Raw genomic sequence first — 72089 nt, 5'->3', positions numbered from 1 at the left:
CCTAATTAAAGCTCCATTTATTTTGTTGGTTATTAGCCCATCGATTTGCATTATTCATATGATAGCTAGTGCAGTACTGGTTATCATGTTGTCTCCTTTTAGACTGTCCAACAGTGGCTGTTGCGCACACAGTTGTCCTTCAGAGGTCCTACCTGCAGTGGCACACAGCTGACGGGAAGGTCATTGTTCCTATTCTGATTTTTATAATGGTTGCCTGACGGTGCAGACTGGCCGTTTTCTTTACCATTTCCTGTAATAATGGGGGGTAGCTTGAGTTGAAAATTTTTATTATCTCGTCGTATGAGATTGGTTCATCCGGGTACCAGGTTTTTTACTGTTGCATGACTCAGGATTAAAAGCTTATTTTTGCAATCTTTCCTGTACACGGGTAGACCAGTGGTCTGACAGGAAACCTCTTTCAGACTGTTTGTACGAATCAAAAGACGCGGCAGTTACGGTTGTCCATAGTGCTGTGTCCCCTAGTAATCAGCTGGTGCGTAAGTTCGTGCGTTTTTCAATAAGTTTAATATACACAAGAGATACACATAACAGAGACTTAAGTCATCAGTAATATTTTCTCCTTCACTATTCACAACAATTTTCCAACGCTGTTGTGACTTCGATTCCGCGACTGTGGACATCACGTCGTTTTGAGGCGAAGATCTCGTCGAGTCACAGTAGGAACGCATTTTCGTCCGCAAAGGAAGCTCCTTGAAAACTGTTCGATACAAAGCGGAAAAGATGAAAATTTGAGGAAGCAAGGTCAGATGAATAAGGTGTGTGCAGAATGACTTCCCAAAACAACTACTGTATAGCGTTTTCTGTCAGTCTAGCAGAATGCGGGTGGACGTTATCGTTGAGTGGCATTACTCAACGCATTCTTCTTGGTCACTGTCCTTGGACTGCGTCTGTAAGACATCTTAGTTGCTGACAACAAATGTCAGCAGTGAAAGTTACATCTGAGGGAAGTAGCTCGTAATACACCGCATCGTTGCTTTTCCGGCAGATGCATAAGATTATGTTTTGTGAATGCGCGCAGGCCTCTGTACGGGAAGTTGCAGCTTTGTTTGGGCTGAACCAGTCCTTTCTTTTCCTTCACCATTCCTCATAGCCAGTAACGATACAGAGTAGGTATGTTTGGTGTTGTTCAAGAGCCCGTTGATAACAGGAAGCAGAGACGCACATATCGCCAGCGCGATTTTTGCTTAGAGCATATATTAGCCGTACATTCGATTTGTGAACCTTCACGAATGGTTGAAAATGTCGCACGATGGTTGGATGATCACAGGTCGTCACACTTGCCAATTCTCTAGTACACAGTCGTGGATTATTGTTGATTAATTCCTCTATACCAACTTCACCAAACCCGAAATATCTGCCTGAATACAAGCAGTCATCAATGCCAAAACGATAGTCCTTAAAGCAAGAGAATCATTCTGTTTCGGTGCTCTGTCCAGTGGCATTACCCCCACACGTGGTGCCAATGTTTCTGCCTGTCTCCGCTTCTGTCACCCCTCTACTGAACTCAAGCAGAACAAGATAACGGAAATGTTCCGATTTCTCCATTTGGCACTCCATTTTCTAGCGCCCGCAGCTTCACTCACTACCTCCAAATGACAATATGCATACTCAGATAGCCACTACGAACTACAAACAAAAAGTGACAACCTATGAGTCAAGGCATAGCAATCGGAAGGCCAATATGCAAAACAAAAACGCTATGAACGTATGCACGACCTGACTGACTGTAGTGAACTTTACCTTTTGTAAATCGGTCCACGTTTACCTAATGCTCCCTTAAAATATCTTAACAAAATTACATGTGTTTCTTGTCTAACGAAAAAGCCTGTTTCAATAAACTTTCTTCCAATAGGGGAAGACACAAAAGGAGCTGCCCCATCCCGTATAGTGTTTGGTTATGTGACTGGCTACTGCTAACAATTTTGTCTCTGTTTACCCTATCAAACTTATTTGCAGCCTTATAAGTACCACGTGCCAGAGAACCAAGAGGTGATGTATCAAGCATTATTTCTTGAACACCGGTTAATTTCCTTCCGATGTCATTAGTTGGTATAGTTATATAACTATGTAACTCAGGGAGATTCGTATTCAGCATGGTTTTCATTTGACATAATTCGGATTGAATTAGTTGTCCTGAAGCATATCGTTCTGATAGTGCTTCAGCACCAGCATGTTGTACAACAACTTCTAATTCAGAGTCCTGCTTTTCATTTACCTTCTTTTATTTATATTTTTCATTCATCAACCTTGTAAAATCATTTGAAAGCTTGTGACTCTGTACGTCAAAACGATCTTTTAAATTTTCCTCCTGGTTAACGTTGGGCTGTTCATTTTAAGATAGAACGTTCTGATTCTATTGAACTCATTTTATCTGTTAACTTTTTTATGGCATCCGGAACAGCGTTTAGTTTAAACTCAAAAGCATCTTGTCTGGACAGTATGTAGTCCACTTTGAACTTAAAACTACCCTGATTGTATCGCTAAGTCCTGACGGGATTTAAGAGCGTCATGTTTTGACTGAACTGTGTCTACTTTTATTCACATGGATCGAAATCCGTTTCTAAATTTGATTTCATCGCTGCCTCTACTGTCTTACATATTGCCACAAACGTTTCCTCAGGGTGTCTAGTTTGCGGAATTAATCCGTCACCTCCAGCTCACGGTTCCATTTCGCTAGCTAAGAGTTCCATATTATCACTCACCCGATGAGCAACTTCGCTGCTATCGGCTTATTATTCGTGACCACTGTTTTCTACTGATACTATATTATGATCTTGGCAATTTCACAATAGCACAGGTGGTTTGGATTATTCTAATTCTTTTAGTGGTTTTGATTTAATTTTAGTAGTTTTGATTTAACACGACAATATGCTAGTCGCATTAACTTAAGGAAAGAATTTACACCAAGAAATGGACGAGTTGGACAAACAAAGTAACAGTGTTGTTGCATATTGCTCGCATGACAAACAAAGTTAACATTCTCTCTGTAAATAATCTGATGTACTACCTAAAGAATAATTTTGAAATAAGTCGTTGGTTATGTGCCATCCACCCGATTGACATAAAATTGAAGCACACAAAGATTGTGGGGCAAACAATGACGTATTTACCTTCCGCATACCATTGTATTTCTGACCGTAAATACCGGTAATAAAAATTTATTAAAATTAATCCTGAGTTCTGTGACTGATTTTAATTATTCTTGTTTTGTTTGTTCATTTTCCCCCTTCCATTGTAGCTTGTCTGAGGGGTTGACCATAACATTTGAAAAAGAGAAAACACTATTTGTATTTATGTAACGGCAAAATTTTGTACATACATGAAATTCAATAATATAACAAAATATCAGAGTATTGGAAACAGGTCGCCATGTGAAATATTTATTTTCGTGCCATTCGTTTAACTTTAACAATAGCAGTATTTTCGTAAGTATTCCACAATGTTAGAAGACAAATTCTTAATCTTCAGCATGTGCTCAGTATTTCATTCTTTGAGTAGCCTTCTTAAGTTTCTTTCTGATTAACAGGAATATATTCTAAATTGAAAAGATTCAACTACATGACAGAAGTCTGTGTAGGTTGTCTGTATGTTTAGCAACGCATCACTAAATCGGTAAGTTAATATTCTCAAAAGAAAATTATTCTGCAAAAGATTAAAACTGCAGGTTAGACTTTCAATAAATAAACAGTTGGCGATAGAGCGCTGATGGCGCTCGATCGTAGCGTCATCACACGCACCGCCTCCAACATCGTTACAACGGCCAAAAGTCATTTCCATTACACAGTTAAAATGAGAGGAATAATAGCTTACTCGGTTCACTGAAATAAAATGGTTTTCGAATTTAACACATAAAACATACGATGCGATTCCTTAAATCCGTGCTATCCACGTCTAGCAAGGGAAGAGAGAACAGCTGGAAACAATCAAATCACGATTTTTCAGTAGGAAGAGAGTTATTATTTGAAAAACGATTAACATGACGTCGCTGTATTTTGCGTACTTTCCGTGCTTATTACTGCGTGAAATAGGTAACCTTGCAGTTGTTTCAATAAAACTGGTATTACATTCTGAATATTTTGAAAAGTAGTAATTACATGTTAGCTCATCAAAAAGATTATGTTTAACAGAACTGTCTCGTAAAGCTTCAGTGTTTGAAGTGAGGATGTGCAGACCATGAGTGTCTTCCATTAAAGTAATGAGAATGCAAACACTGTATATAAGTTGTTTTGAGCTTTTGGTTCTCAAACCATACAGAGATGAGTCAGAGGTCTGAGGGAAAGAAGTGTTTCACTCGACCGTAACATTAATGTGCCATAATATCTTACTCCTTACGGAGCATATTTCTATCAAAATGGACACGGTGGCTCTACTTTGTTTAGCATTTGTTTTCTACCTAATTTTTTCCTGGTTTCGATCCCCTATCTTCACGGGGTCAGCATGTGCATGCTAATTACTGGATATGGTAATTTTACTGGTAGAGGGTGGGCAGATGGCATCACTGTCGCCACTCTGTTTTCTGTAGCAAAAAACATTTAAACTTCTATCACCTCCATGTGTCACTTTAATCTTTGAATTCTCGATACGAAGGACAAAACACAAACAACACGTACCAGTTACTTTTCAGGAGAACCACACGTAGCGGTTGTCTCGTTGTTCGAACACAGACGTCTCTACATATACACGGTATGCGGTACACTCCTGCATTTGCGAGAAGGTCCCTATTGTCCTACGCTGATTTGAGACAAACTCTAGTCTCTTTGGTTGTTTTGGTGAGTTTTTGCAATATACGGCCCATTCTGTTGGTCACCCTAGGAATTCATGCCTGAAAGGTTCTACCTTACATTTATTCTTCTGACATGTCACTTCAGAGTGTGATAAGTTTCGCAAGGCTTCTTACGTCATTGGTGGAGTAGACCAAAACGCACACTAGTCTCTGAAACTCGATTTTGCGGCACCACTATTCACATGTTCGTCTTGTACGCGTTCTCTCTTTTCTGCCTCGGTTGGTGGTTTGAATGTTTGTGCAGTTATCGGTGCACCTGTGTCGGTTTCAAATACACGTTGTGGCACAGCAGTTCACCAACCCTCGTAACCATCACACGTGGAAAGATACTGATCCTTTTCTACATGGATTGAAAAGTTTTTCTCGCATGGAGACTGTCAGACGTCCTAGCTTGTAGGATGAATCTTTGAGAATACCAGCCACTCATGTTGACGAAACGCCACAAATATCACTAAAGATATGTCGCCCAAATACCCGGAGATGAAAGCCAACAATATACGCAACAACTCGACGAGAGAGAGAGTCACAACAGTACTGTACACAATATTCAGTTTGTCTGTGAACACTACAGAGTGAGAAGCTTTCATTGTTAGGAGAACCCTACAAATGCTATATATATATATATATATATATATATATATATATATATATATATATATATATATATATATATATATAGGGAAAATTTGAGTGTATCTAAATTAAATGATGTACCTAGTGTTCCAGATATACTCCCATCGGAAGTCAAGTGTGCTCTAGGTAACATGAAGAAGGGAACAGTGCCAGGTGATGAGCTCAGTGTTGACATCCTCAAACTGGCAGGACAGGTAACAATAAATCACATGGCAAAAGTATTTACTTCCTGCCTGCACTCTGCTTCAACCCCACTATCGTGAAACAAGGCTAAGATTATTTTGATACACAGGAAAGGAAGTATTCACAATATTAAAAACTACCGTCCTATCAGCTTGCTCTAAATTTTGTACAAAATTTTCACAAAGAACTTGTTAAATCGAATTAGTTCCACCCTAGACTCAGCGCAGCCTATAGAACAAGCAGGATTCCAAAGCAATTTTAGCACTATTGACCACATTCTGACCGTTAGTGAAGTGATAAGCAGAGCGAATGAATACCAACTGCCTCTCTGCATTGCCTTTGTTGACTTTGAAAAGGCATTTGACTCCGTTAGCCTCGTAGCTGTCCTCCAAGCTTTGAGTGAGCAAGGAGTGGGAGCAGCATACATTGAAGTGCTCAGGAAAATCTACGAGAATTCTTCAGCTTAACATCGGCGAATCAACTCAAGAATTCCGCATCATGAGGGGTGTCAAGCACGGCGATCCCATCTCCCCAAAACTGTTCTCTGCTCTATTGGAAATGGCTATGTCAAAGCTGAGCTGGGAAGTTAAGGGAATTATAATTAGTGGAAGAAGGCTTACCAACTTGGGATTTGCTGATGATATTGCCTTACTGACCAAAGACATCGCAGAGCTCCAAAACTTAGTTGCAGATCTTGCATCGGAATGTCAGCTGGTTGGCTTGAACATGAAACTGTCCAAAGCAAAAGTAATGTTCAACAAATGGGTCCCAGCTGGAGATGTGAAAGTCAAGGACAGCCTATTAGAAGAGGTCAGTGAATATGTCTACCTTGGCCAGATTATAAATACGAAGGGAGACATAAGGCCAGAAATCTATCGAAGCATCAAGCTTGGCTGGCAAGCATTTGGGAAGAATTCAACAGTATTCAGATAAAAAATGCCAGTAAATCTGAAGAAAGCAGTATTTGATCAATGCATGCTTCCTGTGATGACGTATGGCTGCGAGACATGGACACTGAACTCATTTACAAAAGGGGAACTTTGGACAGCACAGAGAGACATGGAGAGATCAATGCTGGGCTATACAAGAAAGGATAGGAAAAGGGCAGATGACATCCGGTCTGTGACGAAGGTTAACGAGATCTCAGAGACAGTAGGTTCCTTGAAATGGCAATGGGCTGGCCACATCCCAAGAAGAAAAGAAAACAGATGGACGAAGCTCGTACTGGAGTGGAGTCCGAGAGAGCACCGGAGGCCTAGAGGAAGACCACCAGACAGATGGGACAAAGACATCGAGAAGATCGCTGGTACCACCTGACAGAGAACTGCCCAAGACCGTCCCACTTGGAGAAGACTGCTGAAAGCCTATATATATATATATATATAGCGGGCTATCGGACTGCACCTGGGACAGAGGGTGGCCAAGAAATGACCTGGGAAGCTAAGAGTTAAATATTGCACCTACTGATCTCTTATATATATAGTGAGTTACTCTGATAGTGAATTTCTTAAGAAATAAGAGATCAGTAGGTGCAATATTTAACTCTTAGCTTCCCAGGTAATTTCTTGGCCACCCTCTGCCCCAGGTGCTGTCCGATAGCGCGCTATATTCAAATAGCCATAAAAATGGCATTCAGCAATTTCGGCGAAACAGTTCAGATTTTTTGTGAAAAGTTACATAAACACCACACAAAAAATATATTCAAACGAATTTCAGTTTATTTTCACGAAAAAACTGTACAAAATTAACATATTACATGATGATGTTAATGCTATGAAAACTTAAATACGCTGAAGTCTAAATTTCACGTTTTGCTTTATTTTTGTTTATTATACATGTAATAATAAAAACATAAACTCCCATAAAACATTTAAAAATTTCAAAATGGCGATGGTACTCTTTTTAGTGATAATTTTTGCACTCGCTGGAATTTTTTGTAGAGAAATCAAGTAAAATTGGCATCATGCAACAATGACAAATATAAGATGTCTTTCTGTTGCTTTTGGGTCGTACCTGGAGCATGTTTAGCGTTTTTCCAATCGTTATACAACGACTTTTATTCTTGGTTATTCTATGCTCAAAACACGATGAATGGATGTATGGAGTTCATGGGGCTTCTGATAGTTGTTGACTTGTTTTTTTATTTTTTGAGTCACCAAGGAGTTTGCAAGCTTCTTTAAAAAATTAAACCGGCTCACCTGAATATCGTCTTTGTAGGAATACTTTCAGCCCACTTAGGTACAAGATGTGGGAAAAAAGCGCAATTGTCCATCGTTGGAAGAGGCTTCAACTACATGTATTTCCAGCAGACTCTTTACCTAAAGAGTCAGTTTCTAGGCTTCTGTATTCCTTGCTCTGGTCCCTTGTTTCCTTCAAGGAATTGATAGGTGGCAAAATAAATTTGTCTTTAGTTTCGCGCTGTTCCCATTCTAAATTATGTTTACTTTCAATTTCGTTGTCACTATCTAACCCAACACCACATCCTAAACTGTCCTCAAACCATTTTAAAACAGTACCCATGAAGCCAGGGTCCGTAACATGTACAGCAGCCGAATCCATAACATGATGTCCCTGATGTTGTCTCAGAGACTACCTGCACGAAAAAAGCAATAACAGTATTGATCCATGTCACATTAAAATGGCTACTGACAAAGGAAATCACTGCAGCTTCGGGAACGAACAACGAGACAACGCTGCAACCTCCTAATCCAATAACAATTAACGTTAGCTGGCTGTAAGAACTCAGCTGGGGCGTTAATGGTTAAGTAGCTGAAATGAAATATATGAAAGTGAACATAATGCAGAGGTATTGGCACGATAAACGGCGTTAGAAACGCGTAACGTCATTGGTGTTTGTTGTGAAAAGATGGCATAAATAGAACCGTTATATTGAGTGCTTAACAAAATGTGTCCCACATTCTTAGAGAAAATGCCATCTTTGTTCGGAAACAAATACTTCTTGAGATGTGCGCCTTGTTAGTTATCCGAAAACGGTCAGAGCTCGCTGGTTCAGTCTGTCTTCCTGTTGACATTCATCTCTCATTTATTAGAGATTGTGTTTCTACTTCTACTTATTCCTCTTACTGTGGTTCAGTGTCATTAAAATTTGTCTGAGTTTACTGATGCTTGTTACTGTGGTCCGGAGTCGAAGACTTCTTGAGCTGCATGTTGGATCTGCGCATCTAATCTACATCATTCTTCTGTAGTACCACATTTGAAGAGCTTGTATTCTTTTTTGTCTGACCCTGTTTATCGGCCACGTTTCACATTTCCACAAGGCTACACACCAGACAAATATCTTCATAGAAGATTTCCTAACGCTGAAGTTTAAATTTGATGCCATACACGTTTCTCACTTTCAGAAAAGATTTTTTTTTTTTTTTGCTGTGACCAGTCAACACTCTATAAACTCTCTATCCTCGCTACCGTCAGTATTTAGGCGACTTAACTAGAAAAATCCGTCAGCTGCTTTCAGAGCCACATTTCCTAACGAATTCCCTAAGCATCGGACAATTAGATTCCACCACTTTCCTTTAGCGTTGTAGTACTCCTTGGTCAAATTTTGGAGTGGAGCGATAACAAGACTCCAATTCAGTAAACGATGGGTTTTTGTACGAATTTTAATAGCCAAACGATGAGCGGGAAATGAACAATTGGATATCAAATTGACAAAGACGAGACTAATTTAGTAAAACAGTATTTAATTGGTTGAAAGTAACCAGGGTAATTCAAAAAAATCTTAATTAGCCATCTGAGAGAAAATTGGAATACGTATTTCACCGACAGCTGCTGGTAGCTATGTAAATGAAGTGTCAAAAAGTTAAGCTCTTCAACGCCTATCTGTTTTGCGTCAATAGTGGCATTGGTGTGATGTAGGAGTTTGAAAATGGCTTGCTTCTAACCAAGTATGATATGTTCGCGATTTTGAGATCAGCTGACACTAGGCAGACAAATGAGGTGTCAAAAACTTGTCAAGACCAAGGTATTTTGTGCATTAAAAGTCACATTGATACGATATTTAACATCAAAATGGTTTACTTCAAATCAAATACTAATTTAAGTACATTTCCAGAATTGAAGTGCTACGAAAGCAAATGGAGTGTCCAGAATATATAACGTATTCTGAACAAAATTTTCAAGCAATGAAACATTAAAAGTCGGTCAAATATTTTGTGACGTGCTTTATTCACAAGTAAAGAATAAAAGAGATTTTAAAAACATTTCACATATCTTCGAATGATGCTAGAAATCATGTACAGAAATATTTAACACAAATTCGATTGATGCTGGAAATCATGTACCGGTACTGCAGATGATGTGCGTCAAACGTTTCTCTAATCTACCTATTTGATTTTTTGCTTGTAGACAAATAACTCCACAAAAAATTTGTCCGATATTTTTGAGAAGATTTAATTTTATTGATATTCATCATACAACCATTTTTCAAACCACTATTTATCCCTTCCATCTGAACTTTCATGACTTTTTCCATCCCTGACAGAATTAGAATGTTGTTGTGCAAATGTCATTCTTCTTGCTGTACCTTAATTCCCTTTCTATAACTTTCCTTGCTTTACTTTAATACCTGGTCATTGTACTCAAGGGATAAAATAGAGGGTAGGCCACAATCCTTTTTCACTGCTTCTTCTTTGGTGCCCTTCGAAACTGCACTCTAGTTTTGACGAAAGTTACAGATCACCTTTCGGTCCCTATATTTAACCCCCTCTACCACCTCTCATTTCAAGCAGTGTATGTCAATCAATAAAAAGCTTTCTCTAAATCAATAAATTTTATACTTAGGTTTATTTTCTGAGGAACGATAGGATCTGCACTGCCTAGCTCGTCTCACCTTCCCGTGGAACGCAAACTAATATTCCTCAAAAATGATTCAAATGGCTGAGAGCACTATGGGACTTAACTTCTGAGGTCATCAGTCCCCTAGAACTTAGAACTTCTTAAACCTAACTAACCTAAGGACATCACACACATCCATGCCCGAGGCAGTACTCGAACCTGCGACCGTAGCGGTCGCGCGGTTCCAGACTGTCCTAGAACCCGTCGGACACACAGGCCGACAATATTCCTCGATATCGGTCTGTACGACCTTCCCATTGTTCTGTAAGTCATTAGTTTTTTGCAAAGATAACTCATTAAATTGATGGTTCCGTAATATTCATAACTGTCAGGAGTTGGTTTCCTTAGAAATAGAGCTATTTACATTATTTTTGAAATCTGATGGTACTTCGGGTATCACTTGCGTACCAAGTGGAATATTGTTGTCAAGATACATTCTCCTAAAGATACTACAGATTCCGTGGGAATCTTGTCCACTGCATGTGTCTTGTTGTGACATAGGTCAAATTCTTGCCTCAGTGTTATATCTTCTTCCATTTCACTCCCCACAACATCGTCAATAGAAAAACAAAAGGCTTCCTTATATCAGTGAGCGGGCTTCAATAGTAACATTTACATGAGCGAGCAACCTGAAGTGTACAGAAATTGCATTTCATTTATGCAAATGCGGAAGATTAAACTTTTAAGTCGGAGGAAATAGTTGTCAACGGCGCTTGACAACTGGTAAATTATTGTGATGCCGAATTACAGACGCCCAATCCTGACAAATATTGTTCAACCTTGCAAGGAAGAAAGGACAATGGGCAAAATATAAAGGCGCCCTTGTCAAAAATAAGCTTGTGATCAAGCAAGCGATGCTATCATCCCTTAAGCTACTCTGCGGAAGGTGCAGCTACTTGAGATAGACCTCATAAAATCCTCAGTAGAATACCGACTAATCCAGGCGGATGGTTAGTATACAAGGACGGCGAGTGAGATATGGATGTGCTCTTAAAGACTCACTTCCCTCAATGCACTCTGGCAGATAACACAAGCCAGAAGTCGGTCGCTAAGAGGCACTGGTTTACGGATACTCAAAGGGAGAAACTGCCAGGGAACGTGTTGATTTAAAAAGAATCCAGTGGGCAGTGGGAACGTTACAACCACTCATGTCACCCGGTCAATATGGTATCATCCCAGCTCTACTGCAACAAGCAGGAGAGGGTTTAACTTAGACTCCTATGTAGACTGCTTAGGGCAGCCCAGCAGCAGGAATCACTTTTAATTCTTGGAGGACAATGAGGGATGTTTTTTTTTCGTAGCCAGGGGAGGAGTGGGAAGGGGGGGGGGGGGTGTTGGAAATTATTACATCAAGCCTAAGGCTATGAGAAGCAACGGTCTTGCCGCAGTGGATACACCGGTTCCTGTCAGATCACTGAAGTTAAGCCCTGTCGGGCGTCGCTGGCATTTGGATGGGTGACCATGAGAGCCGCCATGTGCTGTTGCCATTTTTCGGGGTGCGCTCAGCCTCGTCATACCAATTGAGGAGCTACTCGACCCGAATAGTAGCGGCTTCAGTCAAAGAAAACCATCATAACGACCGTGAGGGGTGGGGGGTGGGGGGTGCTGACCACACACCCGTCCTATCCACATTTTCACATGAGGATGACACGGCGCTCGGATGATCCCGATACGCCACTTATGGCTTTGAAGGATCTGAGACTGATGATTCTGGCGTCTTTTCTTAGAAAAATGGGTTAGTGTACACATTAGGGAGAAGAAGTGACTGAGGTTCCTCTACATGAAAATCAGTAAGCGCATCAAACAGGTAAATCAAATGAAAAGGCACTTCACTAGCTTCTTGGGAAGATAGAAAAAGTTCTACACTTTCAAGAAATAGCTCTTTGCATTTTGTGCATACAGAGGGGGCTTTTAGCAACATGACCCTCATATCAGTGATTAGAGCAGCAGAGGAGTAAGTCACTGATATCGATATATGCAGGTGCATTAAGACCACGCTAAGTAGAAGAAAGGTAAGAACCACCAGATGGATGATAAAATGGTGATCACCACCAGAAGATGGTGTCCACAAGAAGGTTTTGTCCCCACTACTGTGGAGCCTAATGGTGAATGAACTCACTGAAGAGTGAACTACCGAAGGCTATCTTTGCCAAGGATACACTGACGATTTTGTGATAGTGGTAAGCGGAAAATTGGTAGCACTGTTAGAAAAATGGCACAATGTGCACTAGACATTGCGTAAAGCTAGTGCAGGAAACAGGTTCTAAGGCTCAGTCGCAAGAAAACGGTTTATCTTTTAAAGGGAGCAAATTTCAAGCTGCTAGGTGGCTACCAGTAGAGGGGGTAGTGAAGTATCTAGGGGTAAACCTGGATGCGAAACTACCATGAACCCCTCACATAAATAATGCATATTCCAAGGCAAAAAGTACTGAGTACTAGAAGGGCCTTTGATGAGAGTCTGAGTCGCAGCGTATGTACTGGATATACACCACTGTAATAAGAGCTGTGATAAGTTATGGGACTACCAAGTCTACTCCTCCAAAGCGGAGCTCTGAAGGGAAAAGATGCGGAATATCTGGGTCATTAGAGCCTCAATAAATTGTGTCTAGTAAGGAACTAGTAAACGGTTCACTACAACTCTATGTAAATGACGTGTGACTAGGGCCTCCCGTCGGCTAGACCGTTCGGCGGGTACAAGTCTTTCGATTTGACGCCACGTCAGCGACTTGCACGACGATGGGGATCAAATGATGATTAGGACAACACAACACCCAGTCCCTCAGCGGAGAAAATCTCCTTCCCAGCCGGGAATCGAACCCCGGCCCTTAGGATTGACAACCTGTCGCTCTGACCATGCAGCTATTGGGGGCAGACACTACAACTCTACAAGGATACAGTTTGGCTTTACTAGAATCACTAGAAACGAAAGCACACAGTAAATTCACGGTGCTAACAACAGATCACTGTTGTTTTGGTTTCCTTGGATTACTTGAATCAACCGTGACAAAACAGTCTGCGACAAACTTCTGAGATATACAGTAATCTTCTGGAAATCTGGTTAGATACTTACAATCTAGAAGATATAGCTGGAGTATCACTTTTACGTACTATACGATGAATAATGTTTGACCCTCACAAACACTATGGTTACATGGTGTCCCACGTCATAGCTTAGCAATATACTTTGATGTCCTTCGCAAGCACTCTGTTACTCTGCGCCTCTGCAGAGTAGAATAAACAAACCGGTGCAATTAGCATTTTGCTTGTGATCCTTACACTGAAACTCTTCTAAGGAAGGCAGAAAGCACTGTAACTGAATACTTTCCACTTTATTCAGTTTTCGTAATGCATAACTTTAAAGACAGCGTCATCACACATAGGTTGTGATTAAGCAGTTGATGTTTAGAAGCCGTAGCAAAATAACATGAGAAATTATAGGTTTGTGAATACCAGAAGCCTAGGCTAAAATAAAGAGTAATGCTTCTGCAGACGATGGAACTTTTTCCACCATCTCACGGGTCAGACCTAGTGCACGTGTAGGGAGTATGAAAGTTAAAGCCAATACATGTGTGTCAAAGTAGGTCTCCCCACTGCACACAACAAGCTCTGTGGTGAACGGATACACGCTGGAGACTCCGAAATGTTGTGACAAATAGCTAGAGACGGACACTGTGACTGTGGGAAACTACAAGATGCGCCAACTTTGCGTTTCGGATTACAGAATTAGTACAGACATCTGTAAAACATCAGAAACAGTGCGATCAAAGCACTTGTAAACGGTGAGGTACAAAATTAAACTGAGATGCCGGAATGGTGGAGAACGCTATGGAAACAATAATCTAGTGATTAAATGTTCAATCAGAAGCTAGGTAGCTTTTTGACCATCGAATTGCGTTGGACTCTAAATGTAGCTACAGTACTTAACAGCACCTGCTGGACTTCTATCGCCGTCTCCAACGATGGAGAGGTGTTGTCGTCGGAACCATCGTTGCACTTTATGAGGTCTCACAGGTACTTTGCGATAGAGTGTTTATATTTTGTAAGCAGTGCAATTATTGTGGCAGATATGTTTCCTGAAAAAAAAGGGAAGAGGAAACGATACTCTATCTGCTAAAGAGACTGCCTACACTACATTTGCCCATCCTCTTCTGAAGTATTGCTCCGAGCTGTGGGATCCGCATTAGATAGGATTGACGGAGGAGATAGCAAAAGTACAAAGAAGGGCCACTAGTTTCGTATTACCACGAAATAGGGGAGAGAGTGCCATGGATATGACACGCAATTTACAGTGTCAGAACCTTCTCATGAAATTTCAGTCAACATCTTCGTCCTGGGAATGAGAAATTATTTTGTTGGTACCCATCTACTTAGGGCTGAATGATCATAATAAAATAAAAGAAATCAGCGCTTGCACGGGAACATTAAAGTATTCGTTTTTCTGCGCACTTATCGGGAGTCGAACGGCAGGGAAATAGCTCAAAGGCTGACCGATGAATCCTCTGCCAGCAACTCAGTTGTGAATTGCAGAGCAAACATGTAGATATATCCAGAATGAGATTTTCACTCTGCAGCGGAGTGTGTGCTGATATGAAACTTCCTGGCAGATTAAAACTATGTGCCGGACCGAGACTCGAACTCGGGACCTTTGCCTTTCGCGGGCAAGTGCTCTACCATCTGAGCTACCCAAGCACGACTCACGCCCCGTCCTCACAGCTTTACTTCACAGGCGAGTTTCTGTAAAGTTTGGAAGGTAGGAGGCGAGGTAGTGGCAGAAGTAAAGCTGTGAGGACGGGGCGTGAGTCGTGCTTGGGTAGCTCAGATGGTAGAGCACTTTCCCGCGGAAGGCAAAGGTCCCGAGTTCAAGTCTCGGTCCGGCACACGGTTTTAATCTGCCAGGAAGTTTCATTTATATATAGATTTAGATGATACTTCGCGGATCAAAAGGTTATGCGATTTTACTGTAGTGATTACAAAATCTTGTTAAATAAACAAAGAACCTGGCAGTAGGAGCCCAATAATCAACATGAATGGCACCTCCCTCTAGGCTAGGTGTACCCCGTTTTTTTTTTTTTTAGCTGGGAGGGTTGTCATGAAGCCGTTCTGTCCTCTCCTGAGGCCATGTGGCCTACAACTGTGGTAACTACACTCATTCTCATAAATTAAGGATAATGCTGATACGTGGTGAAACAACGCTGTGGTGAGCGGTTTGCTGCTTTAAATCACCTCGGGGTATGACCATGAGGTGGATTTGATATGTGGTCGTCGCATGGTGGCGCTGGCAACAGTTCACATACACAGAGGTGTGTTGGTCCATGTCAGAGTACGGTGCAGCGAGTGAGTGTTCAGACGTTTTCAGACGTGCTAATGGTGTGGTGACTGTTGGTTGAAAATGGCTCAAAGAATACATACTGATGTTATGAGGGGTAGAATACTAGGGTGACTGGAGGCTGGTCAAACCCAGCAGGTCGTAGCACGGGCCCTCCGTGTGCCACAAAGTGTGATCTCAAGATTGTGGCAACGACTCCAGCAGACAGGAAACGTGTCCAGGTACTACAGTACGGGTCGTACACAATGTACAACACCATAAGAAGACCGATATCTCACCATCAGTGCCCGCAAACATCCACGGAGTACTGCAGGTAGGCTTGCTCAGAAACTTACCGCAGCCGCTGGAAAGTTCTCTCCAGAAACACAGTCTACAGACGACTGAACAGACATGGTTTATTCGCCCGGAGACCTGCAAGATGCATTCCACTGACCCCTGGTCACAGGAGAACCCGTAAAGCCTGGTGTCAAGAACACGGTACACGGTAATTGGAACAGTGCTCCCAGGTTATGTTCACGGACGAGTCCAGGTATAGTCTGAACAGTCATTCCCGCCGGGTTTTCATGTGGCGTGAACCAGGAACCAGATACCAACTCCTTAATGTCCTTGAAAGGGACCTGTATGGAGGTCGTGGTTTGATGGTGTGGGGTAGGATTATGACTGATGCACGTACACCCCATCATGTCTTTGACAAAGAAACTGTAGCAGGTCAGGTGTATTGGTACGTCATTTTGCACCAGTATGTCCGCCTTTTCAGGGGTGCAGTGGGTCCCACCTTCCTCGTGATGGATGATAACGCACGGCCCCACCGAGTTGCCATCGTGGAGGAGTACCTTGAAACAGAAGATATAAGGCGAATGGAGTGGCCTGCCTGTTCTCCAGACCTAAACCCCATCGAGCACGTCTGGGATGCTCCATGTCGATGTATCGCTGCACGTCTTCAAACCCCTAGCACACTTCAGGAGCTCCGACAGGCACTGGTGCAAGAATGGGAGGCTGTAGCCCTGCGGCTGCTCGACTACCTGATCCTGAGTGTGCGAACCCGTTGTGCGGCCTGTGTACGTGTGCATGGTGGTCATACCCCATATTGATGTAGGGGTACATGCGCAGGAATCAGTGGCGTTTTGTAGCACGTGTGTTTTGGGACGGTTTTCTCAACTTATCACCAATACCATGGACTTACAGATCTGTGTCCTGTGTGTTCCCTATATGCCTGTGCAATTAGCGCCAGTTTTGTGTAGTGCAACGTTGTGTGGCATCACATTCTGCAATTATCCTTGATTTATGAGCATGAATGTCGTTCTTGATGATATAGGTACACTGAAATTGACGTTCGAGCTGGTCCTACAAGTGTTCTGCCGGTAACAGATCTGGAGATCTTGCTGGTCACGTGCCTACCATAACGTCACAGAGAGGATTTATAGATAAGTGTGACATGTGTGGAGGTACACTGTCCTATAAACAAATAGCGCCAACTCACTATCGCATGAGAAGTAACCAACGCATGAGGACGCAAAACGTCCTTGACGTACTGTTGCGCCGACAGGGTTCACTCAATGACGTGGAGTCATGGCTCCCCGCAACATAATGCCGGGTGTAACAGTGCTGCGCCTCGCAGGTATTTTGAGAGGAATGGGGCCTCTTCCCGGATCTCTGCCATGTCGGTGATGGTTATCCAGAGTACCACAGAATACAAAGGGACACCGTTCATCAGCTGCCCGTGTTTCCCGGTCACGGCACCATTCCAAACGCACCCATCTGCGTTGTGGTGTTAACTGCAGCCTAGAATTGGGACGGTAATTCGCTTTTCCGGCTGCCAGCTAGTCTCCGATCAATATGGCAGGATGACGAACAAGGATGTAGGAAGTCCATTGCTTGTTCTCTGATGGGAGGCCTAGTTTCTACACTGCGCTTGGTGAGGAACAGGGCGACGCTCTCTTCCAATGGCCGACCGCAGTCTTGAGTATGCCTGGGCTCATTTTCACTTACAGTTCATCATAGGAGCACTATCATATCATAACGCCCCAAAATTGAACACTTCCCAATTCGTCCAGCCAGGCATCTGGAGATCTAACTCAAGCCCCTTTCAAACAGATAAGACTCTGATAACTGTGTCTCACATGCGTACAAAGCATCCCCGTGACCTTCACATTGATCACGCTACATCTGACAACAGCCGATGCTGTGTATACAAGTACGAAGTCACATTGATATCCCATCATGTCTTCTGGGTGCTTCACGTTTTTGTGTTGGGCAGTGTACTTTCCTTCACGTTTTTCGTCGTTATGTTGTAGCGAATATATTCCATCCTATCTTCCCTGAAGAGTAAGAGTGCAGTAATCCGCCGATCACTCATGTTTACACTGAAACGTTTCGTGGGATTAGCCGGAATAGTTCTAGGAATGTTTAGCATCACTCTCAATAACTGCGTTGCTTGTGTTATCTCTTGATCTGAAATCTCTTCCTTAATCCTCGTTTAACCGAATGTAATTCCTAAGTACGGCCCCCTTTGTATAGTATGTAAAAGGTGGCTGTCAGTTTCCGAAACGGCGCTCACAATTGAGAAAATCCCATTTGCAATAAATTTATGTAGTAATATATTTTGTACTCTGTAAGGTAACAAAAAGCACAGCGTTTCAATATAAGAGCGTATCAAAGTATATAAAAAGGTTATTCTTACTGCTTGTAAAGGAAAAGAAAAAAAGGTGTACGCCATCCTCGGGATTTGCATAGTTTGTTTTGTTCATCGGAAAGCTATGTCTCTATATTCATTGACTACAGGAAATTGCTCCGCGTAATGGGAGCAAAAATAAACCTGCATTCACAGTGCGGTGCAACAGAGAAGCGGATTGTGGCTCCAGTCGGGAATAGAACATTGTAGGTTGCCTGTAAACGTGCCTCAAAGGGTTATTTTAAGCTGAAATAGTGAGTTTATTGTCGTTTTACGACAACAAAGTCTGTCAGCATGGAAAGATGCTATCCGAATTGACGTGCCCCGTCAGTCCAAAAAGGTTTCGACTGTGGATTAATAAAATAACAATGATAAAAGTTAAGATTATGGTTTTCATTCTTCAGATGCCCTACATAGTTTGCCCCTGCTCGAGTACAACGCACAGAACGTTCATACTGTCATAAATATCCTGATTTCGGGTGTTGTTCAACCTGCGCCTCACATTCGCACTTTATTCGGTCTTGGCAAACCACCACAGACTCTTTACACTCTTTCTCGTTTTGGGGTAGCTTCGTATTCATAACAACAAATATCATCACACGTGATGAATTCTAACAGGAAAGAACTGTCAAAATTTTTAATTTCATTCATTTCGCTTCTTACCACTCCCGCAACTGTCTGGTCGAATGTACATCCGTTACACAGTCAAAGGAACACTTGGAAAGGAATCTAGATCGATGGCGTCGGGTTGTTTTCTCCTATGCGTCGAGAATATTTACGAAGCTTAATTATCTCTATATTGTAGAGGCGAGTGCATACCGATGTGCCTCAGTGGCATGCAGACTCTTGGAACATGTATCATAAACTGATGTTGGGCGCTTCTCTTATCTATCGAGGGTAATTTAAAAGTTTTAGAGTGAGCAGTCGTGAAGCATCGAATACACACCGAACAGCTCAGCGCCGCGAAACGACATCAAGAATTCGCTGACCCGCGCGCCAATGGAAAGAGCGGGCAGCGCCACATCTCCAGGAAGGCAAGAGTTTAGCGCCACCTGTCAACATTGAGTTAACCAGCCGCCCATCGCTGGACGGAGCCAGAGACTTCGAAAGCATTAGTACTGAGTAATAGGAAGACGCTACTTAGCCTAAGGTCTGTGCGTAGTAATAGTGTATAAAAGTACTTGCATGTTGCAGGCACAGAAAAGATGTTTGATTCTTTTCATTTTAGAAATAAAATCTCCCATCAGTTTGAAAGGTAAAGATCATTTTGGATTCCCGCCATCGGCCACCGCAATTTTTCTCCTTCCTTGTTTGTGTGCGGGCTGACTCCCACAATAGTCGACACAGCGCACACGTGTGGTACTGCACTCACACTGTGAACAACTTCCTCAGGCAGGAATCAACAGAATGGAATGACCTGCAGTATATGCTGATATAAAGGCTTTCGAGATTGCTTGGCTCAAGTTTCAACTTACAGTGGGACTTCGTAAGCGTGCTTGTCATACATAGTAAATGAAATCAGAGGGTTGTCATCAATGTGTGGGCCACGCTTGAGCAGCAACACTTCGATCACTTTGTGAGCTGAGTGCCAAAGGGAATCGAAACATCTTACAATGCACAGGGTCCAGCAGCATGGTACTTTATTTTTGATTTACCGTTGTACGGAGACACGCGCTATCGAACCCACTGCCTTTATTTTGGTTATTGTTTAGAAGGCTTTCCTTCAGTTTCACGTGACTTACCTTTCATAGACCGCTCATCTGGTTTTGAAACCCACACACACTCGCAAGTACAAAAGTAGTTTGTACATGACAAGGTAATTTGGCAGAATACAGAATCAGACGGTTTTGAGAGTTAAAAATTGGAGTTCCTTGAGTCACATCTATTCCCTAAAGGGCACAGATCTGTTGTATTTTGCGTTGACGGGTGGCTGCCGCAGCCAGACCGAGGGGTATACCTCCCGAACAAGTGGACGAGTCGGGAATGTCACCGGGCAGGAGAAGAGATGGCAGGCAGGAAAGCGACTCAGTGCTACCACGGAGGTCTCGCCAGGGCGCTCCGCTTCCTCAAGTGAGCATTTCCATCACTTCCATTGGCTGGCCGAGTGGCAGTTTGCGCGTGTATTGGTCAGCAACGCCTTCGGAGTAGCTTCTGTTCAGCAGTACCCGCTGTGGGAACGCTATCCACGTGAACTGGGCGTTGGTAGTTGTGCATCTGGCGGCAAACGGTACTGCACCGGCCCAGGTTCAGCCACAACTCTAACACAAGACGCGACTTCAAGTGAACAAAAGGTAGTAAAGTGGAAACCTTAGTCCTTTCATTAGTCCCTCGGTCTGACTGCGCGCCAAATTTTTTTAGCAAATAATTTTTTGGCTATCACCGTGTGACACATTAATGATTGATTTTACTATTATATTTCTGAATGTTAGGACATTAATGATTGATTTTACTATTATATTTCTGAATGTTAGGACTGCTCTGGGACTGAAATCTACTGTAGATAAATAAACATCATGGAACAAGCTTACCTTGAGGTTACGGTGTGGTATGGTAGAAACGGAGCAGATATGTAGCATAATGAAATGTGATGGACATCTCATGTACTTTATTAGTACACAGACCAAAAGCTATTTCTGATGAAGACGCCCTACAGCCTGAATTAGTAGCATATGACACACGTGTTCAGACTGAATGATTATAGCAAGAGAGACACTGCAGACGCTTTTAGGTGCCTTGTGATTCGGCAGAAGACGCCAAGCCGGCTGCTTTCCTGACATATTGTGGCAGGAAGCTAGGACGTCTACTGCAGAGACATGGACTGAGACCATTGTGCAAACCCTCCCCCAAGACACCAGATATGCTGCACCTTTTAAAAAGGACATAGCTCTTTGTGTGCCCGATGTGTATGGTGTCCTTTGCGAATGCGGGAGTATCTACACACATCAAAAAAAGTCTTGCATCACCCCGGTTCCCAGAACTCCTGAAGAAAGACGTTGACTGTGGATGTTGTATCACAGACACAGACCCTTTGAATGTTCAGAGATGCCACTAAACCCGCCCAAAGATGTAAGCAACCATGCATGAGCAGCGCCATATTAGACGGAGGGAGTCTGGCAGTCGATCAGTTACAGTCATTTCACCAGGTAAGTACACGGCTCTTGTTGTCTGCCGTTCAACCATGCCTAGACGGTGAATACAGCGGTTCGATCGCATCTGCATTGTTCCTTTGTGCCAGGAGGCGCTCTCAACAAGGGAAGTGACAGGCGCCTCGGAGTGAACCAAAGCGATGTTGTTCGGACATGGAGGAGATACAGAGAGACAGGAACTATCGATGACATGCCTGGCTCAGGCCTCCAAAGGGCTACTACTGCAGTGGATGACCGCTACCTACGGATTATGGCTCGGAGGAACCCTGGCAGCAACGCCACCATGTTTAATAATTTATTTTCGTGCCACCACAGGACGTCGTGTTACGACTAAAACTGTGCGCAATAAGCTGCACGATGCGCAACTTCACTGTCGCCGTCCATGGCGAGGTCCATCTTTGCAACCACGACACCATGCAGTACGGTACAGATGGACCGAACAAGATGGTGAATGGACCGCTCAGGATTGGCATCACGTTCTCTTCACCGATGAATGTTACATATGCCTTCAACCAGACAATCGTCGGAGTCGTGTTTGTTGGCTACCCGCTCAGGCTAAACGCTTTAGACACACTGTGCAGTGAGTGCAGCAAGGTGGAGGTGCCCTGCTGTTTTGAGGTGGAAGTATGTGGGGCCGACGTATGCCGCTGGTGGTCATGGAAGGCGCCGCAACGGCTGTGCGATACATGAATGCCATCCTCCGACCGATAGTGCAACCATATGGACAGCATATTGGCGAGGCATTCGTCTTCATGGACGACAATTCGCGCCCCAATCGTGCACATCTTGTGAATGATTTCGTTCAGGATAACGACATCGTTCGACTAGAATGGCCAGAATGTTCTCCAGTCATGAACCCTATCGAACATGCCTGGGATGGATTGACAAGGGCTGTTTACGGACGACGTGATTCACCAACCACTCTGAGGGATCTACGCCAAATCGCTGTTGTGTATTGGGACTGTGGACCAACAGTGCCTTGATGAACATGTGGATAGTAAGCCACGACGAATACATGCATGCATCAATGGTAGAGGACGTGCCCGCCGGCCGAAGTGGCCGCGCGGTTCTGGCGCTGCAGTCTGGAACCGCGAGACCGCTACGGCCGCAGGTTCGAATCCTGCCTCGGGCATGGATGTGTGTGATGTCCTTAGGTTAGTTAGATTTAACTAGTTCTAAGTTCTAGGGGACTAATGACCTCAGCAGTTGAGTCCCATAGTGCTCAGAGCCATGTGAACCATTTTTTTAGGACGTGCTAATGGGTATTAGATGTACCGGTTTGTACAGCAATCTGGGCCACCACCTCTGAAGGTCTCGCTGTATGGTGATGCAACATGCAATGTGGTTTTCATGAGCAATAAAAAGTATGGAAATGATGTTTATGTTGATCTCTATTCCAATTTTCTACACAGGTTCCGGAACTCCCGGAACCGAGGTGATGCAAAACCTTTTTGATGTGGGTATATAGCACAATTGCAGAGCGTTGTACCGAGCACAAGCGACGCATTAAACAAATGGAGCTTCGCAAGTCGGCCGTAGCTAAGCATTGCCTGGAAAATGCAGACAAAATACAGCTTCGAAACAAGAGAGTCTTGACTCATGCGTCAGCATACTGGGATTCTGTTATAAAAGAGGTGGCTGAGACCAGAATTAACAGCAACAATTTTGACAGACACAGCCCAACTCACCTTCCGCGTACGCATCTCTTCGGCCCTTTCCGATTGGTGCCAGAGGCTGTACTCGAGCATTTATAAGCAGAAGACAGCCCCGGGATTCAATTGTTTTACTCATGACGACGATGGTGGAGAAAGGTCGACAATTTTATTCGAAGTGACGCGGCTTGAAAGCCGAGAACAATTTATTCATTTGGTTCAACTTATCCAAGATATGTCTATCTTGCTAAGTGATAAGTGGGTGGGAGGAGATGGGGCAGGTGTGGGATAGGTTGGTGTGTGTGTGTGTGTGTGTGTGTGTGTGTGTGTGTGTCTGTGTGTCACTTTTCTTCAGTTCATATTAAACAATTACTTCAAAAAGTTCTGATTACCAGAGAACAACATTATTCAAATCTCTCATACAATCAATTTAAGGGAAAATTACCTTAAATAGTAAAATGGAGATACCTCCACAAGTTTCAGCAACTAAATAATGCCACTACAGGAATTTATGAAAGACACCGTAATGAAACATTTTATTGAAAAAAAATATATAAATCCCCACTATCCGTGCAAGGAAAACACTGCTGGGAGATGAAGAGCACTAAGTCTAAATAAGTTAAGAAATATATTTTTCGCATAGACAAATTTATGACAGCAGTAAATAAAAGTATACGTATTAAGAATTGTCACATCAGTGTCATCCGATTAAATACTCGTACAGCCAACCAATAATACTGGAGCCGCCGTGGTCATGAACTTAAGAAAGCCAGTTTGCCTTAGGCCAGCCACGTCAGCGCTTTTCTGAATCACAATCAGAACCTCTGTGAATAATAAGTAAGACCACCCAGAACTTCTGCCCAGACAACAAGGTACACCAATTTTTACAACCCTTAACAGGCGACTATTCGCACATTGGATCGCACGATCGTAGACGCCGCTGTTGGCGACGCATAGCCAGGAAGCCAAAAATGTTCAGATCTCCAGAGGGGTGGACTCCGTCGATAGTAGCTACAGATTCGAAGTTGGTGGTGGAAGAGAACTTATGTTGTCACTCTGCAGCAGATGGTGGCAGCTTCGTTACGTAGGCGTCAGAGTCGCACTGCCCACAACTCCGGAGGAGGAGGAGATTAGTGTTAAACGTCCCGTCGATAACGAGGTCATTAGAGACGGAGCGCAAGCTCGGATTAGGGAAGGACGGGGAAGGAAATCGGCCGTGCCCTTTCAAAGGAACCATCCCGGCATTTGCCGGAAAGGATTTAAGGAAATCACGGAAAATCTAAATCAGGATGGCCGGAGACGGGATTGAACCGTCGTCCGCCCGAATGCGACTCCAGTGTGCACAACTCCGACTGCAGCGCATCCAAAAAAGTGCGCGGCGCAGGAATGCATGGCAACAGTGGCGACTTTTGAGTCGACACTGTCGGGTATAACATAATGGAAGAAAGTCAAACCAATAAAGGAAAACGCCAAGGTTGAAGCTTTTCTCCAACGCTCTTCAGCCCATACCTGACGAAATAATTAAGTAATGGAAGAGACATGTGCAACCTTGAATAAAACTGAGTAACAATTTGTAGGTAAGTAATATTCTTTTTGCATATGATCAGTTCATCCTACAAACGATGTAGGTAAGATTCAAAAATCACTATATATGCTAAATATCGTTCGTAAAATTTCTAACTTTCTGATATCTAAGGCGAAAACAATAGCTCTGAGATGCCAAGAAAAGTACCCAAATAAAAAGTGGCTATCATTTAACAGAACGAGTATCGAGCTGCACTAGTCTCAGTTATGATTTATCTTTTAATGATGATGACGAATGGAAGAAAAACCTTCATCGAGAGCAATACATGGATGAAACAATTATGCGAACATTGAAGAGCAAAGGGAGAGAAAAGTCAAGTAAATATTTAAATTTTATGGCTGTACCAACATTTACATATTGAAACATGACGTGGCTGAATAAAATAAATTATTGAAACGAAATACAAGCGTAAGAAACGCGTTTCATCAGATCAGTGAAAGATTAATCTATAAAAGACGAAATCTGCAATGAAGGGATAAGAGAGTAAAAACACGACATGGACTGGGCAACGTCTCGATCTGTGTGTGATTCGCATAGAGCGTTTCCCACGGGTCACTGCAAGATGTGAAGACCGCTATACTACAGACCTTGCACTCACGGGAAACATATATGGGCAGTACTTTTACGCAAAGCTGGCAGTATTTATATTCTGCTATTAACTGAGTTTGTGTCAAGTTATTAAGCCTGGTACAGCAATAGTATGTGAATCAAATTTTATACACTGACGGAAAAAATCACTACACCAAGGAGGACTTGTGCGTCATAAATGAATATAGGTAGGCATGTTTCTACATCTGATAGACAACGTTTGTTCCAATTTCGCTCGAGCCGGATAAGAGCGGTGCTAGTAGCTGTGACACGTAATCTACTACCAGCCTCGATTAGCCAGGTGGCTATGGCAGGATATATGGATGCAGGATGAAATGATCTGGAAGGAAAAATAACTCTTTGCTGCAACATCTCTTTCTCTAGACCTTTCAATTCCTTCATATGAGATGGCAAAGGTGGTATGGCGGTCTCCTGACCAGCACAATATCCATTAACTCGGTTTTACTTAATTAAGTTAGCCAGACCTGTTCTGTCGTTGGCACATTTCCAAATTCGCTGCACAGTTGCTGTACTCTTTCCATCTTCCTGGGTAATAGATGGTCTAATTGTACCATATCACATCCTCTCTCCCTTGCCTGTACCTCTGCTACCAGTGACTCAGAATGAAGGTAAAACAAAACTGTCCTATTTCTACAAAATTGTAAGGTGAAGTGATGCTGTGACCAATTCAGAATCAATCCATTCCTCCAGACACCAGACTCTGTTCAGTAGCTAGCCCCTCTGCTGCCCTCTATTTTCCACGTGAAATCCCAAGTTCTCATCTTAGCCGAAACCTATCGCAACATTCGCCCACGGATCTCATATGTGCGGGAAATATTATATACAACACGTAACGTTAAAAACACCTTCACGTATCCCACGACCATCTTGTACAAAGATGGGGTTACTGCAATCACGGGGCTATTGGGGTAACAGACAACATATCGCTTCATTATTAAGCAAATAAATGGTGTACAGTGAGAGACAGCGACTGAACTGACACCTTTTGCTGCCTACTTAGGGCACCATCAACTGTTAATATCCAGTCGCTTCTTTTGCAGCCGGCAGTCTCTCTCAGTCCCATCCTACCACAAAGAAAACAAACATTACGTTTTCAGCCCCCTATTTGCGACACCTTTTTGTCTACCATACTTGCTTGGTGCTCGTGATATCCACAGCCAACACACACAAGCACTTCGACTGATACTCTATTTCTAAATCCTTTACGGTTCAAGTGCGTTTAAGGAACCCAACGCGTAAAAGACCTGCTGGTATGATGCCTTCCACGATATTAGCCAACACTTTGGCCTCAGTGGTTGGAAGACAAAATGCCCTCATGACTGTGCAAAAGCTGTCAACATTGCAAAGAGCTCATTTATTTCTTGTTCGTGTTGATGAAAATTATCCACTGTTTGCCGCGCGGGATTAGCCGAGCGGTCTAAGGCGCTACATTCATGGATTTCACACACACACCGCTCGCCGGTCGCTCGCGTCTTTAACATTAGAGATGAAGATAAAGGTTCGGTAACATGGAGGCTAAGTTGGTCTGTCACCTGGAGAAACAGCAGGAGCTCATGCAGCAGCAGCGCCGGTTAGGTGTATTACAGCAATTCTGACGGGCTACACCAGCATTGCTGACGGGCCACACCAGCTTCCAGGTGTCCCATTTTTTGACGCTTCCTCACGTCCTCCATCGTTTGGTTCAGTTTCGATACGGAAAAGTTCTCGCTTCCCACGCCCGGGTTCCCGGGTTCGATTCCCGGCGGGGTCAGGGATTTTCTCTGCCTCGTGATGACTGGGTGTTGTGTGCTATCCTTAGGTTAGTTAGGTTTAAGTAGTTCTAAGTTCTAGGGGACTGATGACCATAGATGTTAAGTCCCACAGTGCTCAGAGCTGTTTGAACCTTTTTTTTCTTTTTCTTTGATACGGAAAACTTTATTCCAGAGTACGATATTGTAATGATTGTGTTATTCTAATTATGATGCAAGGTTCCTTTGGACGTGCATGCATGTCGAAAGGAACAGGCACTTTGGTGGTTACAGCTGCTATGAAATACATTAAATGTACTGCGAATAAGGGCAACTATCAGCTGGAGAATCGAATGACCACTCGAACCCGGATATGCCGCTCACCATAAGCGGGAAATCCGAGTCAGAGTCCCGGTAATTCGATTCTAGAGCTGATGGTTGTCCTTATTCGCAGTTGCTAATATATTTAATGTATTACTGCAGAGTCGTGGAAGTGAGTAGTGTGGCGTAATGGAAAGTGGTTACAAGTGAACGCCAATTAAATGGAATATCAACATCCAAATCACTATTGAAAGCTTTCTTCAACGAGTCTTAGTGCTCAGATTCACTAAGGTTCTGCGTAGGGCATACCGAATCAGCTCAAATAGAAGTACTGGCACCATATTTGATTACGTCGCTTGCAGCTAAAGCTCGTATTTGGAAGTTTTTATATACTAACTTACGTGCTATGAATATGTGTCGTTTCAGAGCACGGACACATTTAGCATGTCTCGTAAATGTATCTTTTTTTTTGTACAAGATGTTACAATTAAATCTCACGTAAAGGCAAAACGTCAACGAAAATCTTTAGGTCAGTGGTCGTCAAACAGCAGCCTGTGCGCAGCTCATGGTCTAGTGCTTAGCAATGCTGCCTCTGATTCACGGTGTCAAGGGTTCGATTCCCGGCCGAGTCGGAGACTTTCTGCCCTCGAAGCTGAGTATTTGTGCTGTTCTCGTCATTTCATCATTGTTGTGGCGTAACAAGCTAGTTACGCCACACTGAGAAGGGAGCCGAATGGCACGCGTACACACATGCCGACTGGCGTCAAGTCTGGAACAAGATACGTTATGACTGCTATAAAGAAAATACGTAGCTTTGGAATACACTTACCTTTTAATCTTTGTTGGTTTACAACGTTCTTCTTGAGACATTTATACGATAACTCTCAAACTAGGTAAGGCTAATGGCGCCTTGCTAGGTCGTAGCCATGGACTTAGCAGAAGGCTATTCTAACTGTCTCTCGGCAAATGAGAGGAAGGCTTCGTCCGTATTGTCGCTAGCAATGTCGTCCGTACAACTGGGGCGAGTGCTCGTCCGTATCTCGAGACCTGCCTTGTGGTGGCGCTCGGTCTGCGATCACACAGTGGCGACACGCGGGTCCAACATGTACTAAATGGACCGCGGCCGATTTAAGCTACCACCTAGCAAGTGTGGTGTCTGGCGGTGACACCACAATCATCATACTGGAAAGTGGCGGACTGGACTGTGAAAAGATTGGGAATTTGTACCGGCGCTGATAACCACGCCATTGAGCTGCCTACAAACCAAAATCGTCATCAAAAATGGTTCAAATGGCTCTGAGCACTATGGGACTTAACTTCTAAGGTCATCAGTCCCCTAGAACTTAGAACTAGTTAAACCTAACTAACCTAAGGACATCACACACATCCATGACCGAGACAGGATTCGAACCTGCGACCGTAGCGGTCACGCGGTTCCAGACTGTAGCGCCTAGAACCGAACGGCCACCCAATCGTCATCAAACTGCAGCGCCAATGACCTGTTCGTGGGGACCGCGGGTTTCAACCTTATTTGGTAATAATATTCATATTTTAACTAACAGCCGTACCCAAAGCCGTAAACTAACGTGAAGAGTTTTTTAATAGTGCAGTTTCCTTCTCCAGTAACAAACAAATACTTATGCAGACAGTAGTATTTTTGGACGTACTTCATTTTAATTGAAGTCGCGGAATTCGTCTGTGAGCGAAGGAAAGTTGAGAGATGGACATTGTTTTTTATTTTTCTTCTAGTGCTGGCATTACACTATCGTATACGCCACGTACCGATCACCTGTTATGGTACAAATTTCGAATGAAAGTAATGTGGTACCGTAAATTCGCATGATAGAGACAGTTATCTTCAAATACGGTACATAGCTGTGGCAAGGAAAATGAAACTACATTATAGCTGTTTTGATGCTGAACAATTCGCCACCCCCTCTCCTTTTCATCAGAAAAGCAGATATCCCTAAACTAAGCTGTGTATGTCTATTAATTAGCATTGATCTTCAAGCAACTAAAATACGGCCTAAGAACACTCACAAACGCAAGAGGAAGAACAAAATTCCGTTCAAACTTGGGAGTACTAGGACTACAATCCAGAGGTAAGAAAAATTTTAATTCACAATACATTGCTACAAAGTTTTGTATCAGTTAAACAGATGCAGGTGCAAAGCATAATTAACTTCAAATCTGTTCAACCATCTGTTACAAAACGAACACAACAAACCCACGGGCCTCACATTATGGCTACAGCGGCCGTCTAGCGTATCCGAGCAGTCTAGTTACAGGTTTATGCAGGTAACTTTTTAAACAGGAAACGTACATGAATATAACAACAAAATACAATTAGTTTCAAACCACACAACCCGCCCCGAACTCGGAAACTGTAGTAAGCAGTTATAACAGCTATTATTAATAAATGTTTTCATGGATAAGGAAACCAACTTTAAATAAAGGATACACTACGTAAGCTAATGACGCAGTAACTATTCAGAAGTTGATTTGTTTGTAAGAAATGAAACTCTGACAGCAACCGTGCAGTATCAAACAATTACCGAACGGCTACTGACTTAAGCTAATGGGTCAATGATTGCAAATTGTAGTAATTAACTAAGAGTCTCTTTCAATAAGCCCAGCACCGTTTAACATACATTACTAAAATCTAAATCACTAAAAGACACAAGTTCACATATCACTGATAGAAGTCAGTAATATTGTTTAACGCGGAATCAGTCCTTTATTAATCCTATTTTACTTAGTAACTGTGTACGACTTAAAATAATCTCACCATGAATTATCAAAATCAGTTTAATGTAACATTTAACATGTATGGATGGCTGAGTGGTGCTTTGCGCAAGCCAGTGAATTAAAAAAAAAAAAAAAAAAAAGGAAAATGTCAGAGCTATTGGGTACAGGCTGAAACCCATTAAAACGATTAAAGCACGGTCAATGAACAAAGTTTTATAAATTAGCACATACACATGCTTATCGTGGTGAGGTGGAGCTCACCTTTATTCAACCTCATGGAATGCCTTTCCAGCAGACAAAACGCCTTGCAATGTGACACCAACTGACGGCATTTAGCATCCAACGTAAACCAATTTTTGTCAGCCACACAAAACCGCCACCCACTGCGGTTACAGTGGCCGACTCAAAACGCTGTAACGTGGCGCTTCCTTCTTACCGAGCGCCGTATCTCCATGCAAGCCTACACACGTCGTGTTAATAACACGTCACGCTGAGAAGGTACCCTTCCGCTACTGCAGCTTCCAGACATCGCATTTCCAACACATCTGTCATTAGATATGCGTGCGTACACATTCTTAGTTCTCCACTGCAGTCTACCACAACTATTTATGTAGACGTCGACACCACAGCAACTCGTGCCTTCCTTATACCGGAATTCGAGCGGCGCAAAGCAAGCCGCTTCGGTTTGTCAATCATCAGAATATAATGCAATCAAATGAATAAAAAGATATTCAAAACATTTAGTAAACATTTGTGGTCGTCCTCCATACTGCATAATGCTTTTAAATGTAATTACAGTTACTGCTATGGTCGCTATAACTACCAATTCCGACAACTGAGGGGGCGCCAAAATTGCGGTATACTACCGATCCTGGCATGTGACGAGGTATACTTTCTCCCGCTTTAAATACGAGGCCACCTGTTTCGACGGCCTGGAGCGATCTTCGCAGTGCAGTGAGAAACAGTTTCTAAAACAGCCCCTTGTTGTACCAAGTGAAGCTGCTACAGGGCGGAAGCTGTTACTATAGTATGCAAATAAACGACTTCTGAAGAACGACGAAATTTTGCATGAATTGGAACAAGATCTTATTGACTGTCACAGAGAGGGTGACGATATCGATTATTCAATGATTCTCCCGACCTTCAGCGAGATGGCTTCCGTCAAACTTCAAGTGACTGATTTCGTAGGCTATGAAGTTCACTGAAACATAGCATTGTCTTCTGTAATTTCTCTGTTTTCTGAACCATGAAACACGTTTTTATTTCTTGTAGGCAAAGAGGAAATACTTCAATAAAATACACTACGTACGAGTGTAGCGAGTGCAAAATACCCATGTGTAAAGAACTCTGTTTGAAATTGAATCACACTAAAAAAGCATTACTACGTGGAACAAATATGTGACAGTAAATTAAATGAAAAAGAAGGTGGTTCAGGCTTTCTTAAAACGTTAATATCAGAGTTACATATCAGACAGCGTTCTTAATTTAAAAATACCGAAGAAACAAAAATGGCCGCCACTTCAAGAAACGCCCATGTTAATGTGGCTGGATATCAAAAAGTTAATTAATTAATCATCCAATCTGGCAATCATAGTGCCACGGCTGTGGCGTCGCTGAGGGTGGCAGCAGGCTGACACAGAACAGTCGACAAGATGTGTTGCGAAGAGCGCCGACTTTTATCAGTCAGAGCCAATTTATCGGGCCCTTACAATAGCTAATCTGTTGGGGGCTCATAACATGCTAATTTATGCAGGTTACTCATTAAGAATAAAAAAGGTATCTACACGTCTCGAAGGGCCGCCTCACAATGTCAGTATTGGTTCATGAGCGTAAAACCTTGACTACCGCAGCCTTATGATATCGTATGATGAAACACGTAGACTTAGTTAACATCTATCATTTGTAGTATGGCGAACAGAGGCGCGGGATGTGAACTGAAAGCTTGTTGCTTCGCGTTGAGCTTTCCGCAAGAATTTTTTATTCACCTTCGTGGTTTGCTGGTTCGTTTTTGGGGAAGGCCCCTGAAGAGATTTAGGGAAATCACGGAAAACCTAAATTAGGATGGCCGGACGCGGGTTTTAACCGTCATCCTTTGGAGTGCGAGTCCTGTCTGCTAACCATTCGCTCGCTCCACCTTCGTGATTCTCTGACATGTTTATTAATTTAACTGTACTCTGGCATATTGGATGCTACGTACAAGGGACAGCACTCTCCATTCAGGGGTCAATGTGTTCGATTTTGTGAACGTGGCAGGGAATATTAACCAATGAATTGCGAAACTGTTATTGCATCACTTCCTGATTCCCTCACAACGTAGTGTATACTACAGACAGAACAACGTGGCTAGCATATGAACAAGGCAGCGAATGTGCGTTTTAACGGAGCTGGCATAGGTATTTTATGCAAATTCAGTTTCGTTACCAATTTGATAAGCAGACTATTAGACATGTTCATCACGGATTTCTATGAGTCTTAGGTATGTAGTCGAGGAGCCTGTCCTGAGTAACTGACTAACGGGCTTTTCGCACGATGGTCCCTAGTTCCCGAGAAATTCGGAATTGAAATTTTATACTTACCTCCTGTACCCATAACGTTAAATATGTTTCGATTCAGGGAGCATAGTGCAGGGGCTAAAGCTCACCGCAGCCAAATTGGCATTATCGGTTCAAACCCTGCCAAAGCACTTTTATTTCTTTTTCAATTTCATCGTACGGAACATGTCACGCAAAATTAGTTTTTTAGTCACAGTATTTTCATTAACAATACAATCATTACAGCGAACTTCCTTCGAATGCGTATTCCGTTCGTTTATTAGTTCAAATGCCAAATGTTTGGTCAGCTCGAAATTCTCAGCAACGGACGAGATATTAGCAGCTGCGAAAGGATTCCAGATGCGGACATAAGTACTCCTCCCTGATTTTGACGTCGATATTGTAATTAATACCGATAAAAATGACTGCCAATACCAACCAACTTGCAGTAGATCCATTGCGGAATAATGAGCGAAAACGTATTTGACCAAGATAAGACGCTCCTTCGCAGCACAGTGCACTATAAATGCATTAGGAAAGTCAGTGCCTTGGGTTTTCTTATGTATGTGCGAAAAGTCCTGGATATTTGATCAGGGAAATTTGGACTGTTAGATGAAGACTTGACGACTTGACTAGGAAATTAAAAAACCAAATTGTGTGCTGCTTGAGATCAGGTCTGTCCATTATATTGCTGCACAAATAAATTTTAAAATATGACATTCTTCCGTATGTGGGAAAAGAGACGCCTTGCTATGAAATCTGTGTAAATCAAAATCATCCACCTGCACCGCAAAAATATACTCCACTTTGCAAACCATATTAAGCTTATTTTTACAGACAGGCTAAAACTTTCAGGTAAAAATTGAAAATGCTCCAGACTTGCTAAAGATTAATAGAGATAACGCTTCTAGTAAAGAGTTCATAAAAATGTAGTCCTTAATTCTGCATCAATTTAGTGTCCCTGCTTCCACAGGAATCATCAGATACCCCTGGTTTGCAATGAAGTTGATTGAAGAAAGAACAATGATTACGAATCCAAACGAACTACATTGACTGGTATCCGTTCTGAAAAAGCCGTGTGCTTGAAGGTAGTACCTTTCATTAAATGCGAATGGTGCTGTACGAATTTTATTTCGATTGCTTCTGCGACAAATAACACCTGGAATTCTATTCTAGCATGGCGAGCAGTGCAAGCGATAGCAAGAAACAAGAGGAGAAAAATTGCTGTAATGAGTGTTTATTAATTAAATTATTCTTACGAGTATGATAATATTAATACACTAAGCAGATTCAGAAGGATGTAAGCTGCGGTAGGTACTGGGAGATGAAGAGGCTTGCTTGCACAGGATAGAGTAGCGTGGAGAGCTGCATCAAACCAGTCTCAGGACTGAAGACCACAACAACATGATAATATTGGTTATTTATCAATTTGTCCGTTACTTCATGGTGGAACAGTTCCATAATTAAGACTGAATTGCATGTATAGTGCTTTTGTGCTAATGATTTTTGTTTATTTCTAATTAGGTTTCGAGTTATTGGGCCATCATCAGGATACAACTGACTAACAACTGAAAGAGACACCAGTTCTGATATAAGCAAACATTATAAGCAGAGACAGAATCCACTGAAATAGAATGTTGTGTACGAAACTTGTTTTTTGAACTTTGAAAGTACACAGAAAATTGGATAATTTTTTATTTCGCCCGTCTTAGTTACATTGATACAAAATTCTGCTGAAGTGGTTACCGCTGTAGGGCTGACACGCCCATTATCAAACCACACACCTTGCTTCGCTGTTAACCGTAATTATTCATACAATATGGCTCCATAGGACACGAATAGCTTCTGCACAGTAAAGTGTACTCTGGGCAACAACTATACTCATTGCTCTTAACCTATGTGTCTGTTGCAGCCGAGTTTGGCTGTGTCAGTCAGTTGCAACAGACACATGGGCTAACACCAATGAGTGTACTTGTTGACCACAGTATACTTTGCTGTAAACAAGCTATTCGTGCCTTTTGGCACGATATTGTATGAATAATTACTGTTAATAGCATAGCAAAGTGTGTGGTTTTAGAAATGGCGTATCATACCGATACCATTAACCACTGCAGCACAATTTTGTGTCAGTGTAACTAAGACGGACGGGATGTGATCAGTTGCAATAATGTCTTCAAAGGAAGCTCTTGGGAAACAGTTTACAATTCATTAATTCCAAGAACAAATGGTTCAGATGGCTCTGAGCACTATGGGACTTAACATCTGAGGTCATCAGTCCCCTAGAACTTAGAACTACTTAAACCTAACTAACCTAAGGATATCACACACATCCATGCCCGAGGTAGGATTCGAACCTCCGACCGTAGCGGTCGCGCGGTACCAGACTGAAGCGCCCAGATCACCTCGACCACAACGGCCGGCCATCCAAGAACATATGGCCCAGTATGCTATTGTAGTTTATTTTTGAGAGATGCATATGAGGCCTGAATATGACATAATGGAATGCCGAAACTGGCAGCGAAAATGAAATAAAGTAACATGCCAACCGTACAGCTACTGACGAATTTTATTATCAAATAAAATATTATCCAATTTCCTCAGTACTGGACAGCTGGTGACCTACCATCCTGTGGCAGCATTTCTGGAAAAAGCAAGCTTAAATTACACTCGACGAAATGGACAAAATTAAGCGCAATAAATAAGAAAACAATAGAATGTTACAGCATTAAACAGGTTACATGGCTTTATGAAATTTTTAGAATAATATATATTTCGAATAATTTTGCGTGTCATATACTATTCAGATACACTCTATACGATGATGTTAAACAATTGCACATTGGTAGGTGTTGTGTCTAGACAAGACAGCCTAGACACAATGACAGGAAGCCAAAAGGCATGCGCTATGCTAAAGCAGGATGGCGTGAGGTCTGAAACAGGATACGTAATGAATGCTATAAAGAAAAGTACGTAGCTTCTGGAATAACTTTAATCCATCCTTTTGGTACATCTGGAGATTGTGGCGATACAAGTGAGACTCTTTAGATACATGCAATGTTACTAATGGCGCCTTGCTAGGTCGTAGCCATTGACTTAGCTGAAGGCTATTCTAACTATCTGCTCGGCAAATGAGCGAGGCTTCGTCAGTATGCATCGCTAGCTATGTCGTCCGTACAACTGGGGCGAGTGCTCGTCCGTATCTCGAGACGTGCCTTGTGGTGGCGCTCGGTCTGCGATGACACAGTGGCGACACGCGGGTCCGATATGTACTAAATGGACCGCGGCCGATTTAAAACTACCACCTAGCAAGTGTGGTGTCTGGCGGTGACACCACAGTAGGATTTGAATCTTTGCCGCCAGCGTGGTAGCCGCGAACCTTACTTCTGCACTACGCTCGCTCGGTCGCTAAGCGCACAACGTTATTGGTGTACGAGGTACGCATAAAATTTCAACATCGGGTTTCTCGGAAGCCATGGGCCTTCGCATGAAAATCCGCTAACCAGTACTCAGGACATACAGGACGTAAATACCTAAAACTTCGTGATGGTCTCCTTGTAAGTGGTTTGAGCATCAGATATAGCCAGCAACTGACGACAAAGAGCGCAGCGGTCAGAAACCACGATGAGAATCACTTCGGTGTGACCTGTGAGGTGGTTTCTGAGCGTGCGACAATCAAGCTGGACATGGTGTTTGGCGTGCATCACGTTGAGAAACAATTCCCTTGTGAAGACTGCAGTACTTTTCGACTGCACCTCGTGCGAAACGTGCCCGTATCGAATGTGAGGTGTTGTTTCCCTTCGCACATGTGGAGAGTGGTACTGTAAGGAAAGAGACGTGCAGAAGTCACACCGAGCCACGTGGTGCAGCGCAGAGGGGCGCAAGCGCGCGGGCCGAGCCGACACGCCCCCTGCTGCCGCCCTGCCCGTGGCCGCGGCGTACGCAGGCCGGGACCAGTGTGACGGCCGCGCCGCTCCGCACTGCACTCGGGGTCACGTCTCTGACCCGCCGGAACGCTCCTCCACGTGACACACGCACAGTGCTCGCGCCGCGCTTCACGGACGTTGATTCCTATCGGCAGGTGGCCTCACCTGATCGCGAGTGCGGGGTGTGACTGTGAGGCTTACCCGTGTCGTGTGTTTACTCGTCTGCGTGTCCGCGTGTGGAATGTTTACTACCACTGTGATGCGGAGTCCGCTGGTGTTGGTGTCATCACTACTGCTGTTGCTGTTGCCTGCTGCACATGCCGCCGAACATACAGGTATATTGCAGTCTGCTGCATTTTCCTGTTTCCTGCATGAGTACACTATTTCGTCATCAACAGTTACACCACATAACCTTTAAAATATAAAGGGAGAAAATTGCTATAAAATAACTAGAAAATTCTATTTCACTCTTACCAAAGAAAAAGGAAAATCGCTTATTCGTGAATTCATAAGTTACAATTAAATTCGTCTTTCCAAAAACTTTTACAAACAGGTTTGTAACATCACTCTCTTTGAGATGAACACTGAATAAATTCTCAGCTGCCAAGTTTGCTAAAATAATTTATTCATGTAGATGACCGGCTTCGGTAATTTTCTGTTGCCAATCTTCGGATCTATGCTTACGTCATTAGATAACCTTCTCCATCAGTACAGTAAGTGAGGCTATGCAATGTACGCCCATGTTGGTATTGTGAGCTGCTCTAGAAGTGAGCACGTCAGTTTTAAAGTAACAGCTATTTACATACATATTGTTGCGCGGTATTAGCTGGCCGTGGTGACCGACCGGTTCTAGGCGGTACAGTCTGGAACCGCGCGAACGCTACGGTCGCAGGTTCGAATCCTGCCTCAGGCAGAGATATGTATGACGTCCTTAGGTTAGTTAGGTTTAATTAGTTCTAAGTTCTAGGGGACTGATGACCTCAGAAATCCCATAGTGCTCAGGGCCATTTGCACCATTTTTTGTGCCGTATTATTATCAGTTCTAAAGTGGTGACGGGTGTGGGCAATTGTAATAGGCACAATAATGTTTGCGTACATAGATGTTATTTTTAAAATGACGTGATCACTTTTAGAGTAGCTCACGATACCAACATGGACGTACACTGATAGCACCCTTACTGTACTGATAATAGGCTGATGATGTAAACAGGAATCCGAAGATAGGAACCGTGAATTACCGAATCTGATCATCTACGTGAATAAATAATTTTAGCGATCTAGACAGCTGAGAATATACTCAGTTTTCATAATACTACAGATCGCCCCCACGCTGACGATGTCAGAAGTGTGTAACTCTTTGAGATAGAACAGTTCTGTAATTAACCACCATGAAAGGTCATTGCACCTTCTCTATACGTCAGTTATCGAATTTTAGAGTTGCTAAAAGGAATGAATCTTTTCTGACATCTAACAACTCTTCAGTGAAATAACAGTAATGCATATAGAGAACGGTATACTACGGTTTTACAGTTCTATGAAGAATTGTCTCTATAATGTTCGAATTTCGAACAAGAAAAGATTAAATTATTGATATCTCCAATGTATAGGGTGCTGACAATCTCGCCGTTGGACGACCATACGCCCCAGAAACAAAAACAAACATCACTCACAGGTGGCTGAAATATTCAGTTGCATGCGATAAAACCGATAGGGGAAGTTGCTGTGGTTGCAGAGGTATTTCTACGGTGTACTGAAATGTTATTAAATCAAGGTAAACGCAAAAACAAGGAATGAGGGATTGAACCCATATAAAATGTTTTGCTTTATTTACGTTTGAAATTTACCATTTCTCTTCCAGTGCGTTCTGCGGCGGCTTTACGGATCATTGAGGTCTGTTTTCTGCAGCGTTCGTTTATCATGCTTTAATTGTAATGGCCGTCGAGGTGATGAAAGAAGGTCGATGGCGCGCTTCTGAGCTACACACGTATTGTAAAACATTCCACTCGCACAGGACTTTTTTTTTGGGGTGGGGAGGGGGGCGGGGTGTGGGGGGGGGGGGGTGTTAAGAAGCAAAGGTGTAGAGTTCTTGTACTTTTGAAAACTGAAGTTAATGTTCACGAGATTTCAGGATTGTCTTGAGGATGCGAAATGGGATTTCGAATTGTTTTTGTGCGTATCAGATAGATTTTAAATGTTTTGTGCGTATCAGCTATAAAATTACTTGGTACAATTATCCGTGTGCATATTGCAATCACAGGTTAATATAAATGATCAGTTATATATCAACATTCGTAAAAGTCTGTATGCAGCTGTATCCCTTTGCTTCTAGAATACTGTGAATTAAGAAGTCTGTGATTTGTTGTCTCTATAATCCTTTATTATTGGGTTATCGTAAAATTGCTATTTAGAGCTATAAAAAAACACATGCTACACAAACACAATGACTTTTTGTAGGTTAAAATACCGAAACAAAATAACTCTTTATGCCATTAATGAATATACTTAGCACCACTTGGATCACTTCCTACTTGTAGCGTATCATAAAAAGGATATGTAGATAATTCATTGCTTCTAAACACAGTAAAACACTTTATGAATATAATGCATTTTTATACTGCATTTCAGTTAGTTCTACAAAATAAGAAATGGGCTGTTCATAATTTGGTTCCAGAAAGTCGTTTTTAACATCTGGGTTAAATTCTTGAAGTGGGTCATCCCTGGTTGTTCTTAATTGTCCATGTGGAAGGGAACGGAAGGATTCATGATGGATAGTCGGAATAAAAGGAAGCAAGTCCAGAACTTTTTTGTATTTAGGATGCTTAATCTTTGGAGATTGGCTGTGCAGAGGTGACAAGCTGATACTCGTCGGAGTTCTCCCTTTTCTATCAGGTTTAGTTACACAAGTGTACATATATTTCTTTGATGCCAACTATTCCTTGCCATCTTGTAACTACATTTCCTTTCATTCAGCAGCGAGCAGCCCACAGTGAGCTTTCACTTGTATTCTTTTGCCATAACAATTTTACTACATTACCATATTCTGTATGTACTTACCTATTTTTTTCTGGGAAATAACACTTGTACCTCTCCGCTTCTGACCTCGTCAGTTCATTTTCAAATTTTGCATTTTATTTCTGACGGCATAGATAGATGACAGTGATGACATACGGGAAAGAAAGAGAGTTTAAGAAAACGCTGGATGAATATTTGCGTAAGTAACTCTTTTTGAAAGGTAGTGGATGATGAAGGAAACACCATTATTTTAGTGATTGAACTAACACTTAAAGCTACTGTGTCTAAAACGTACATTAAGTGATCATAAACAAAATTATCCTGTCTCCTCAAGCTACTTTGTCTGCTAGTATGGTTTCGGATGCCTTTCGTAAGGTCACCCAAATCCTCATTTTTATGAATACCTCTAATTTCGTAGCTGTCATAAAGTTGACAACGGACGTCAAACACAAGGAACTGTAATTCAATTACCAGCAAATAGCAATAAATTTAGAGTGCTATGTTTGTGAGTGCCTCGATGCTGCTTAAAGTACTGTTTGATGTTGCTCGGAAATAAAATAATTTTAATCGTCAATCGTTTGATTTGATGCTCTCTATCTTCTCGTACCTTGTGGTAGTACATTCATCTTTACTCAACTGCAACATTACATATTATAAACTGTGTTGCGTATTTTTATCTTGGTCTCTAACATTTTAACTTTGTTTGTCACGACGGTATGGTAAAGCGAGATACCGAACCAGCTCAGCCTATTATGAGTTTTCTGACATGTACAAGCGATAAAATGTTACAAAACTTGTTTCTTCATGCGATGTCGCGACAGCAGTTAATCATTTATATTCTTCCGTAGATGGATCTAAATATTCTAATTTACGTGTGACAGGGTGTCAAAAAGCCTTCCTTATCTCTCGGGTACTGTAATTAAAGTTTGGGACGTTCCTGAACCCTCGTCTGCAGCTTGCCCATTCATTCCACTTTTATGTCCCTCAACTTTCGATCAATATTTGGCCATTAATTTCGTGACATTCTTCAGAGGTTGTACACTTGTGTAAGGCTTTCATTGCCCGTCATTGTGTATCCCATTAAAGCAGCTCTACCACAATTCTAAGACGATCCTTTAGTGCCATTCCATTCGTAAGTATCTTCCGTCACTGGAGACTACTACATGCAATTCACCTACGGGATAGAACTTTTTATCGGCATAAAATTGCTACTGCTTCATTTTTAGCATTCCAAGAAGTTCTTGTGGTAGGGGGTTCCATTTTTCCAGGAGTGCGGCTTAGAACTGCTGAATGGTTGTTACAAATGAACAGACTACAATGCTTCTACCCCACGCATCCCACAAGTGCTCAATAGCAGTTAAGTCGAGAGAACAGGAAATGCATTCCATTCGCCTATTATATTCCTCTTCCAAGAGCTGCTCCACCTGCGCAGTTCGATGTGGTTGTACAGCGTTATTAATAAAAAGAGTAATCAATGGCGAATGCACTCCTGAAAAGACTCTCATGGGGAAGGAGTATGTACAATAATGTTCACCAGTGTGTACCGTGTTCCTAGGTTTGGAAGTTAGTAAACCAATGCTACAATTTGCCTGGACCATCAATAAATGTTCGACCACCTACCCGCTTGGGATATGTGTTCCCACTTCTGCCATGTGAGGGTACATAATGAACCAGCGAACATTGTGCAACAGAATCCTTTTGTTGTACTGTGTGGTACAGTGTGGAGACACATAATGTTGTGTGAGTGTATTGGCCTCCAAATCATTTAAAACTGTATACTCACCAGTCAATGTTATTGTGACACTGCGAACCTTCCCGATGGGCGTTTTTTCAGGGTTTGCATTCGGCACTGACTTCATTTTTGTTGCTGTCATCGTGCGACCATATCGAACTACGCTGGTGGAGGTGCTCTTGTAACGAGAGGATATCCAGTGAATCGGCACCTCATTTCCCCCAACTTAAAACCCATCGAGCACGTATGGGATGGGTTGAGGAGATGTATTGCCGCAGCACATTAACATGAATCATCGATTATCCAGCGGTTGCCACCCGCAGTGCTGAACATTCCCTGTTTAGAGAGCCACAGGGGATATTTAGTGCACCAGCGCGGATGGCGCTGAGATCACTCTGCACTGAAAAGTTGGTGACAGCTGTCTCTTATAACTGCTCCTTGCATTTCCATTTGGTACTTCTGACTGATCAGATATTTTTTTTTCTTTTTTTTTTACTCTTAGATGGCCGTTTCCTGAGTAAAGTCCAGTAAACAGTATCATCTTATCTGACAAAATGAACCAAATCGGATCTTTCAAGATATGGAGCAAATTCCTGCCTGCTCTGAGAGATACTTTAATCTGAGGATTATGGATAAAATATTTGTTACATTGGGCAAAAGACACGGCATATTAACTTCTTGACTCTGCAGTGTACTAAAATTTCAGTTGGCAGTTCAAATGTAAAGGTAGTTAAACTAGACGGATTTCATCTAACTCAGAATGTTACTAGTTTCCACTGGATGTAGTCATTCCAAATTACGTATAGAGAAGAGTAAAATCGCTGAAAGTGTTTCCTTCAAAAGACTACACGTTATTGCAAGCTTTGAATACTCACTCTCGGTTTCCTGTCGGTCATAAATAAAACATATAACTTCTAAAATGTTTACTTCACCATTTTAGAATTTAGTCAAGTGTTATTTCTCTTCTTTTGTTAACCTTTAATGATATAAAATTTATTATAGTAACAGTTACTATCACTGTCAAATGATTGCTCAAAAATCGTGACCACAAGCAGTTGCGCCTTGCAATGACGGTATCAGGGAAAACATGGTCTCGTGATCAAAACCATCCTGACAGCGAACCGAATGCAGACAGCCATACAACGATCGGATAGTAAGATAAGGATTGGATCAGTGATTTAGCGGTAGCGTGTTTCAGTACCAGTCAAAACGTCTCGAGTCACGGGCACGAAAAATTGCTGCTTAAATTTTGAATGAAAACCATAAGCAATGGCAACCGAAGACTGCAGGCGTGGGAAGTCATCCTCCTGCTGTCAATAGCCTTCTCAGAGAGGGCGGAGGAGCGGACAGATGTTCACGGCACTCTATTGGTAGTTGGGTCCCAGCCATGACAAGGTGCTGACGGGCTCGGAATGTCGAGCAGCGCTCTGCAGGCGTGATTCTTTACCTACTAGCCCACGGTGCTGCGTCGTTTTATTAAGTTAAAGCAAAAACCCGCCATGGTGTCATCATATCGACAAGCGGCAATAAGACTAATGAAACAGAACACTTTCTTGAGACGTGATGCACATCGAGCTGCAAGAACTAATGCATTCCACCGTTTCATCCAGCATAGTATATCTTAGTCATTGACAAAGTAGCCTGTGACAAACCACCTCAACGATCTGTCAACTGCTTTTCCACGCTGACTGTAATGGGATAGTAGTAGTTGTCGACAATGCTGGTGTGAGGGGTTCATACCATACGCATATTTGAACTCCTGTTAAGGTTTCCTGCCAACCTCATAGTTGTTGCATTGCACTGTGGTCATATGGCACAGTTTTGAGATGCACTGAAGAGAAAGAGAATACCTTTGTAGCATACCCCTTACTTAATAGGATACGCCGAGTATGCGTAGAACTTAAGTAGCATGTTCCATCATGTGTATTCAATGGCAGCTGCTGCGCAGCTGTTACCTATGATAGACAACCGAGGACATGATTGGGCAGTGGTTATGACGGCTGTATCCGATCTGACTCTCTGCAGCAGTGCCCCTTGTGGAACTTCGCCAGTGACCCACAATAGCCTCCCTCCCACTGAAGTATATGGAGGCAACACGACTTGATGTGCTGGATGATGAAAACTTGCCACAACCTCAACCTACCAAGACTTCGAGACCCAGCATCGAGTGTAACATCGACGGCCTTGCCACTGCACAACGCAGTAGTTGAGGGAGCCCCTGTACATGGTGGCACTCGGAGCACCCAGTTGCCATCACTGTCAGGATTGGAAGCAGGGATTCCTGATGACCGTTGCTGGCCTTCCAGTTGCATACCTACAAGAACGTCACCCAAGTTGCACAAGGAGAGACAACAATCAGATAAAGCATATTGGAGTAATGGGGATGTGATGCTGGAGGGAGATGGAGACACCGTTGAATGGTCTTCAGCTGCAACGGCTTCCAGCATCCACCAGATAGTTTGGAACACTTGCTTCTTGGCAGTTCTGAAAATAAGAAATATTGGGTCAGCCCTTAGGAAGTGTGCTTCTGTTAGTGTGGTTAGTCACCACTGAATCTCCCAGATGGGCATATGATACGCATGTTGACGACACACAGCAAACCCCGATAGCTCCTCTGACACACATGGTTGGCACTGCATCTGGAGAGCCTTTCCTGTCAAGAGACCATATGGCACAGTAATACTAGACACGCATCTGGTAAGATGCATGGTGTCCCACCCTGTCATGGGCTTGTGTTTAAGCATTACCACTGAGATGTTTCAGTCCTGCCACATGGGAACAGTCCACATTAATGGTACTTACTTGACTGTGAAGACCTGTATGTTACACAACAGGATAAGAGCGCCAAACTCGGAAATTTCCCTTCTTCAGGAGGTCCATCCAGAGCTGTGGTTAGACCTTAACAGTTACACAACCACCAGCCTACTGTATGACTACCCTCCTCCGTGATGGCATACAAGCGACAGATGACATACTTTCCGATTGCACAAGGCATAGCACTCATGGTTGCACCTCACTCGACAGCGACAGACATGTCTTCTATTGGGGAAGATAGTCCCCTTTGCAGGGAAGCACAGGCCATTACTTAGTGGGTGGCGATTTTGAGAGTTCTCTGCAGCCAGATTCAATTGGCTCTGAGCACTATGGGACTCAACTTCTAAGGTCATTAGTCCCCAAGAACTTAGAACTAGTTAAACCTAACTAACCTAAGGACATCACACACATCCATGCCCGAGGCAGGATTCGAACCTGCGACCGTAGCGGTCTCGCGGTTCCAGACTGCAGCACCTAGAACCGCACGGCCACTTTGGCCAGCTCTCTGCAGCCAGAGAACCCATGTGTAGCACTGCATGCACTGGTATGCAACCTGGCTGTCACACTTCTGGAACCAGCGCAGATACACACTTTTCCAGCCACTCTGCCAGTCAATGGGATTGGATGTATGTCTCGCACAGCCTATGTACAGCAGCCAGTGATGCAGAAACCTGTCTGACGGCCTTCACAGATCATCTCATCCGATTCAGTAGAGGCCCATGGGCACTAAACGTCATCCTTCTTTGCAAGAATGCATGTCGGCGACGTTCATTCATGTGTGCTTCCATTTAACAGGAGGTTGCTAGGATGTATCAAAACTCCAAAAGACCCCGATGGCATGTGGATGTGACAGATCAACCTTGCAAAGGTCGACATTGGGGTTTTTTTTATATGGCTTTATGTGAGCTCACGACACAACCGTCATTATCCGAATGTCACTTGACCAAGCTATGCATCAAAGCTCGTCTACAATGCAGCACAGTAGAGCAGCTAGATGGTGTCAGAGTCCGTATGAGAGTACAAGACGACATTATCACCTAAAGGGCATCAGCCTATCAAATTGGGTGCAAAAGACACCATTGAAAACATCAGTTCATCAACCAGTCAACATAAACTTGGGCAGGCGCGCCAAACACACATAGCGAACACATTTGCCTTGTATTATCAGGCATTTTATATGGAAGATCAATGGAACGTTCGTGTTTATGAAGAGGCGCTGCACGATTTTCCAACCCCTAGAGATACAGCACTCAATGATACTCTGCTGTTGCTCATCATATCCAAGGATTTGAGGTGGGCTTTGGTGCAAAGAGCACCGAACAAATTTCTAGGACATGATGGTCTATCCCAGGAATTTTACCACACTCCTTGTCACCTTGTGGGCGACAAATGCCTCCAGACGTTTCAATAACTGATCTGACCTGATTCCACTGGCCTTGCAGAATGTCCAGGTATTGTCATGATTCTGGTACTGAAACCTTGCAGTGGTTGTAAGACTTTTGCCCACGCATTCTCCTCTACGTAGACTACAAATTCTTCAACCACGTACTCCCTGCACATCACGCCACTGTCAGGAAAGAGGTTCACACCGATCAGACTTGCCAAGGTGGTGTCAACAACATTCACACAGCGTTAGAAGCATGCTGCGGCAATCTGCAAGCTACAGGGTACCTTCATTGCCATCGATTTCTGCCACGCATTCCACTGAGCTCTTAAAGATTCCTGCATGCGATTTTGGAACAATTGGGCCTCTCTCCAGTTTCTGCATGGCTTGCCCTTAAAGTGATCCATGGGGCATGTTACTGCATGATGGCGAATGGTTACCAGCCTGGTCACACTGTTATTGGATGGTGAGTGTGACAAGGATGCCCCGCTTGTCAGGAGCAATATTTGCGCCCAAACAAATTTTCGAAAGGCTAGGACGAATGCCATTATATTGTGTGGACATGGTGACAGGATGCCCAGACCTCAGATTCAACCCCCGCCCTCCCCGCCATCCTGCTCCTGCAGTGGTTCCACAAATTAAAAATTAAGGATAAAAACATTAAGAAGTGTGGCGTCTTGGACAAGAAAAAGGTTTAACATGTGTGAATACTAATCAAAAGGCAGTTCTTTGAATACTAATAAAAACACCTGGAGTCCTGTAATCTAAACTCGCCATTGCTTTTATTTTGAACAAAAACCGTCAGCGACGATGGTCGAACAACCTCGTGCTGCCAACCCTTTGCCAAATGAGGTGGAAGAGTGGACAGAGGGTCAGGGGAAGCACCCCTAAAAGGTAATCAGTAGTGATTAATGCACATGAGGGCCCTCTGCAGGTTTGGGCCTTAGAATAGGCCCACGGTATTCCTGCCTGTTGTAAGAGGCGACTAAAAGGAGTGTCAAACCGTTTCGGCCCTTATGTGATGGTCCCTCTTGGGTTTGACCACTGTATTTCAAAATTATTCCGACGAGCGAGCCAATTGGGAAAGGGCGCCTTACTTGGTACATTGTGTCCATCGTGCATTGAGACCTTTAGCCAGCTTATTTGTCATTGCATTGCAGTCCTGCTTGCTCTCCATCTCTTGGGCGAGGATACATTCCTGCGTGCGATTTCCGACATGCACTCTGCAGTGTCGCTTTCTGCGCTGACGACGACCATGGACCACTTGCCACCTAATATCCAGCATGGTAGCCAGTCCATTGCGGTGAGGCCACCATGTACCCTGTTGGTTGTGGCCCCCTGACAACACAGGGATCGCTCTACTGACGCCTGTGCCATTAACTCGCGTTGCATGCCAAGGAGTAGATGCCTATCTCCCTGGGGCACTGGGATTCCAGCAATGGCCATCCTGCCAGGTGGCCCTTGCTGTGGCTGTAAGGTGCCTGTGGGGTGGGCCCTTGGTCGGAGTAGGTGGCATCAGGGTGAATGTCACGCAAAGAAGTGTGGCACATCTTCTCTTGCTGGTGACCAACCACCACCAGTCTCTAAGAGTTCAAGGGCTCACTTTAATGCAAACGTGTATGACGCCAAATCTTTCCCCTCCCTGGCCACATGATGCGAGGAACGAAAGGCTATGAATGACAGCGAGATGGTATGTAGTCTGTACGAGAGCTGTTGGGGAATCCTTTGTGTCCACAAAGCCTCACTTCTTCATAGAGCATTTAGAGGACAAGTTTGGGAAAGTTGAGGGCTTGTCAAAAATGTGGTCTGGGTCAGTCTTGATAAAAGCAGAATCCTCTGCCCAGTCACAGGCATTACTCACTTGCAAGAAGCTGGAGGCTGTTTCTGTTACTCTCACACGCCATAAAACCTTAAATATGGTCCAGGACATTATCTTCCACAGGGACCTTCTTTTACAGTCCGATAAGCTGCAAGCCAAGTTACAGTGACGAGGTGTCCACTTTGTCTGGTGCGTCCACTGGGGTCCGAGGGATAATCAGGTTGCCACTGGTGCCTTCATCTTGCCCTTCAAGGGTGACACATTACCCGAGAAGGTGAAGGTGACGGTCTACCACTGTGATGTTAAGCCATATATCCCTCCCCCAATGCGGTGCTTCAAGTGTTGGAAGTTCGGCCATATGTCTTCCCGTTGTGCTTCTAGGCTCATATGTCAAGATTGTGGTCGTCCACCCTATCCCGATACTCCATGTGCCCCTCCTCCCACCTATATCAACTGCGGAGAGCACCATCCCCCTTGCTCGCCGGTCTGTAAGATTCTACAGAAGGAGCGGAAAATAATGGAATACAAAACCCTGGACCAACTGACCTACATGGAGTCTAAATGGAAATTCTAATGGTTTTGTCCCGAGTGCATTACATCATCTTATGTCCCCACTGTCACTCCTGTTACAGCTCCATCCGTTGCACCACATACAGTCAGCTCTCAGAGTCAAAGGACCAAACTTGCTCCCTTGACGATAGGGAGGGGGGGTGGGGCACTTCCCACCCTGTTGCTCCCACACCTCCTACCTTGGGAGAAGCAAGCCCCCCCCCCCCAACCATCTTCTAAGCCAGAGAAGTGTAAGTCTTCTTTGGCTTCTCTCGCTAGGAAGGGATCCCTTTGGGTCAGTCCCTTCCCAGGTTCCTACCAGTGCAAACCAGACATCTTCCAGGGGCTGAAGAAGCCCCAGGTAGCTGGTCATAGGGCTTCGCCATTCCTCTTCAGTCCCAGAGACTGAATCAAAGGAGCCCTCCCAGCAAGTGCAACCAAAGACACAGTGTGAGAAATCGAAATCGAAGACCTCTAAGACCAAGGAAATTGTGGTGGCACCCACTCCACTGCAACCTAAAAGCTCTGTGTCTGAGGATGCGGTGGAGATTATGGTGTCCACTGGGGACCTAGACCTCACCGGTCCCTCAGACATGATGGCTGTCGCTCCCATCGGTACTCAATTGGTGGCAGAAGGTGACCCAGTGGCGTAATCTGCCTCCTCAGTCCTTTCACGCCTTCCTCGGCCATGAGCAATGTCATCCTTCAGTGGAACTGCAGCGGTTTTGTCGACTATCTTTTTGTGCTCCGACAACTTCTCAGCCTTCACCCTTCCCTCTGCATTGCTCGTGAAGGAAACTTGTTTTCCGTTGATGTGAACCCCCACCACATGGCTCTCAGGGTTATTATAAGAACTGGGGAACTTAAGAGAGGGTATCTGGTGGTGTCTGCATCTAAATTCTTCACTCTCTTTACAGTGAGCCTGCCCCTCTACAAACGCCTTTAGAGGCTGTCGCTGTTTGGGTGTGGACACCTCAGGCTGGTACTGTCTGCAGTCTCTATCTTCCACCAGATGGTGATGTCCCTCACCATGTCCTGGCTGCCCTGATAGCCCAATTGCCGCCACCTTTTCTGTTACTGGGCGACTTCAATGCCCATAACCGTCTGTGGGGTGGATCAGTGGCAACAGGCCAAAGCAGCATCATTGAGCAAGTATTGTCACAGCTCGACCTTTCTCTTTTGAATATTGGTGCCTTCACTCAATTCAGTGTGGTGCATGGCACATACTCAGCCATCGACCTTTCGATCTGCAGCGCTAGCCTATTACCATCTGCCCAGTGGAGTGTGCATGACGACTTGTGTGGTAGTGACTACTTTACGATATTTCTGTCACTTCCTCAATGTCACTCTTCTGGGCGCCCCTGCAGATGTGCTATGAATAAGGCTGACTGGGACTTGTTCACCTCCATTGCCACTATTGAGCCTCTTTCCAATGACGTCATTGATGCAGTGGTTCATGCAGTCACCACCGTCATCGTTACTGGTGCAGAATCTGCCATTCCCTCGGCGGGGGACTGTGCCTTGGTGGTCGCCCGAGATCGCTGAGGTGATTAAAGATCGCAGGTAGGCACTCCAGCGTCACAAGCGGCATCCCTCATTGGAAAATCTCACTGCCTTTAAACAGCTCCGTGCCCGAACCCGCCGCGTCATCTGCCAAAGCAAGCAGGAGTGCTGGGAAATTTATGTCTCCACCAATGGCCTCCATACCTCTCCATCACAGGTTTGGGCCAAGATTAGGCGACCCCCATCAGCATACCTGTGGTTTCACTGAATGGAGCAGTCTGTACTGACTCCAACACAATTGCAAACCTCTCAGAGATCCACTTCTGCGAATTACCCACTGTCCTTTCGCTCCCTGAAAGAGCAGTTGGAACATCAGATTCTTTCATTTCACAGGCGCCACCCTGAATCGTACAATGCTCCATTCAGTGAGTAGGAATTCCAAAGTGCATTAGCTGCTTGCCCTGATACAGCTCCTGGGCCAGATCACATCCACTGTCAGATGCTTAAACATCTCTTGTTGGACTGCCAGCGACGCCTCCTAGAACTTTTCAACCGTATCTTGGTTGAGGGTGAGTTCCCATTGCAATAGCGAGAAAGCGTAGTAGTCCCCATGTTGAAACCTGGCAAGAACCTACTGGAGGTAGACAGCTACCGCCCCATTAGCCTCACAAACGTTCTTTGCAAGTTGCTCGAACGCATGGTGAGCTGGAGGTTGAGTTGGCGACTTGAATCTCGGGGTCTTCTGGCTCCGTCTCAGGGTGGGTTCCGTAAGGGCCACTCTGCCGCAGATAATCTGGCCTGCCTGGAATCTGCCATCCATATGGCCTTTGCCTGCCATAAACATCTGGTCGCCGTCCTTTTAGACATGCGGAAGGCATATATTACGACATGGCAATATCACATCCTCTCTATGCTTCATGGTTGGGGTCTTCGGGGTCAACTCTCGATTTTCATACAAAATTTTCTGTCGCTTCGCTCCTTCCACGTGCAAGTTGCGGCCTCCTATAGTTACTCCCGAGTTCAGGAGAATGGGGTACCGCAAGGATCTGACTTAAATGTCTGACTCTTATTAATTGCAGTTAATGGGCTCTCTGCGGCGGTGGGAACGTCTGTCTCAGCTTCCTTGTATGCTGACGACTTATACCTATACTTGAGCTCCACTGGCACGGCACCTGCTCAACGGCAGCTGCAGGGCGCTATCTACAAGTTGCAGTCTTTGGCTGTAGCGCATGGCTTCCAGTTTTCGGCTGCCAAGACCTACATTATGCGTTTCTGCCGGCGATTCACTGTTCACCCTGAGCCACAGCTTTATCTTAACGGCGAACCTCTTGCTGTGGTGGATACGCATCGTTATTTGGGATTGGTTTTTGATATCTGGTTGACTTGGCTCCCTCATATCCGGCAGCTTAAGCAGACGTGCTGGCGGCATCTTAATGCTCTTTGTTGCTTGACTCACACCAACTGGGGTGCCGATCGGTCTACCCTTCTATGGCTGTACCAGGCGTTTATTCAGTCCCATCTACATTATGGGAGCCTGGCTTACCGTTCGGCATTACCTTCCGCATTGCAGTTGCTTGACCCCATCCTTCACAGAGGGATACAACTCGCCACTGGAGCTTTCCGGACAAGCCCTGTCAACAGCATACTTGTGGAGGCGGGTGTCCCTCCATTGCGGTTCCGGCGCCTACGTTTACTAGCCACTTATGTTACACACGTTTGTAGCTTGCCCGTGCATCCCAGTTATCGTCTCCTGTTCCCTCAGTCCGTCGTCCATCTTCCGGAACGGCGGCCCTGGTCAGAGTGTACGATCCCGGTTCGCGTGAGACCTCTTCTCTCTGGGCTTCAGGTTTTCCATCTTCCACCTCTTTTCCTGGACCCTCTTTGTATGCCCCCATGATGTGTGCCCCACCCATGCCTTTGGCTCGATTTGGCACGGTGCCCAATGGACTCAGTCCCTCCTGACGTCTCTGCCGCCACTTTCTTTTAATCCTTGCCGCGTTTCAAGGCTCTGACGTTGTCTGTACTGACGGTTCGATGGTTGGTGGTCGTGCTCTTACCCTAGGGGATCATTACGAACAACACTCATTGCCAGTTGGCTGCAGTGTTGTCACTGCTGAGCTGGTCGCCATCTCTTGCGCCCTAGAGTATATCCGTTCCTGCTCAGATGAGTCCTTCATTATCTGTAGTGACTCCCTGAACGGTTTATGGACTATTGACCAGTGTTTCCCTCGCTCTCTTCTGGTGATGGCTATCCAGGAGTCTCTCCATACTCTTGCCAGTTGTGGCCGCTCTTTGGTCTTTGTGTGGATCCTGGGTCAAGTCGGCATCCCGGGAAGTGAACTTGTTGACACGCTGGCCAAACAAGCTGTCGGTGCACCACCCTTGCAGATTTGCCTTCCGGAGAGTGACCTCAGGTCACTTTTGTGGCAGAAGGTACTACGCACCTGGGGTGAAGAATGGCGCAACCTTCGTTCACCCAACAAACTTCGGCCATCAAGGAGGCTACCGGTACGTGGAGCTCCTCCCTGTGATTCTCTCACAAGGACCCTGTTGTCCTCTGCCGACTGCGCATTGGCCACACCTGGATAACACACAGCTATTTTACCCACATTTATGTCACTGCGGGTCAGCTTTGACGGTGGTCCACATCTTATTGGACTGCCTGCTTTTAACTCCGCTCAGGCAGTGACGTTTGCGCTGCCTGATACGCTTCCTTCACTTTTATCAGATGAAGTTGCAATGACAGATTTAGTTTTGAGTTTTATTCGTGCAGGGGGTTTTTATCGCTTGATCTATGTGTTTGTCCTTTTTTTGTGTCGAGTCTGGCCTTTAGCCTATTATTTGAGACTGGCGTTTTTAGTGCGTTTCTAGGTGGTTGGCTTTCCTTTTTTGTTTCTATGGTCGACCAACCACGGTCACCCTCCGTGTGATTTTAATTCCTTTTTTCTGGTCTCTGTCTTTCGTGTCCTGTGTCGTCTCTTGTCATCTCCATTGTTTGTTCTTATTCTTTGTGGGCGCTTCACGTTCGTGGAAAAAGGGACAGATGGCCCTAGTAGTCTGGTCCCTTCAATCCCACAAACCAACCAACGGCATGAGGATGCGGTAGGCAATGCAAACTTCTGCACTGAATACACATAGTAAATATTCACAGGACACGTGGCCTGTAACTGAAATAGTGTCATGATGATGTCTCTATTGGCCAAAGGTCTCATCTGGATCTGCGGGAAGGGACTGCCAAAGGGGAAGGTGAATATGAGAAATCGTTTGAATAATGAAAGGGTTATGTCCTACGAAACTGGGCTTGGAATTTCAAAAGTTTGAACGTGGTAGGGAAGCTATAAATTCCAAACGGGTAATTCTAAGGCTCAGTCTAGATATAGTGGGGTCAGTGAATCAAATGAAAGGAAGAAAAGAATTTCTAGTGATACAAATAGAGGGTAATATTAACAGCAGCATAAAATGGTAAATCAGAAATGGGATTAATTATGAAAAGGGGTGAGTTACTGTCAACAGTTCAGTGGTAGGACTGCTGTTATCAGAATACACAACAACCCAGCACTGCCAACAATACTTTGGGTAAACATGCAGACGTCGCAAGCAGAGAATGAAGAGCTAGTATATGAGGATACTAAAAGGATCAGTGGCTTATTAAAACCAGATGAAAATGTAATTGGTATGGAAGATGGGATTGCGGTTGCAGATGAAGGAGTGGAAGAACGAGTTGTGGGAGAATACAATCTTGGTAATAGGAATGAGAGAGTGCACTATCCGAAAATTATCTCCAGCAATTAAACAGAGAACCCACTCGTGGAGATAACATCTGGACCTACTGATAACAAACAGACACGAACTTTTCGACTTCGTAAGCGCAGAACAGGGAATCGGTGATCTTAGGCCGTTGCAGCATCCCTGAAAATGGAAGTAAATAGGAATATAAAAGAAGGGAGGAAGGTTTATCTGTTTAGCAAGAGTAATAGGAGGCATATTTCAGTCTACCTAACAGATCAAAACGAAAATATCTGTTCCGATACTGACAATATTGAGTGTTTATGGAAAAAGTTCAATGCAATCGTAAACTGCGTTTTAGACAGGTACGTGTCGAGTAAAATTGTGAGGGACGGGAAAAACCCACCGTGGTTCAACAACAAAGTTAGGAAACTACTGCGAAAGCAAAGAGAGCTTCACTGCAAATTTAAACGCAGCCAAACCTCTCAGACAAACAGAAGCTAAACGATGTCAAAGTTACCGTAAGGAGGACTATGCGTGAAGCGTCCAATGAATTCGAAAGTAATATTCTATGTACCGACTTGCAGGAAAATCCTAGGAAGTTCTTGTCTTACGTTAAATCAGTAAGTGGATCGAAACAGCATTTCCAGACACTCCGGGATGATAATGGCACTGAAACAGAGGATGACACGCGTAAAGCTGAAATACTAAACACCTTTTTCCAAATCTGTTTCACAGAGGAAGACCGCACTGCAGTTCCTTCTCTAAATCCTCGCACGAACGAAAAAATGGCTGACATCGAAATAAGTGTCCAAGGAATAGAAAAGCAACTGAAAACAGAGGAAAGTCCACTGGACCTGACGGGATACCAATTCGATTCTACACAGAGTACGCGAAAGAACTTGCCCCCCTTCTAACAGCCGTGTACCGCAAGTCTCTATATGAACGGAACAGAGCACAGGTAGTTCCAGTTTTCACGAAGGTTCGTCGAGCAGATGCGCAAAACTATAGGTCTATATCTCTGACATAGATCTGTTGTAGAATTTTAGAACAAGTTTTTTGCTCGTGTATCATGTCATTTCTGGAAAACCAGATTCGGGAAACAGCGATCGCGTGAGACGCATCTCGCTTTATTTGTTCATGAGACCCAGAAAATATTAGATACAGGCTCCCAGGTAGATGCCATTTTCCTTGACTTCCGGAAGGCGTTCGATACAGTTCCTCACTGTCGCCGGGTAAACAAAGTAAGAGCCTACGGAACATCAGACCAGCTGCGTGGCTTTATTGAAGAGATTTTAGTAAACAGAACACAGCATGTTGTTCTCAATGGAGAGACGTCTACAGACGTTAAAGTAGCCTCTGGCGTGTCACAGGGGAGTGTTATGGGACCATTGCTTTTCACAATATATACAAATGACCTTGTAGATAGTGTCGGAAGTTCCATGCGGCTTTTCGCGAGTGATGCTGTAGTATACAGAGAAGTTGCAGCATTAGGAAATTGCAGCGAAATGCAGAAAGATCTGCAGTGGATAGGCACTTGGTGAAGGGAGTTGCAACTGACCCTTACCATAGACAAATGTAATGTATTGCGAATACATAGAAAGAAGGATCCTTTTGCAGTAGCCACCAGAAATATCGCGGGAGGTGCACATCGGCACGGCGCGTCACGGACTGTAATTGCCGCAAGTAAAGTCCCGTCCACCAGAGGGCACGCGAGAATTCGGCCACGCCCTCTGCCGGCAGAACAACAACTCAGGCAGCACGGGCCGTGCCCAGCCAGTTCACATCGGATAGGTCTAGCAGAGAGTTCCCGGTCTACACTAGGTGAAGTGCGACGGAAACGTGAATCGTGTTACTACACAATTGGTGACGAGTAGGGTCGTTCTTTCGCTCGTTGCGTCGTTGTTCCGGTTTCGCAGCTTATCCACGGCATGGAGGATTTAGTGCATGTTTTGGCTGAGCAGCAGACGCAGCTCATGGCAACCATGAAACAAGTGCTTCCGGCGTTGCTCTCCACGCAGTCTGCTCCAGCGACGTTCCCTCCTCCCTTTCCCCCGTATGACGAGATGGCGGAGGCTTGGGACGCATATGAACATCGCCTTTGGCAGCATTTCCAGGCGTTTCGTGTTGGTGATGCGGAGGTTTGTCGTGCTCTTTTCTTGTCTTGAATATCTCCCTCACTATATCAAGTTTTGTGGCAGCTAGCGCCGTTGCAGGAACCCTCGTCCTTGTCTTTTGACGCATTGTGTTCATTGCTGTCTTCATATTATTGCCGCCACGCGCATGTTGTGGCGGCTAGGGTCGAGTTCTATCAATGCAACGAAAAGCACCATCAGTCTTACCGGGCGTGGGCCGCTACCCTGCACTGTCTTAGTCGCAAGTGTCATTTGTCACGGAGCAGTCGCGAGAGTCGTATGCCCACGTTATGGTGCGCGACCTCATTGTTCGTTCGGCCCCTGATAGGGAGGTCCGGCAACGGGCCCTGCAGTTGGAAGACCCTTCCCTTGAGGAAGTCCTGTCGATTGCTCAATCGTATGAAGTCTCTCACGCAGCAGGTCAACAATTGGAAGCGTGGTGCGACTTCGCGGCGGTTCAGGGCGGCGCGGCCGAGTCCACTGCGTCCGGGGTGTACGACGTGAGAGCGGTACAATTCGGCCGTTACGAGCGCTCCCGCACGGCGCGTAAACAGAGTTCCGGCCGCCTGCCCCTATTACCGTCCTCTGCATCGTGCTATATACATCATGATCGGTCAGAGTGCCCCCAGCGTTGGGCCTTTTGTCGCAAATGCAATAAAAAAGGACACATTGCTAAAGTTTGCCGCTTCGCCTCAAAAGAATCGAAGGAAGCAGGTACAGAGGATATGGACGTTGACATTCAGGAAGTTTCATCGCGCCAGGCTCCCGACGCATCGGCACACAAACTCTTTATCGAGGTGTCGGTTCGGTCGCGCCTATTACAACTGCAAGTAGATACTTGGGTCACCCCCGTTGGCGCCAGTTTACCGGCGTCTACGCGGTTATGGTAACCAGTTCATTCCCCTACTGGGTCAATTCACGACCGACGTTACTTACAAAACAGTCAATTGGTCTCTTACCTTTATTGTTGTCAGTGATGCGAGCTCCGCTAACCTTTTTGGGTTGAATGCCTTTCAAGCTTTCGGTTTTTCTAACGCAGACACCATACAGTTGGTCTCCAAAGACGTTCCCTATCACTCATTCGAATCTTTGATCTCTAACTTTAAGGATATCTTTGAGAACGGCCTGGGCCGTGTTTGAGACTTTGCAGCTCACTTGACGTTGAAGGCGTCGGCTCGCCCGCGTTTTCTACGCGCGAGGCAGGTCCCCTTCGCTCTCCACCCTCAGGTAAAAGCAGAGCTGAACCGGCTGACAGCCCTTGGGGTCGTTCTTTCCATTTCTTCTAGTGAGTAGGCTTCGCCCCTCGTTATTGTCCGGAAACCCTTGAGAAAATTACGTCTTTGTTGCGATTTCAAGGCCACCATTAATTCCCAATTGGTGGTGGGCACCTATCCCTTGCCTCGTTCTGATGAAATGTTCTCCGCCATGGCGGGAGGCCAATATTTTTCGAAAATCGATCTTTCGGAGGCTTATCATCAGATACCACTTCATGAGGACTCCAAACGGCTGGTGGTCGTCAACAGCCCGTTTGGCCTTTACCAATACCAGCGGTTGGCCTTCGGAATATCCAGTGCCCCGGCGATATTTCAGCGTTATCTTGAGCACGTCACGTCGACGATCCCTCATTGTATTAATTACCTGGACGACATAATTGTCACAGGTCGCAGCACGGAGGAACACTTGCACAACCTTCGAACACTCTTTCTCAAATTCCGGTCCATGGGTCTGCGTTGCAACCTGCGTAAGTCGAACTTCTTCTGACCGTCCATTGAGTATGTGGGCTACACCATCTCTTGGCACGGTGTCCAGCCGCTAGGAAGTTTGGTCCAAGGTATCGTCGACCTTCCGCGGCTCGCTTCGCTGAAGGAGTTAAAAGCTTTTTTAAGCAAGATTGCCTATTACCACCGGTTCATTCCCAGGGCTTCCACCAGCCCACCCCCTGTACTGCCTTCTGCATAAGGGTGTTCCTTTTGATTGGTCGCCTGCATGCGAGCGAGCATTCACCTCGTTGAAGGGCCTCCTCAAGTCAGCGCCTTATATGGCTAGTTTTGACCCCCATAAGCCGTTGGTCGTGGGTACAGATGCTTTGCAATGTGAGGTGGGGGCGGTCCTGGCCCGTCGCAACATGGACGGCTCCAAGCAGCCTCTGGCGTTTGCGTCTAAAACTCTTAGTTCCGCGCAGGCCCATTACTAGCAGGTGGAAAAAAAGGCTTTGGCCATTGACAACGCTTTTACCAAGTTTCACCCTTTCTTGTATGGCACGAAGTTTCAGTTAATCACTGACCATAAGCCATTAATATCATTATTTGGTCCCGCCTCTCAGATTCCGGATACGGCGGCCCACACACTGCAGCGCTGGGTCTCGTTCCTCTATAAGTACCATTATGACATTCATTTTCGCCCTACCGGACAGCATGCCAACGCCGACGCTCTTTCCCGTCTTCCGGTGGGCCGGATCCTAAGTTCGATTGGAAGGAGATTATGTCTTTTCATTTGGGTGTGGCATCCTGCCAAGCGGTTGATGGCTTCCCGCTCACTAGTTCTAGAACAGCCAGGGAAAGGGCAGCTGACCCGGTTCTCTGGCAAGTAGTTCGTCTCGTTCAGCAGGGGTGGTCGACCCGACCTCCAGGTCGAGCCTCGGACCCTCTTCGTAATTATTTTGTTCTACAAGACTGCCTCTGTCTTGGAAGGAGTTCTCCTTCTGGCTACCGATGATACAGTTCCTCGTGTAGTTGTTCCTGCAAGTTTGTGAAGGGAGGTCCTCCCGTTATTACATGAGGAGCACTGGGGTGTTTCCCGTACTAAAACCTTGGCTCGCAGACATGTGTACTGGCCTGGTATTGACAGAGAAATTGAGCACCTGGTGGCCGCCTGTTCCCAGTGTGCGATCCAACAGGCGTCTCCCAGGTCAGCATTATCTTCATGCCTGCAACCCAGGCATGGGAACGTGTTCACATAGATTTTGCAGGCCTGTTTCTCAATGTTTTTTGGCTCATTGTCATTGATGCTTATTCCTGATTCCCATATGTGGTTCGCTGCTCCTCAACCACTTCAGAAGTTGCAATCCAGGCACTAGTAAAAATCTTTTCTGTGGAAGGTCTGCCAGTCACCCTGGTATCGGACAGTGGACCTCAGTTCATTTCGCAGACCTTCCAGGATTTTTGTAGGCACTTTGGTATTTGGCATGTTTTCTCTCCCCCCTTTCATCCACCGGCCGGAGTGGCCAAGTGGTTCTAGGCGCCTCAGTCTGGAATCGCGCGACCGCTACGGTCGCAGGTTCGAATCCTGCCTCGGGCATGGATGTGTGTTATGTCCTTAGAGCTACTTAAACCTAACTAACCTAAGTTCAAAGGGGCTAATGACCTCAGAAGTTAAGTCCCATAGTGCTCAGAGCAATTTGAACCATTTTTGAACCCCCTTTCATCCACAATTGAATGGGGAAGCCGATCGCATGGTGCGCACATTTAAGACGCAGATGAAAAACTATGTGCACGAATTTCCTGCGGAGGAGGCGTTGAGGTTTTTCCTGACAGCATACCGGACCATACCGATGGGAGAACGCAGCCCCGCAGAGCTCCTCCACGGGCACCAACCTACGACTCTGCTGCACCTCATCTGGTCTGGTCCTCGCCATGCTGCGCGAAAGGGGGAACCCGGCTTTCCTCCGGGTATGTCGGTCTGGGCACCTGGGTTAGGTCGCAATCCACGTTGGATACCGGCGGTGGTCCTGCGCCCCCATGGCTGCCGGCTCTATACCTTGCAGGCGGGGGACCAGGAGGTACGTCGTCACTAATATCAGTTACGTCCACGTTTGGCCACCCACCCTCTGACCCCTCGGGCGCCGGTTTCCCCATTGCCAGCACCCATGTTGTTTTCTCAGGGGACGCTACCGACCCTCCCACCTGTGACTCCGTCACACTGCGGTGGTTCTCAGCCTTGGCGGCCTCCCGTAGCTCCCACACCGGCATCGCCATCGTTAGAGATGCCCCGGCGGGAGCTGGCCCCTCTCGCTGGCTCGGTTTCTCAGGAGGCTGGTACACTTGTGGTCCTCCCTTCCCCATCGTCCCCGCCACTGGGTCTTGCCCCTCCCGAGGTGGACTGGGATCCGGAGTTCGACGGCTTTTCGCCCCTTCTGTCACGGACTCTGGTGGTGGGACGACGGAGGCCTCTTCAAGTGGGTCACGTCCAGCCATATTCGAAGGTTCCAGCTCGAGTGTCAGCAGATCCCCCCGACTCTACCCTTCCAATGGACATGGGGGTCATCGCTGCTGCACGACGCTCCACCTTCCGACGCCGTGGATCGCCGTGGCTTCACCCCACGGAGGAGGAGTAGTTCAGTAGCCACCAGAAATATCGCGGGAGGCGCACATCGGCACGGCGCGTCACGGGCAGTAATTGCCGCAAGTAAAGTCCCGTCCACCAGAGGGCACGCGAGAATTCGGCCACGCCCTCTGCCGGCAGAACAACAACAACAACTCAGGCAGCACAGGCCGTGCCCAGTCAGTTCACATTGGGCAGGTCTAGCAGACAGTTCCCGGTCTACACTAGGTGAAGTACGACGGAAACGTGAATTGTGTTACTACACCTTTATTGTAAGATTATATGTTAGCGAACGAACACTGGTAGCAGTTACTTCTGTAAAATATCTGGGAGTATGCGGACGGAACGATTACGAGTGGAATGATCATATAAAATTAATTGTTGGTAAGGCGGGTGCCAGGACGAGATTCTTAGAAAATGTAGCCCATCAACAAAGGAGGTGGCTTACAAAACACTCGAGTATTGCTCACCAGCGTGGGATCCGTACCAGGTCGGGTTGACAGAGGAGATAGAGAAGAGCGGCGCGTTTCGTCACAGGGTTATTTGGTAAGCGTGATAGTGTTACGGAGATGTTTAGCAAACTCAAGTGGCAGACTCTGCAAAAGAGGCACTCTGCATCGCGGTGTAGCTTGCTGTCCATGTTTCGAGAGGGTGCATTTCTGGATGAGGTATCGAATATGTTGCTTCCCCCTACTTACTCCTCCCGAGGAGATCATGAATGTAAAATTAGAGATTCGGGCGTGCACGGAGGCTTTCCGGCAGTCTTTTTTCCCGCGCACCATACGCAACTGGAACAGGAAAGTGAGGTGATGACAGTGGCACGCAAGGTGTTCTCCGCCACACACCGTTGAGAGTATAAATGTAGATGTGGATGTAGCTCTGGAATAAATTTCAGATACTAGTAACAAATACTCTCTCAATGAATCACAAATGGAGGGTTATACATGGAAAAAGCCGGTAAGGCATGGTAAGGCAGATATTCCGAAATCAGACACTGGATTGCAAGGCACACTAGGATCAAAATTTAGTTACAATAAAGAGAATACTGAAGTATAAGACACTATTCATGATGAATAAATGCTCAAAGAAGTGGTATACGGAAGTACCAAAGAATTAAGAGAGACGCTTATAGCTCTCCAGAGCGATAAAGAATAGCTGAGTAGACAGATCAGCTGAGGAGGAATGGCCATCTCTAAAAAGGGCAGTCACAATGGCTGGTAAGTTAAACATAGGTACAAGAAAGGTACTGTAAAGAAAACGTGGGTAGGAAAAGTACCACAGGAAGTCGACGAAAGAAGGAAGTAAAATATTTTCAGGGAAATTCAGAAATACTGAAATAAGTCACTAGGGAGTAAAATAAATGGGTAATGCTAGGAAACGAAGGCCAGATGGCTACATCCAAAGTGTGAAGAAATCGAAAAAGAAATGATTGTTTGGAGGACTCACTTGGCATATAGAAAAGTCATAACTCCCAGTGAAACTAAAAGAAAGGGCGTTAACCTTGTAAGTGCTGTCGGAATCCCACTGTTAAATGTAAAGACGGGAGCAGATAGGTTGTAGAGTATTTTGAAGGCCTTCATGAGGTGCAACATTTTTTTAAATCTTAATTCCATCACCATATAATAGTTTTACATCACAACTAACCACCTAAGCTAATTAGGAGGCCTTATAATTGATAAATCAACAGTTGCAGCTACATACATTTATTAGTGGCTGTCACTATGGACAAGGTTAATATGTTTACTTTTCAACTCTACAAAAATACAAAAGATTGTAATTTCTGCAGCGTCACAGGTGTGCCAGAAGGTCTTGTAAACGTACTGTTGCTGGCCTGCACAGCGAGCTAATCCCAGTGGGCGTGCCCTTGAACTTACTTGAACTCGCTGCAGTCCCTATCGTCTTAGAAGTTGTTAATTGGCGTGTACATTCAACTACTAGTAACAAATAACTGTTACGTAAGTGCTGTTGTCAGATCAATGTTGGTGACACGCCTGCTTCCCTGATTCAGGAGCGCTTCGGATCTCGACCGTTAAGGCGATCGGTCTTTCCGCGCCCGGCGGTTCTGGGCATGTGCTTCTCAGTCTTGGTCGGTTCTTCTCATTCAGCGACCATTGTGGTCCCTTATAAACACCCTCAAGTTCTTTTGTGATACCGCGTTTACCAAGGTGTTGGATATCTGAATGGTATCGTAGTGTCTCAGTAAGAAAAAGGTGTCACGGTTAGGTAGTTGTTGCCATAATCCGGTTGCCCCTCCTTTGTATATTGATCAGGAGTGCCTTCTTCAGCGCCACAGCCAAACATGGGTGTATCCCGTCTCCCAACACGACATAAATATGTCGGATATGGTCCATGCCCTGTAAGGAAGTGCAGCAGACCCCTACTCAGCTTAAAGTAAGCCATTAGTAACCTTTCCGTAACGTAAGGCAACAGTTGCAAGACGGTCCACCACGTTTTCTCATTCTTCCATGACTCTTGCCATAATCCCTCCACTCTTCTTCTGATTGCAAATTTATCACCTACCCATACCCCCATAATCTCCCTAGACTTTTCGATTATTGGAGATCGTTTTACTTATTTTTCCGCTAGACGATGATAACCTGACCTCCCTCTCCTCACAGTAGATCCTCAGACAAACATAGAGTGGCCATGGACATTCCTTCTCTCACAAACAGAAGAGCGAAGGCCACCACAGGTTGTCAAAGGCGCCACTGATATCCACCATAATGCCCACCATATATATATATATATATATATATATATATATATATGCGGAGCTGAGCTGAAGGTCTCGGCCGCCAGGACGATTTCGTCATACATCGATCGCCCCGGCTGAAAGCCAAACTGCCAGTCGCTCATCCCGCACGGCACCCTGTGTGCCGCCAGTCCGTCAGCTAATAGCTCCTCAAATATCTCCCCCAAAACCTCTAGAAGACATATTGACCTAAAGGACTTGGCTACTACTGGATCTTTTCCCTTCTTTATGATGACATAATTTGCTTTCTTCCAGGTTTTTCGAAATTTGCCAAGCCTCAGGCATTCGTTATAAAGCCTAGTAAAAGGTGCAATTAGCTGAGGGGCGAGGACCTCCACCACCTCCGCTACAATGCCGTCTGGTACCGGAGTCTTCCCCCATTTTGTGCATTTTACATGTGCCGCCACTTCTTCAGAGAATGGGTACATAACAGTGTTAGTGGTGTACTCGGGAAGATAATCCCCATGGATCTAACACTGCATATTCGTGTACTCATGCTCATCATCTTCCGGCAGCAGAGTCCGAAGGAGGACCTCAGCAGTCTCTTGCCAGGACTTTGTCACTCGGCTGCCGTCCCTGATGGTCGACGGAACTGTAGGAGATCTTCCTTTTTCCCAGACCAGCTTATAGGGTACTCCCCCAATGGTCAGTAGCAAACTGATGCAGCACACATTTTTCCCAGCTCATTATTCTTACCTCGTTTAATTCCTTCAGGAACAACTCTTTGGCGTAACGATACCTCTGTAGCCAGAAGAGCTTTTCCTGCCAGAAGACACGTGGCTAGTAGTACCTCCTCACCCTTCCTACAGACTGACGCATACGTCCAAAGTCGGCAGTCCATGGGGATGAGGAGGCTCTCCTTCTGGTACGCAGCGTTCACCGCTCTAACTATTGACCCCACAAGCTCCTCTGCATGTTGTTGTTGTTGTTGTTGTTGTTGTTGTTGTTGTTGTTGTCTTCAGTCCAGAGACTGGTTTAATGCAGCCCTCCATGCTACTCTATCCTGCGCAAGCTTCTTCATCTCCAGGTACCTACAGCAACCTATATGCTTCTGAATCTGTTTAGTGTACTCATCCCTTGGTCTCCCTTCTAGTCAAGGTGTGCCACAAATTCCTCTTCTCTCCATTTCTATTCAATACCTCCTCATTAGTAATGTGATCTACCCATCTAATCTTCAGCATTCATCTGTAGAACCAGATTTCGAAAGGTTCTATCCTCGTCTTGTCTAAACTATTTATCGTCCATGTTTCACTTCCATGCATGGCTACACTCCATACAGATACTTTCAGAAACGACTTCCTGGCACTTAAATCTATACTCGATGTTAGCAAATTTCTCTTCTTCAGAAATGCTTTCCCTGCCATTGCCAGTGTATATTTTATATCCTCTCTACTTCGACCATCGTCAGTTAATTTGCTCCCTAAATAGCAAAACTCCTTTACTACTTTAAGGGTCTCATTTCCTAATCTAAGTCCCTCAGCATCACCCGACTTAATTCGACTACATTCCATTATCCTCGTTTTGCTTTTGTTGATGTTCATCTTAGACCCTCCTTTAAAGACTCAGTCCATTCCGTTCAACTGCTCTTCCAAGTCCTTTGCTGTCTCTGTCAGAATTACAATCAAAGTTTTTATTTCTTAACCATGGATTTTAATACCTACGCCGTATTTTTCTTTTGTTTCCTTTACTGCTTGCTCAATATACAGATTGAATAACATCGGGGAGAGGCTACAACCTTGTCTCTCTCCCTTCCCAACCACTGCTTCCCTTTCATGCCCTTCGACTCTTGTAACTGCCATCTGGCTTCTGTACAAATTGTAAATAGCCTTCCGCTCCCTGTATTTTACCCCTGCCACCTTCAGAATTTGAAAGAGAGTATTCCAGTCAACATTGTGAAAAGCTTTCTCTAAGTCAGCGAATGCTAGAAACCTAGGTTTGCCTTTCATTAATCTATTTTCTAAGATACGTAGTTTGGTCAGTATTGCCTCACGTGTTCCAACATTTCTGCGGAATCCAAACTGATCTTCCCCGAGGCCGGCTTCTACCAGTTTTTTCCTTTCGTCTGTAAAGAATTCGTGTTAGTATTTTGCAGCCGTGGCTTATTAAACTGATAGTTCGGTAATTTTCACATGTCAGCACCTACTTCCTTTGGGATTGGAATTATTATATTCTTCTTGAAGTCTGAGGGTATTTCGCCTGTGTAATACATCTTGATCACTAAATGGTAGTTTTGCTAGGCCTGGCTCTCCCAAGGCTATCATTGGTTCTAATGGGATGTTGTCTACTCCCGGGGCCTTGTTTCGACTTAGGTCTTTCAGTGCTCCGTCAAACTCTTCACGCAGTATCACATCTCCCATTTCATCTTCATTTACATTCTCTTCCATTTCTACAATATTGTCCTCAAGAGCATCGCCCTTGTATAGACCCTCTATATTCTCCTTCCACCTTTCGACTTTCCCTCCTTTGCTTAGTACTGGGTTTCCATCTGTGCTCTTAAAATTCATGCTAGTCGTCCTCTTCTTTCCAAATGTCTGTTTAATTTTCCTGTAGGCAGTATCTATCTTACCCTTAGTGATATGTGCCTCTACATCCTTACATTTGTTCTCCAGCCATCCCTTCTTAGCCATTTTGCACTTCGTGTCGTTCTCATTTTTGAGAAGTTTGTATTCCTTTTTGCCTGCATCATTTACTGCATTTTTGTATTTTCTCCTTTCATCAATTAAATTCAATATCTCTTCTGTTACCCAAGGATGTCTATTAGCCCTCGTCTCTTTACCTACTTGATCCTCTGCTACCTTCACTATTTCATCTCTCAAAGCTACCCATTTTACTTCTACTGTATTTATTTCCCCCATTCTTGTCAATCATTCCCTGATGCACTCCCTGAAGCTCTCTACAACCTCTGGATCTTTCAGCTTATCTAGGTCCCATCTCCCCAAATTACCACAATTTTGCAATTTATTCAGGTTTAATCGATAGTTCATAACCAATAGATTGTGGTCAGTCCACATCAGCCCTTCGAAAATTCTTAGAATTTAAAACCTGGTTCCTGAATCTGATACCTTTCAGTACCTCCAGGCTTCTTCCATGTATACAACCTTCTTTTATGATTCTTGAACCAAGTGTTAGTTATGATTAAGTTATTCTCTGTGCAAAATTCTGCCAGGCGACTTCCTCTTTCATTCCTTATTATCATTCCATATTCACCTACTACGTTTCCTTCTCTTCCTTTTCCTAATGTCGAGTTCCAGTCACTCATGACTATTAAATTTTCGTCTCCCTTCACTATCTGAATAATTTCTTTTATCTCATCAAAAATTTCATCAGTCTCATCGTCATCTGCGGATCTAGTTGGCATATAAACTTGTACTGTTGTGGTACGTGTGGGCTTCGTATCTACATTGTCTAGAATAATGCGTTCACTGTGCTGTTTGTAGTAGCTTACCCGCATTCCTATTTTCCTATTCATTATTAAACCTACTCCGGCATTACCCCGATTTGATTTTGTATTTATAACCCTGTATTTACCTGACCAGAAGTCTTGTTCCTCCTGCCAGCGAATTTCACTAATTCCTACTGTATCTAACTTCCCTTTTTAAATTTTCTAACCTACCTGCTCGATTAAGTGATCTGACATTCCACACTCCGATCAGTAGAACGCCAGTTTTCTTTCTCCTGACAACGTCCTCCTGAGTAGTCCCCGCCCGGAGATCAGAATGGGGGACTATTTTACCCAAGAGGACGCCATCATCAATGCGGTGTCACCGCCAGACACCACACTTGCTAGGTGGTAGCTTAAATCGGCCGCGGTCCATTTAGTACATGTCGGACCCGCGTGTCGCCACTGTGTGATCGCAGACCGAGCGCCACCACAAGGCAGGTCTCGAGATACGGACGAGCACTCGCCCCAGTTGTACGGACGACATTGCTAGCGACAATACGGACGAAGCCTTCCTCTCATTTGCCAAGAGACAGTTAGAATAGCCTTCTGCTAAGTCCATGGCTACGACCTAGCAAGGCGCCATTAGCCTTACCTAGTTTGAGAGTTATCGTATAAATGTCTCAAGAAGAACGTTGTAAACCAACAAAGAATAAAGTTAAGTATATTCCAAAGCTACGTATTTTCTTTATAGCAGTCATAACGTATCCTGTTTCAGACTTGACGCCAGTCGGCGTGTGTGTACGCGTGCCTTTCGGCTCCCTTCTCAGTGTGGCGTAGCTAGCTTGTTACGCCACAACAATCATTTATCCATACAGTAAAGCTGCATGCCCTCGAGAAAGAAATTTCGGCCGTAGTTTCCCCTTGCTTTCGGCCATTCGCAGTACTAGCACAGCAAGGCCAGATCAAAAAATGGTTCAAATGGCTCTGAGCACTATGGGACTTAACAACTATGGTCATCAGTCCCCTAGGACTTAGAACTACTTAAACCTAACTAACCTAAGGACATCACACAACGCTCAGTCATCCAAGGCCGGATCAGTCAATCATCCAGACTGTTGTCCCTGCAACTACTGAATAGGCTGCTGCCCCTCTTCAGGAACCACACGTTTGTCTGGCCTCTCAACAGATACCCCTCCGTTGTGGTTGCACCTACGGTACGGCTATCTGTATCGGTGAGTCACGCAACCCTCCCCACCAGCGGCAAGGTCCGTGGTTCATGGAGGGACGCTCCTCGGCGTATCTATCCATATTTTCATCACCTTGTGGCAACGGAGGAACTTCACACTCCCGATCTGGCATTCCCAATCGGTTTTGTTAAAGTCAAATTGAACTTCTCACCCCTTGTCCCAGAGGCACTTTTCGTCACTTAGGGTGAACACAATCAGGTTGTGGTCACTTGTTGTGGTACTGGGCATCGATAGAGCTACATCTATGTCGGTTCCAGCCCCACCTCCACCCCTATAGGTGAGGTGATTCCCAGGTCTGTTTGCAACACCTAATTGTGAAGCTATTATCGGTTCTTAAGCTCTCACCTTTTGCATCTTGTTTGCCACTGAACCATAGAGGGGATTTTGCTCTTACAGCTTCCATAAGGTTTTACATCTCTGCAACCCACAGTGATTGCATTTTTCATAGAACGTTTTCCTCCTGTACCTTTGCAGCAAAGATCAAGATCCCTTCGGTACACTTTGCTCATGGCCGATAACATCATCGCATTTCACTTAGTATTGTCGACTCTGTACATACGAGTTTCCCATCATAGTACAACGTCTACCTTGAAATTCGTTGCCCTTTTCCTCCCTCATTCATATAATTGCTCTGTAGGTCCCTCTCTCTCTCTGCCTCTCTCTCCGTACTTAATCTGCTCTTTAGATTTATAATTTCACTGAACGCCGATTCTTCTATTAATTTGTCTCTGCGTAGACTATTTACTTTTCGGTGGAAGATGCTAGTTGTCATAGTTGGTTTTAGCTCTCTTAAAACGCTTCACGAAATTATCCACTGATATCCAAGGGTCTCTTGTCTCTGAATCAACTTGAGTATTTTCTCCGATAACGCTCTCAGTTTAAGTTCGTTTGATAACAAACCACTATGCCACATTCTGTCCTCACGTTGAGGGGGAACAGCAGCTTTATTTAATATGGAAGTCCGCCTGATAAATTACACTTAACTGGCGCACAAATATTATTAAATACGTTTACTAGTATCCATATATCCGAGTAGATAGAATATATATAAACAGACGTCAAATGACACTAATGTTTACTGGAAGACAAAGGTGCAAGTAGTTCGTAGTGAGTAATTCATAGTGATATAATGTGCTTTGTAGGAGAAGAATGAGTCACATAGGATATGTTGTATTTTGCGTAGGTTGTACTGTACCAGGTTTGATCGGACCATGCATTATAATTCTTGTGCTCCAGCAGATGAAGCAAGGAATCAGTATACCTCGGTAAGGTAATTACAATGCAAGTGATAGGCTATACTCTAATTAACAATTAAATATTAATACACAATAATTAATCAGAGTAAGATTTTCAACTCAGAATTAATTTTTATGCTGTAAATGCTAGCGAAAGACATGCATCAGACAGATTATGTGGGGTAGGGCAGACAAAAGTGACCTGAATAACAGAGTTCCAGGGTACAAAGACATGCAGCAGAGGAAAGGAAGTTACTGACCTGACTATAATAGTTGCCGAAAGTGATCACAATTCATCTCTTGGCACATTCGTACCCTGGTCAGGAAGTTGTTGAAGGCGGATCGAAGCTAGACTACTGGAACTGCTTCATTCTCATCCGAAATGTTCTGCTCCAGTCCTTGAAAACTATGAGGGTTGTTGCGATACACCTTAAACATGAGGGCTCCCCACACAAGGTAATTGCACACCGACAGATAAGCTGACCAGGGCGGCCAGCTAGGGCCGCGACCAGACTGACCTCTGGCAGGCGTGATGATTGTGTAAATATGCTCCTAGGTTCGGCCATCTGCGTGCTCACTCACACCGTCTTGTAAGTCTTTTCCTCCTCCATTAATGCGTACTTTCACGTCCAATCGTATCCACTCATCAGGGCCACATTTTTGCCCTCCTCCCCCCACCCCTGTAAACACTAGGCCTATATCAAAGGAAATTTCATTTAGCAAGGGACTTCATTTAAAATTCTAGTCCGATCATTCGCACTGAAATCGACAGTATTGTTATTTAAAATGCCTTTTGACGCAAAAATGAGGGCTTACGTAGTTATTAGATGTAATCGTTTCAGAAGAGGTAGTTGTTGATGAGCTATCTTACGCACGAGACGGGCGTTAGCTCAGCTGTCTGCTAGGTTATTCTTTTTAGGAATGTCAGGATGACAGCATGTTGTCTTATTGGTATGTAAACGGGTACACTGTCTATTTATTTATAAAATAAACACCTAATAACTTGAAAGCCTTTCTTTAAATTAGTGAGTTGACGGCTAGCAAACTAGTAATTTTCACATAGTGGAATCCGAACGACATAGCCAAAAACAATAATAAGGAACGTCAACTATTATGCTGTGGACATTGTCGCATTTGTGGCCCATACTACAACTTTTTCGACATATGCCTGAAACGTCTCGGGTGTGGTCACATCAGAATCCTAAACGCTTCATGTAATCTCAGAAGGCGTACTTTTCTTGCCCTGACGATTAGTAATTTATCTGGACGTGGAACGGGACTACCAATAGAAAGCTAGCTGTGTCAGCAATGTGTGTCGACGCCTCGTAACGTTGAAACCAGAAAAATGTGCAATATGTGCCGCGTATATCCATTGGAGTATTAGAAGAGTTGGATGGTTCTTCAGAAGCCGTTGCTCAGTGTTTCTGAAATGGCAACTACTCGGCAACAAATTTCTGTGGATTTCTTGCGTCGAACTACAAGCAGATATCCCTGTACAGCCTGTCAGTATTACTCTACAGATGATGTACTTCCGACAATCGAGAAACATATTTTATTCGTTTTGCAGATATAAAAATACTTTTTCTTGCTACACTGTATTTTATTTGCTCAAGTCAAGTTTCGCGGTTTACTTTACGCTATCTTCAGTGAAATCTAGAATGATACAGTATTGTTTTGATATGATATTCGTAGTTCATAAAAGGGTTTACGCTTTTTATTATGTAAATACTTGATTGCTTACAGTTATTCGAATTTTGGGCTGATATCTGCGTTTCCTCTCACCTGGTCATATGCTAGAGGTCACACTATAACTTCACTTACGAAACATAAGCACTTTCTCACATTACGAACTTTTTTCTTCCCAATTTTCATGTCCTTTGCGTTAATGTTGTAGAGTACTATTAATAGTATATCAGTAGTCGTAGATATTTTACCAAAAACGGTGAAAATAACCTGCATTATTCTGTCACTAGTTGCGGATTTTTACCGAAACCAGTAAAATATCTACAACTAGTGACAAAAGAATAATAGTTTTCCACAGGCATTAGCACAAAGAACATGAAAATTGGAAAGAAAACAACTAGTAACTTGAAAATGTGCTTATTTTTAGTAAGTAGACAAAATACAACCTCCAGCATGTGACCAGATGAGAGAAAATGCAGATACTAACCAAAAACTCGAATAACTGTAAGTAATCGCTTATTTATGTAAAAAGCAAGATGTGAACTGTTTTATAATCAACATATATCGCATATCAAAACCACACTCTATCATTATAGATTCTAGTAAACGTGCATTAAAGTAAAAAGAAAAACTTACCTCGAACAAACAAAATACAATGCAGCAAGAAAAAGGCTGTTTTTATTTACAAAACGAATATTTCTGTGCTTTCTGTGGATGATGGCCACGCAAAAAACTTTAGTGTCATCGTTCTTAATCATTTTCCTGATTTTTCTGCAGTAGCATGTTACTCAAAGCGTTTCTGTCATCGAACGAGTCATTACGTTATTCATATACCGAACTATCACATTCGACACATCCGTCTCTGTGCTAACAATATCTATAGGACAGGAGAGCGATTTTCCGTCCCGCTATCGGATAGAACTAGCTATGACATTCCAATAAGTCACGTCTAGTCCTGCTATATCAACGATTTTATCAAGTTCTAATGTTTATGACTCTCTACACTGATTTTACGTAATTCATTGATTCAGGTATTTTGTTTACATCGATGAACGGTAAGAACGATCTGCTGTTAAACAGGACTGTGAACTGTTACAATCGGGATCAATGACCGTAAATGGCATTTTGGCTGCCGATCAATTATCTGCCGTTAGACACATCCAGCATGGTATGCAATAGCTGTAATTCCAGGATCGAGAGACCTATTAGACCTATTATGAAACAAAATGTACATTGCCTCTGTTACACGAGCTTCGATCTGGATAATTAATAGAAGCTTCACACACAATTACAGGGAGCACCTGCCTTCTAGCTATGCAACACACACACACACACACACACACACACACACACACACACACACACACACACACACAAGCGCGCGCACATATGGGGAGGTGGGAGAGAGAGAGGGGGGGGGCAGAGAGAGAGAGAGAGAGAGAGAGAGAGAGAGAGAGAGAGAGAGAGAGAGGAGGGGGGGGGGGTGTTATCAGTTGAATGTGGGAGTGGGGTTTCTGCTGTAGCTGGCTTTGCAATCGGTTTTACGATGATATGCTTTCCGAAATTCCTTACCAAGGTTCCATTTTCGTTCTAAACTAAGAAATAGGTTAAGAATTTCTGCTTAACGAACATAGAGTTCATGTATCCACGTAGATGCCTGGAACATAGTTCATCTACTTCATCTGCGCTCCACATTAGTGATAATTTGAGACATCTTTTCTAAATGACCAAAGGTTTTCCACTATAATTTTCCCCTAAGATCCCATACAACGCACCATTTTTATTTTCTGTTCACTTCATCTCACCCAAAGGTGTCACTCATGAAATGTAGCTACACGAATCATTGTCTACGCGTGCCTTGTTAGATTTGGTTCCACAGTCATCAAAAAATATTTTGACGATATTTTTTGAGAACAGTATTTACATCACTACTGGCTCACGCATGCAGTAGAGCCATTTGCGAGCAGGCTTGACTGCATGAGATCAGGAGTACAAGTCATATGACACCTGAACGCTTGACAGCCACCGACGTAAGTGAACAACCAGCTCATCCAATTGTTCAGTTTATCATTCAGTACACGTA

This window comes from Schistocerca americana, chromosome 4 (genome assembly GCF_021461395.2).
Source record: "Schistocerca americana isolate TAMUIC-IGC-003095 chromosome 4, iqSchAmer2.1, whole genome shotgun sequence".
Lineage (NCBI taxonomy): Eukaryota > Metazoa > Arthropoda > Insecta > Orthoptera > Acrididae > Schistocerca > Schistocerca americana.
The sequence above is the reverse complement of the archived record's forward strand: the minus strand, read 5'-3'. Positions refer to the sequence as shown.